Source organism: Aristolochia californica, unplaced genomic scaffold (genome assembly GCF_029961685.1).
Source record: "Aristolochia californica isolate CCGP_79_NKW_82.1479 unplaced genomic scaffold, dmAriCali1.0.hap1 SCAF_16, whole genome shotgun sequence".
Lineage (NCBI taxonomy): Eukaryota > Viridiplantae > Streptophyta > Magnoliopsida > Piperales > Aristolochiaceae > Aristolochia > Aristolochia californica.
The window spans coordinates 4,417,701-4,487,390 of NW_027181837.1; the positions used below are offsets into that span (position 1 = coordinate 4,417,701).

At 38.8% G+C, this 69,690-nt stretch overlaps 8 protein-coding genes across 11 annotated transcripts in view; 5 read left to right on the forward strand and 3 right to left on the reverse strand.

Annotated features, from left to right (window-relative positions):
* Nucleotides 1-5,792, reverse strand: part of LOC137953072 (adenine phosphoribosyltransferase 1-like) — a 6,377-nt gene extending 585 nt beyond the window's left edge. The window contains exons 1-5 of the mRNA XM_068800275.1: nucleotides 5,602-5,792; nucleotides 5,307-5,417; nucleotides 2,613-2,705; nucleotides 571-720; nucleotides 61-119 (exon numbers count right to left, since the gene is read on the reverse strand). Of these exons, the coding sequence (XP_068656376.1) occupies nucleotides 61-119; nucleotides 571-720; nucleotides 2,613-2,705; nucleotides 5,307-5,417; nucleotides 5,602-5,680 (492 nt within the window). The 5' untranslated portion in view covers nucleotides 5,681-5,792. The remainder of the gene's footprint in view (nucleotides 1-60; nucleotides 120-570; nucleotides 721-2,612; nucleotides 2,706-5,306; nucleotides 5,418-5,601) is intronic.
* Nucleotides 5,793-8,657: 2,865 nt separating this feature from the next.
* LOC137953750 (zinc finger protein ZAT10-like) lies at nucleotides 8,658-9,599 on the forward strand. Its single transcript, XM_068801249.1, has one exon. The coding sequence runs from the start codon at nucleotides 8,785-8,787 to the stop codon at nucleotides 9,436-9,438; it is 654 nt and encodes a 217-aa protein (XP_068657350.1). The 5' UTR covers nucleotides 8,658-8,784; the 3' UTR covers nucleotides 9,439-9,599.
* A 6,873-nt stretch (nucleotides 9,600-16,472) lies between these two features.
* LOC137952984 (phototropic-responsive NPH3 family protein NPY3-like) lies at nucleotides 16,473-23,769 on the forward strand. Of its 4 annotated transcripts, none has more exons than XM_068800140.1 (5): nucleotides 16,473-17,138; nucleotides 17,766-18,452; nucleotides 19,941-20,010; nucleotides 21,385-22,560; nucleotides 22,838-23,769. In XM_068800140.1, the coding sequence occupies exons 2-5, from the start codon at nucleotides 18,391-18,393 to the stop codon at nucleotides 23,381-23,383; spliced, it is 1,854 nt and encodes a 617-aa protein (XP_068656241.1). In that variant the 5' UTR covers nucleotides 16,473-17,138; nucleotides 17,766-18,390; the 3' UTR covers nucleotides 23,384-23,769. The 4 variants fall into 4 exon arrangements, with proteins under 4 accessions (XP_068656241.1, XP_068656242.1, XP_068656243.1 ...); XM_068800141.1 differs by having other exon boundaries at nucleotides 16,473-16,806; XM_068800142.1 differs by lacking the exon at nucleotides 16,473-17,138 and adding an exon at nucleotides 17,488-17,508.
* A 608-nt stretch (nucleotides 23,770-24,377) lies between these two features.
* On the forward strand, nucleotides 24,378-24,902 carry LOC137953615 (uncharacterized). Its single transcript, XM_068801057.1, has one exon. The coding sequence runs from the start codon at nucleotides 24,378-24,380 to the stop codon at nucleotides 24,900-24,902; it is 525 nt and encodes a 174-aa protein (XP_068657158.1).
* A 429-nt stretch (nucleotides 24,903-25,331) lies between these two features.
* LOC137953001 (casein kinase II subunit alpha-2-like) lies at nucleotides 25,332-40,469 on the forward strand. Its single transcript, XM_068800169.1, has 10 exons — nucleotides 25,332-25,766; nucleotides 25,850-25,979; nucleotides 31,195-31,389; nucleotides 32,276-32,433; nucleotides 34,346-34,436; nucleotides 34,526-34,591; nucleotides 34,915-34,997; nucleotides 35,101-35,164; nucleotides 35,261-35,329; nucleotides 40,033-40,469. The coding sequence occupies exons 1-10, from the start codon at nucleotides 25,450-25,452 to the stop codon at nucleotides 40,090-40,092; spliced, it is 1,233 nt and encodes a 410-aa protein (XP_068656270.1). The 5' UTR covers nucleotides 25,332-25,449; the 3' UTR covers nucleotides 40,093-40,469.
* Nucleotides 40,470-43,689: 3,220 nt separating this feature from the next.
* Nucleotides 43,690-44,906, reverse strand: LOC137954005 (probable N-acetyltransferase HLS1). The gene is made up of 2 exons (XM_068801584.1): nucleotides 44,728-44,906; nucleotides 43,690-44,593 (listed from the first exon to the last, which is right to left on the reverse strand). The coding sequence occupies exons 1-2, from the start codon at nucleotides 44,895-44,897 to the stop codon at nucleotides 43,735-43,737; spliced, it is 1,029 nt and encodes a 342-aa protein (XP_068657685.1). The 5' UTR covers nucleotides 44,898-44,906; the 3' UTR covers nucleotides 43,690-43,734.
* An 18,617-nt stretch (nucleotides 44,907-63,523) lies between these two features.
* LOC137953170 (uncharacterized) lies at nucleotides 63,524-65,264 on the forward strand. Its single transcript, XM_068800426.1, has 5 exons — nucleotides 63,524-63,644; nucleotides 63,726-63,846; nucleotides 63,938-64,041; nucleotides 64,721-64,852; nucleotides 64,954-65,264. Exons 1-5 carry the CDS (start codon nucleotides 63,642-63,644, stop codon nucleotides 64,978-64,980), a joined length of 387 nt encoding a protein of 128 aa, XP_068656527.1. The 5' UTR covers nucleotides 63,524-63,641; the 3' UTR covers nucleotides 64,981-65,264.
* Nucleotides 65,265-69,657: 4,393 nt separating this feature from the next.
* Nucleotides 69,658-69,690, reverse strand: part of LOC137953859 (LOB domain-containing protein 39-like) — a 1,081-nt gene continuing 1,048 nt past the window's right edge. The window contains exon 2 of the mRNA XM_068801390.1: nucleotides 69,658-69,690. This exon is cut by the window's right edge and continues 648 nt beyond it. The gene's annotated coding sequence lies outside the window, so the exon portion shown is untranslated.

The window sequence follows — 69,690 nt, forward strand, 5'->3', positions numbered from 1 at the left end:
CTATCATGGATGCTCTTTCCGATTCATTGAGTCGCTTTAGTTTTAGCAAACTATACGCACCTTAAGCTCTGAAAGCTCAATAACACAGGCACATTCAACCACCTCAACCCCAACACGTTCTGCAACAGGAGAAACAAAATTAAGCAAACTACATGGTAAGTCAAGTAAAAGAAAAAGGGAAGGAAAAAGGCTTGGTCCTGTGATATAAAATTTGCTTATTGCATTTTGGTTAGCTTTAACAAACTAATTTGTTTATAGCATCTTGGTTAGCTTTAACAAACTTTGGTATAATATTACAACAAAAGGAATTGTTAAGTGCATGCATTTGACAAATATGTCAGGTGTGCTAAGACACAACCAGGTGGTGCAGAGGTCCACATTCAAACAAAGGATTTGGATTACGATCCCTGAAAAATTGATGAGGTACAATAATTTTTATTTTCCTGGAATCTTTTTTAACAGCCTTGCAAATCAAAATCTCCTGAGAAATACAGCATTTGGACTACAATACATGATTACCAAGCAAGCGCACGGAGAGAAAGAGGAAAGAAAGAGAGAGAGAGAGAGTACCGAGGAGCCTGATAGCAGCACATAAGGTTCCCCCTGTTGCAATAAGATCATCAATAACCAGAGCACGTTCTCCTGCCTCTACAGCTCCTACATGCATCTCTATCTTGTCTGTTCCATATTCCAAAGAATACTCCTCCGAAATGACCTCACCTGAGGGCAAAAAAAGTACTACCATTATCTGCCATATTTCAGATAGTATTCCTTTAAATGGACCTCATTGATGAATCACATAGCAATTTGAACATAACTTTATTACATTTTATGATAAATGCATATTTAAATGTAACATTCCATGACATGGAATATCAGTAAAACAAGATCTCTCTGTGAGTTTCTTCAAACTCGGTAATAAAGTCGGTTGGGGTTTTTATTACATTAAAGCTTGAAAAGGTTGAGATGAAGCTCAACATAACCACAATGCAGCTTTGCAACAGAACCTGCAGAGCTAACAAGCAAGCAACCAAGGCTTCACCTTAGGTGTGCATACATGAGTCAGAAAAAAGAGGAAAACTAGGTAGCCGAAATATCTTTTCCTTTTTTCCTTTACTAAATAGGAACCAATATATTTTTACCAAGTCACATTGAGTTGTATTCAGTAGTCTAAATGGCTGCACTCAAAATCTTGCTGAGCTTAATATTATATTATGAGAACTATACACAGCTTTTATAAGCCATTTCCGTACTATTGCATGCTTATAAATTCTTTTCAGTTTTCCTTCTTCATTCCTATGATTAAATGATTTCCACGTTTACTCATTGTCAGTTCTTTGTGAAGTATCTGCCTCTGAATGCTAGATAGCCTCTGTCAACCTGCTGGTGGTGGCTGCTGCCACAGAGATGAGGGTGGCTGCTGCTTTTTAACAGTAAGGATGGCAATGGGGCAGGTTAAACAGGAACCTGCCCTGACCCACCCAGCTTAAACCAGAAATGGACTTCAATTTTATCCTCACAGGACTGGGAGTGGTTTCACCAAATCTGCCCTATGGGGTAATACAATAACTTTTTCATACTTTTATTATAAGACTTAACATGTTTTATCTGAGTTTTTAAGAAGGGTCATGGAAGGAACAGCTAAGCACATACGAGATACCTGATGTTTCTAACCTGCTTTTCTTCTCAAAGGAATGTCATTATCATATCTTTTTTTTTATATAAAGACTTTTCAACTACCACAGGAAATTTTGCCTAGGAAGTTGAAAAATCTAGCCTCAGTATTACAAAATGGGGAGAGGAGACTGTTTTCCGCATGTAAAACAGGCCCTTTTATATGTACAATATGAAGAAAAGAACATGAAGAAGAGGAAAGTAGGGGTTTGGGAGGAGAAGAAGAGAGTGGAGAAGATAGGGAAAGAATAGGACAGGTGGTAGGGACGGAGAGGAAAGGAAGAAGAAAAACAGAGAGTGTGAGCAGAGAAGAGAGCATGTAGAAAAATGGAGAGGCAGTGCAGAAGGTTAGGTATGACAGAGAGAAGAAGAAAAAGGAAGAGATGGGAGGAGTACTGTAGAAAAGAGAAGCATAATGGAGCAAGGCAGAGATGTGGTGTGGTGGGGTAGATGGGGTAGGATCTTCAACCCTGTCATAGGCTGGGTCAGGGATGATGATGGGTATGTGGGCTGAGTTTGCAGGAGGGTTCAGGTTTCTAGAAACCCTCCCCAAACCTGCACTGCTGCCTTCCCTACTTAACAGCAGAGAAAAGCAGTGGAACTATTCCTCAAGGGAAAATATTGGATCAATCCCCCTACTTTAGGACGGATAGAACTGAGGGTGCAGAACTCCCTTGAATGGGAGTTCTCTCCTACTTAGGAATAATTCTTGAATCTGACTTTAAATGATAAAAGTCCACAATAGTTAAGTCTCTTAGAATAGCCAAAACTGCTGATGGCATTAAACCTAAATATTAAATATTTCTGATGTCAGTAATTAGTTTTGTACTAGCAATGCAAGTAATTAGTTTTTTTTTACTATTAAATAATACAAGTAATTGTTTAAGATGACAAAAGTGGAAAGAAAAAGAAAGCAGGCAACTGCTTAAAAAGCATACCAGGCAACTTTTTTGGCTTTCTCATAGGGACAAACTTTGCTCCCATAGCTAAAGCAATAGGGGGTCCAAATATAAACCCTCTGGCTTCAATCCCTGCACAAGATCAAAATTCCCCATTGTAAACTAAACTAGACAAAAAAAAATTAAATCAAGGGTAAAACAGGAAAAACAAGAACTAGAATTAGTAATGCATTAAAATTGAAAAGCATCACTAAAAAACTTTCTGGCACTGAAAAATACTAGGTTAACATTGAGCAAAGTAATGGTAAAGTTACGACTTTTCTAGTGAATTTGAACCTCATAATGGCTGAATGACACCAAGAGTGGGATTACTTAACAAATATACCAAGATATACCTTGAGACGCCTCTCTAACTACATTAATAAATAAAATAAATAATTTATATTTTATCAGACTCGTCATCAATTATTTTCTTTCTGCTTTCATTAAAAATACTGACTGTATTAAAAAAAGAGAAAATAAATTAATAATTTTAAAGTAAGCCAAATTCCCTACTTATTCCTGAACCATAAGTGGACACAGTGGTACAGCATTAGAGTGTCAAGTCTTGCAGCAATAGATGAATTTAGATCCACAAAAAGGAGTAGCTATCTGAATAGTAAAGAATTTCAAAAGACAAATGCAAAGACAACCGATGTCATACAAAAGTTTGCACTACATGCAAAGAAGACTTGACGAACTGCATTAGCAAAATGACATGTGTTAAAAAACAAATATGGAAGAGTCTTAGATGACTTTTACAAGAAGAAGTCTCACAAAAAATAATTAATAAGGTGAAATCTAACAAGAGTCTTATGGGAAGGAAGTCTCAAGGAAGAATCTCAGTTTAAAGGTGTTTTAGTTATGTTAGTCTTCTATTCTTGCTCAGTTATTTAATTACTCTAGAGACTTTAAGTGTAACTTGGATATGTGTAGTTTAACCGTAATTTGACTCTACTTGTAGTCTCTATTATAAATAGAGGTTCATTGTACTCAATTATAATCCAGTCAGTGAATTCTTATTTCTTATCAAGAAATTCAACAACATGAAATGTGTTGATTTTAAAACATACCAAGAAATTCAAAGCAGAAAATCATGAAAAGGCAGAACAAATGCTTTTAAATATATTTTCGTAAATGCACCAGTGGCCATGAAACCTTCTGGTATATGCAATAGTAAATGCAGAACTGCACTACAATTTTATAGAATTTTTGTAAACTGTTGTGAAGCAGTAATTTTACTCTGGAAAACTAAGAAGAGGATGTCTTCTCATAGGCTCTCAGAGTAAGCTTTGTAACCAAATAAAACTACGGGAAAAAATAGAGAATCATGGATTAAAAAACGAAAGCATGTTTTGAGTAGAGCTAATAGATGTTAAAGTGATACTAAAGACACTAATGAAATAACACATTTCTATGTCACTGAAATCCCTAGTTTCACTTCTATACACACAAGCCTCAGGTGTAAACGGGCCCAAATTTCGCTAGAGACACTCATATTAGAAACAACGTGCTAAGACCTCATATGGCAAGATTCAAATTCCGACACAATATTAATCACACAGGGACTTTGCCAAAGTAATATGTCGTACTAGTTTTTGTGGGTAAGCTAGAACAGAACTTGACCTCATAAAGAACAGCAATCTAACATATCAATCAAGTCCTGTCAAGCCCAGTTATTGGTAGAATTTTGGCCAGAGTCTATGTTACTTGTAATCAAAGAGTCACAACCAATACAAATTGGGTCTTACATTTGGAGACAGCTAACCCAAATTATCAACAGAAATGTTTCTGAACACTACAGTTTGTGGCCTTTCACATATTACGTAGTCGGCTTAGGCGGATATAAACCGCCTCCTATGCCACAGAAAAAATTCATCCAGAGTTGTTCACATAAACACCAACAAGTGCTGCTTAGAAATAAAGTTGTCTTGTTTTTTTGGCATTTTTAAATTTTTTTTCTTTGTGCTCTGTTTGAATTAGTCTTTCCAGAGTGATAGACTAGGTCTCTTGAACAGACAAACCAACTCACCACTGGCAGATTGGCCTTCTGCAACTCCAAGTTAAAAAGGTTGCTACTATATACATACTAGAGACCCATTTTTATAGATCCTGGAAGAACCACGCCCCATGATAAAGCAGTATAACTATGGAAGTCCACTGATAACCGGACGAGAGAAACACCATGCCTTTATAGTGATAGGGTGTCATAGAATGTGAATAGGCAGGGGACTGGTACGTCTCAAGTGCCAACCTCACATTTTTCAGCATTGCTGGCATATGAGTACAACATACTAACCCCATTATAGAGCATACTATGATGTTTAATTATGCCGATTAGATTCCAATCCTAATAGACAACCTGTACTAGTACATAACAATCACATTAGGCACAACTTTATTAACAGATGAGTCATTTGAAGTTTTGATGGGTTCAGGAGAAACAGTAGCTTGATGAGCATGCTCATATTTGTCAAAAATCTGGAAAATGTAATTGAGCTAATGCATCACATAGTCAACTTGTCTGCAACAAACAATGTTCCAGACTCACATGCACATCAATCGATAGCAACTTCATCACATGCAGCAATATATCCAGAACCATAAGGAATAAATTAAGAAGATTTATTTCTTTTTAAAAAGTAATAACAAGGCTCCCCATCTGCACTCTATATAATCAACATTAGCACTCACCCGCCACAACAGAGATGTGTTTGTCCCTGTATCTCTCCACAAACAAATCGATGGTGTCTCGGAAGGCCTTGGGATCAAGCAGCAAGGTGGTTATGTCCTGAAACATGATCCCTGCAAGATATGTAGCCAAAGACACCACGAAAAGGTTGAAACCATGCCAGAAGATAAATAATCCAGAACGCGGAACCGTAACAGGAATAGTGGGAATTGAACCTTTTGGAATGACCAAGTAAGGCAGAAAGTACAAGAAACTGACAAACAAAACATAGCAAGTAAGAGAGTGAAACTTAGATACCAGGTTTGGGGAAGTTCGGAATGACCCGAATGGAAGAAGCTATTTTTTGAAGCCTATAGTCTCCGTTCGCGGTAGCCATTTTTCGAGCTCTACGAACAGAGGAACCACGAAGAAGCGCTTTATGCTCCCCTCGAGCCTTCAGCGACCTCGTCTCTCACCCGATTCTAAGCACGCGGTAAGTATCACTAACGGCAAGAGTAAATGAGTATTCGCTGTCATGAATCAGGATTTTGCTGCGTGAAGTAATTGATTTTGTTCCGATCCGCGGGTCCCATCTACCCAAATGACCATTGATCCTCGAGTACTTTGGCTGCGAACAGTAGCCTGCCAGGGTAGAAACAACCCACCTCAGAGGATCATTTTGAGCAACCACGCAGCGTCGGGGGAGAGATTTGACCACCCTTAATAATTGCCAGGGGAAAGCTACTCTGGATTTTGAACAGTTACAGTTGATTTGTTGGGTATGTGCAATCTAAAAACTGATAGCTGAAATGGATCACTCTCCGGTGGCAGGAGTCACTCTAAGAATCCAAAACGTTATTATTATTTTTTCTTTTGTGACGAATATAAATTCGACTAGAAAAGAAAAATTACATTAACAAAGATAAGGCCTGAAATATTATGAATTAAAAAGGCCCGAAATCTCATTATATTTTAAAAATCACAAAAGATTAGGTCCAAGCCCCCACTTGTCCAAGCCGACGCCTTTGAATTCGAGTTTTTGGACCCTTTCGAGGCATTCCACGGTACACACGCCACTCACTTCTCAGCAATGCCTGCTTTCCGGTAGTCTTCTACTGTGAGCAGTGCAGCAGCCCACGGCTTCCAGTGGAAGTGCCTGTTGGTTCCAGCAGAGACCAACTTAGAACGACGCCACTTGCTGTTGCGTCAACTGCTAACAGTCGTTCACTTTTTTCTCTTTTTCTTTGCAGCAAATCTTCGCCGTATACAGCTACGATAAAGGGGATCATTGGCGGTGGTGTCGTTTATTTATTCGGTTACCTACCTTAAAATCAGCTTATCTGTTGCATCGTGTAATAACCCAGAAAGTAATTCGATCTTGCATGATGTTTTCGGAAGGACCCAAATCAGTTTTTTTTTTTTTTTTTTTTAAATCATCGCTCCAAGAGGGATAACCAGCGTAAAAATCAAGGGAATTGAAAGGGTTGGAATTCCGCGTTGGAGTTCCTGTCCAGACACAAAGACGGAGGACTTTAGGCGGTTCTCTTACGAAAAGTGCTGAGACGAAGGTGGGAAAAGGGAAGCTAAAAGAAGGAAGCACGATCAGTTTGGTATTTCAGGCTTTAATTGCGCTTTATTTTTTCATTGATTTGTCTGCGGACTTTCAATCTTGTCCACAAGACGCTCTTTATAGGACTAGTTGCTTGAGTGGAATATCACTCGTCTCATCTGGATCAATAACGAGCAGGAAGAGCACGACGGAGTGACAGAAGCTGTCCTCTAATGATGTTTCTTTCTGACCACCTCTCCTAGATTTAGCAAATATTTGATATCATGCCTAATAGGCATAGCTCACCGTATCCACAGAAAAGAAAAGCAAAAGCACATGACAGAAGCTTTCTCTGTGATCGCTACACAGAAGAAGCAGTACACTTCGCTGCAGCTCATAAGAAATTTCTTGTATTGCACAGTTCATGCCAATTGGAGAAGAGAAAGGTACATGAACCAGAGGAGAGCAAAGACCATGTCCGCAAGAAAAACGATGTTTGATCATGATCGAACGTAGATTCCACGCCATTTTATCTAGAAGTTTTGAAAAGACTTATTTTAAGTCAATTCAGGAAGATTCACTGCATGACTGTTTCAATATCATCGAGTCTCTGAACGAAGACATGTATCTCTCCACCGGGAACATTACAGCCAGTCTTTTCAGCAGACACCAAAAATATTTCTGTGTTATCATGTCTATGTAAGAAACATCAAATTTCTATCATACATAAAATTCATAATTATAACGTAAAAACACTCTTCCCAAATTGGTACAGGGCTTATGGGTAAAGCCAAAGAGCAAATCCACAAAGGTTTAAGCCTAAAGTGAATAATATCGTACCAATGTGGAGATATCTATAGTTATTTTATACACATTATCCCTATATTTATGAAAATAATTGGTCAAACTAGAAGTTAAATTCCTTTAATTCCCGGTGTGAATAGCATGTTCAGCGGATTAGGGAGGGGCTTTACATGCATGCATTTGATAAAGTTTTAGGTTGGTGCTTGGTATCGTTTCGAAGTTAGTTGAGAGCACGTGGGCTCATATGGCTTTAACGAAAGTCTAAATGGGTTTCGCGGTTAGCCAACCACACTTTAACAAAAGCCAAAGGATGCGCTCGCAGAATTAGACAAAGGGGTAAAGGATGGCTCATATGACCGTGGCCGCTGGAAAAGGTTGACCAGGGAAGTCTTGGGCTGGGGCCTCGCCGGCTGTGTCATTAACATTAGCTAGGTGGTGGTTAGCCAGCTTAGAAGTGGTTTCTGTGGGTGCGGACCCCACTTTAGAAAATTAACAAAAATGGTTAGGCCACTTGTTAACCGATACGTCAACCTTCCCCTTTCATCAAATAATTCAATTAGTTAGTTGTAAGGGATTGTTGCCAGCGCTGATGCTCGTTGGTCCCACCACTCAAGCCACGTGGCATCAGAGTATCCAATCAAACATATGGGCCGGATTAGGTCGGTAGAGGTAGGACCGATGCAGAAGGCGCACGTAGCGGCTAGAATCTTAGGTAGGAAGAAAGGTGAGGAGGTTGAAGCGGATCAGGTGTGGGCACGTGGAGAGATCTCGTGAATGATCCAACGGTTATCTAGAAAGTCATCGGATCATCTACGCGAGTCTAGTTCAACTAAAGCACCCGCAGGAGAAAAAAAGAGTGGAGTCAATTTTAATTGGGGAGGAAAGGAGGGGGAAGAAACGAGCCCAAGTGGGGTTTTTGTTTTGACTTGGAAGGAGTCAGGGAGTGAGAGTGAGGCTAGATGCTTCCATATAATTTGACGACGCCTTTTTCTTCTCACTCTCACCAGTTTCTCACGCAACTTCCTTTCCATCTCCTTTATAAACCGCCTCCTCGTTTCACTTCTCCTCCACTCTCAACCTTCTTTGTCTTCTTCGTCTCGGTACTTTCAGCTCAGTCGTTCGCACCACTTCTCTCTCTCGATCGATCGATGGCTTTGGAAGCGTTGAACTCTCCGACGCCGGCCACTGCGCCTTTTACCTTCGACAAGCTGGAGCACAGCCAGGAGCCCTGGCCTAAGAGCAAGCGCTCCAAACGGTCCCGCCTTGATAACCCCTCCGAGGAGGAGTACCTTGCTTTGTGTTTGGTGATGCTAGCCAGAGGTGGTGTTGCCTCCACCACGCTCCGTCAGGACCGCCACTCCCCCCCGCCACCTCCCGCCTTGAAGCTCAGCTACAACTGCTCCGTCTGTAACAAGGCCTTCGCGTCCTACCAGGCGTTGGGTGGTCATAAGGCTAGTCACCGGAAACAGAACGGAACCGCGGAAGATACGACATCCACGGCCGCCCCTGCTGCGAGTGCCAATTCCTCTTCCGGGCGGTCGCACCAGTGCTCCGTCTGCCACAAGTCGTTCGCCTCCGGTCAGGCGCTCGGGGGTCACAAGAGGTGCCACTACGACGGCGGCGTGTCATCGTCCGAGGGCGCCGCTGCTTCCTCCACCGCCACCGTCCACCGCGATTTCGACCTCAACGTGCCGGCCCTACCGGAGTTCTGGCCTGGTATGAAGTTTGACGAAGAAGTGGAGAGCCCCCACCCGTCTAAGAAGCCGCGCTCCCTGATCCCGGCCGCCGATTCTTCTTCGTAATTCTACAATTAGAAAAACGAGACCAGTTCGTCCGTCTCGTCAATTCAATTATTCGTTTTAATCCTTTACAGTTGTTTCCTTCTGTACAGAGAATTTTTCATTCTTTTTTTGGACCCTGTGACTCTGTTTTTTCCATTTATGAAAAAAAATCGATTGAAAAAATTGGCATGCTTCGGAATTGCGTATATTTCCCGGAACTGCAACATGCTAAATTATGCCGTTCGCTGAACTCCGCCACCGCGCCGACTTCAATTACAGAGGTCTTACGAAAATTCTGAGCTGTTCGGTTCTAGTATGAGCTGTGAAAAATGACCACCACCGTCAATCAACACCCCCTCCCAGTGTTTATCATTTTGTCGTTATTAAAATACTCTCAAGAGTTCTGGTTCCACCTAGCGAAGTCATTCAGGAGTTACCTGTAAGGAAAATTCAAGGGAATCCTTGCGTAAACTCTCAAGTAGTAAAAAGGAGTATTTTCTGCCGAGAGTAGATTAAGGACTAATTTTTTTAAGGTCTGTACAAGTAAATCTTCCTTTGCGTTTTAGTAAATTCAATCGAGTTTACTGTTTAATAGTTATCTACTTTTAAAATGGCTTAATCGAATTGACGAAGAAGAGAAAAAGTACAGAGGGGTGGGAAAAAGGGAAGAAATAAAACCAAGAGTGGCGATGAACTGCAAAGAATACAGGCGGCAGCGAACCTGTGTGTTCGTTAAAGAGACAAAAACGGGGATAACAACAAAGACGGGAAGAAATAAAAAAAAACAGGCGGAGAAGTAGTTCCGATGCACGGAATTGGATGCATCGCTGCAGCGTTTAGGAGGAAAGTTCGGTGGGGTCAATGGCGCCGTGGATTCAATTCGCACCTGTTTCATGCAGTTTGAACATCGAAGACACGGAAGGTGAAAGTGGAAGAGACGTTCAAGAAATGAAGGCCCGCCTTATTTTATTGATTTTTGATTAATTTAATCGCCGGGGGCGTTAATCATTTTTTATGCTTATCATTGGCAGCGAGGGAAGGGATAAACTATGATTCGGCTACTCCAAGATGGAATCCTCGAATCCTCTTGTCGAATATGATGCAGCCGAAGGAGACATCGGAGTGTTTATAAAATGTAAAGGGAAAGGCCGGTACCGGCCTGCCAGGGCACCGGTGATTGGGAAGAAGGGGGTGAAACATGTGGCGTAGAGGGAAGAAGCAAGGAGTAGTGGGTGGTTAGCGGTGGAGGTTGCCTGTTGCCTGCGACCTACCACTCGGATTGAAAATTTAAAGCCAGCCGGCCATTTTTTTCCCATGTTCGCGTCTTTATTGTTAAACTCGTTGATATAATGGGTAAAGATGGCTCAGTTTGTTGGCCTCACTGTACCTGTCTTCTACTCTTACCTACTCCTCCATAGACTTGTCAAAGTATTTATGTATTTCTATTAGTTTCTGCCGATGAGAGTGGCGAGATTGCGAAACGCTGCGCAGACTACAGTGCAGCAGACTTGGGTTAAAATGGCGATGAATGTAAAACATATACGGAAGTTTGCCTACCTCCTCGTTTGAACATTCTTGGCTCTTTCGACGACGATGAATTAAAATTCAAAGCAGCTCGTGCAAAACAAACTGGTCTAGATGCGGAAAGGAAGCTTCTTTTGCTTTAATTTTTCATGCACACATGAGAACCGTTACTGCCTGCTGCTTTTGGAAAGTTAAAAATTCAGGAAGGAAGACGAAGTCACGGAGGACTGGTAAGTTATCGAAAATAGAGCACAAGTTGATGTCTTTGGAGTCTAGAAGGTCAGAGACGGAGAAGTACAGGAAACTGAGAATTCCGAGAGCGGAAGCTAAGGAAATGGGATACACGACATTGAGAATGGTTCAGCCGTGTCTAGCATGCTCTTTGACTTGCAATTTGCATGAAAAACGCACAATTTTTTAACAAAACCACCCAAATAACCAACTTTTTGACACGTTATGTGTACAGTAAAAGGTACAGACAAACTATGACCGATTACGTGGTGTCACATCATCCTACCACATTTACACCCGAAGAGTTATGCCACATCAACTTCCACATCATCGGTAAACCACATCATCCTCAACTTCCACATCATCTGCCACATCATTGAATACAAGGTAATCCCTCCACTTCAAATTACCTTTTTTCTCCCATTTTATTTTCATGATTAATTTAGGTTATTTTGTAATTAAATTTTAAAATAAAATATTAATTACTGGTTTTAAAAATGATTACACATTTTATTTCATTACCTTTACTTTAATATAATAAAAATATAAATTATTTCAGAAATATTTTTTTAATATAATTAATACTTTATTTTACTTAACAACTTAAAGTAATTATTTTATTTTAACATATTATTTAATTTAATAGAATATTTAGTAAAAAATAATTTAGTTTTAAAATTCTTATTTGTTGGTACAATATATTCTACCTTTTTATAATAAAAAAATAAAATTCGTATTAATTAATTAAAATAATTGATTCTTACCTATTTAACACCTTTTATTACTGATATAAAATATTTTTTAATTTAAAATATTATTAGAAATTTATTTTATAGTTTAAAACTCTAATTTATCTGTACCTTATATTTAAAAATATTTTAAATAATTTGTTAGTTATGGAAAAAATTAAAATTAAATTTTATTTTCTAAAAAAAATATTTTTTATTTAAATCATTCAAATACTTTTCAAATAATATTTATTTTTTTTAGAAAATAAAATTTTATATTTAGAAAAATAGTTTCATAACTAAAAAGTATTTAAAATATTTATATATTGATTAAATATTTTTTAAAAAATAATAATTAATTTAAAAATTTTAAATTATTTTATTTTTTAAATATTTATTTGATGATGTGTCAGGATGACATGGCATACAACGGTGTAACATGGTTTACCGATGATGTGTTAGTTGACTGATTAAAACTTATGTTTATCTTTGAATATACACATGTGTAATTGACTGGTCAAAGTTGGATATTTGTGCAAATAAGTTAAAATTTTGGTTATTTGTGTTATTATGTAAAAAATATTGGGTAATTTCCTAAAATTCCTTTTTTTAAAAATTGTTAATATATTTTGTATAAAAATATGATTAGGATTATAAGAGCTAAAAAATTTTAGTAGTTTATATCAATGTAATAATATAAATAGAAAAATTAATATATTGCTTTAAAACCATATAGCTGAAAATAATTAAAAGTTAAAAATTATTTTAACATAAAATATTATAAAAATAATAAACTAATAATCCTTCTTTATAATTTTAAAAAGACACTCTATCATTCTTTACTCTCTTCCTTCTTTTAAGTTGGATATATAATATACAAAACCCAAATAAACGAGTAATCAAATACAAATTTTTTTTATTATCCATATCCGTTTTGTTTACAAATAGGGTAACGAATAATTGGGTATATCGATTCTAATTCACTAGTGGGTAAAGATTTTTATTCCATATCATTTTATAATGAAAAGGGGTTCCTTGTCTGGGGGTACGGACCTCCACACACAAACGGCCTCCTAATCATCGAACAACTCTCACACAAAATTGGAGATGGGGTAAGAAGTCGTTTATCTATTACCAAGAAAATGAGGAAAATTATATTTATTTTTCAATTATATCTAAACTATATTTATCTTCCATTTTCTCCCACATGGTATCCAAACAAGAAAACATAACCCTTTTGTTAAGCCATCCTACGTGTCCGGCGGAGCCGAGGTTCAGTGTTTATGAGCTTAGGCCTCGTGGGCCTTAAAATGGGGACGATTAAAGCGGCCTAAGTGGCAACAGCATTGTTGTGGGCGTCGTCTCACCTCTAAAGCTCATGTAGGATTGGAAGATTAAGATTGGATTGATAGATTGTAATTCTTCACATCAGTCACTACTTACGGCAATATCTGTTTTCAAAGCGATTCACTTGGATACAAAGAAAAACTGATCCAGTTATGATTTGTAATCCTGCAAAATCATATTGAAGTTCAAAACATCATGTCTGCGACCTCTGCAATTTGGGTAAGATTTAGTTCTCAAGCATTTATTCTGCTTCATAGTAATGAGCTCAGAACAGTAGAAACAGTATGGGTTTCAACAAAGCTGGTCCCAGAGTATTATATCATCAACCAACTGTTTCAGATTGGTGAGTGGTAACAATCTCACTAATGGTGCAGTCAAATCAGTCAGACGGTTTGCGTCTTCTGCAATGTCAAAGTTCCTGAGATTAGACAAGCTTTCGAGTTGTCCTCATTGTTCATTGACAATCAAAAACAGGAGTGAGCCCCAAAAGTGTCTTCTCTTTTACCTATTCAAGCTTTTGCTGTCTGCTTTTACAATTAAAACCTAGTGGGTAGTGATACTGGTGTGGTTGTCCAGACTCTCCTTTGCCTAATCTAACTGTTTCTGCGTTTCTTTTCTTTAGCGACCTTACTTTTGTCTCATGAGTGCTGCTATTATTGCACAAAATGGATTCAAATCAATGTTAATCATGTCATATCCCGGTCTCTCCATATTTTACAATCTCTTTTACTCCAAAATGAGCCTTGTAGACTTGTTCATGACTCCTTGCATCATGAGCCTCCACCATATCAAAGGAGGGAGAGAGAGGGGTTGGCATCATTTGGATTGGTACTTTGCCACCAGAGAAAAGCAGAGGGGGGGAAAAGGGGAGGCGGGAGCAGGCAGGCAGGTATTAGGACCACAAGCTTTAACAGCATTACTCAAGGCATTTTGATGCCTTGTGATGAATTGCATGCATCATGTACAGGTAAAGCCCAGAGGATCTAAAGATTCTACACTCTGGAAGATTTTTTTCTTTTCCAGATGGGTTACAGTCATGGAGATTGAATAACTGAAGCAATGTATTAGTTGTACAATCTGGCTTTTTTTATCTTCTCTTGTCTGCTTTACTTGATCTTTTGGGACAAATCGCATTCTTCTTGGCACCAACAATGACAAACATATCTTTAGCAGAGTCACTTCAAGCTGTCAGGTTTCAGGGGCCTTGGTTTTGGTCCCTCGGAGAATAATATCAGCAGGAACTCAGAACCAACTCTTTAAAGATGGAGACCCAGCCATTAAATTATATGTACGCTGGATTAGTTAGAGTTGGATAAAGTTGTTGGGAGGGAAGGTCAATAGTTGTGGAATTACTGCACATCTCATGTTCGATGAAATTCCTCTGATGATAGTGATCTCGAGAGCTGAAGGTTTTCGGCCCAAAAGTGGTCATAATCATGAGGTGAGACTGCCTTCCAACCTTTGTTCTAGAGGCTAAACCAGGTTGCTTTCAAGTTTCAACTTGTTTGACAAAACCTGAAAAAACATTAAACAATTATAACCCTCACATGGTGAAGACCATAGGAACCAATCTAAGGAACCTCAGCAGTGAATCTCTACTCCTCAGAGTGCAATGATGCATTTGTGCCGCAACCGAGGCATCTTTCTTTAAAATATCGAGGCTTCCTCATTGATTAAGAATCAATTCATCTTATTTTATCCCCATTCATAAAATAACTGTTCATTAGGGCTATGCTTTGAATCCGCTTGCTACCAATTAAACAAATGAAGAACTGATATCAAACACTTGGATTGCCTCTTTTTTTTTATGAAATTTGCTTCATTACCTCAACAGATTATCTACTCTGATGCAGTATTAGTGGATTTCTTAAACAACCCAGCTCAGATTGCTTCTCTTGCTTGTTTCTGATCCAAATGAAGTACACTGTTTATTACTTTTTGTCTTTGTCAAAATGTGTAGGCAGCAGGCAGTGTACCGTGCCCAAGAGAAATTTATGAAGAACTGCATAGGAAGGGAAGAGGGAGAAGAGATTATACCTAAAGAATGCATGCATTTGAAATAGCAAAACTGTTCCATGTGAGTATCTTGAACTGTTTGCAGAAGAGGATCCTCTTTGTCTGATATTGTTCATATCTGCACGAGTGTCTCCCTTCCACAAGATGAAGCAAGGATTCTGGGCGAAACCCAGAAAAAAAAAACTGAGCTTTGTGAGGATCAAAAGGTAGATGAGAGGTGTTGAAGGGTGAGGGAAAATCTGCATCAAACAAGTTGCTGGACCAGAGACCACATGTTGTGGGTCAAGCAGCTACCCGGCCAAGCAGAAGACAACAACCCCACTTTTGACCTCGAGTGCCCTGGGGTGGGTCATGTAGGGTCAGGCCTCCCTCACACCCATAACAGACATGTAGGTCCCCTCCACCCTCCAAAAGTGAGACACCGCCCTGCAATCAAACCTAGCATGATGGATAAGTCCTGGACCAGGTGAGTGTGGGGTCCATCAGCAGGACCCCACCTGGAATTGATATAATTTTGCCAGACGATTAGATGTATACGATTGCTGGTGCAATTAAGATCCCAATCCATTTTGTCAACCCGGTTTTCCTCTTGGACTTGTCCCATGTGTGAGAGATTCTCTTGTCTCATTGGTACACTTCAGCACCACGCGTGCGGATCCTGATTGGTGGGGACAAGGGGAGCCTCTAGAAAGACTGCTCCTGATTGCTCTGGGTGGGACCCTTTTTCTCCCCACTGGAGGAATATCTGAAGGTATAAACTATGCTCATTTTTCTAATTATAAAAAATAAATAACTTATATTTTCTATTATTATTTTCTTAGGCATATCTGACTTCGTAAATGTATCGAAATCGGTGGATGGAATGAGAAGGGGTTTTTTTAAGCACTGAAAGGCATCATGTGATGCCCAAATTCATGCATGGCCAGTTGTGCTTGAATCTCGCATGCAGGAGCCGGTGGGCCCGGCGGACCTTTATGGCACTTGATGGGGGTGAGGCCCTGACCCCACCGATAATGACTCGTCTCATTGTCCCCTCACACGGCTTCCCGGCTTTGCCTTCTAACTGTAGAAATCCTACTGGGAGAATAAATATAAGGCTGTACATGCACAAGGCCCATTGTAGGGTTATGTGGCCCAAGGTTGTAAATATTTTGTGGATTTTTTCTCTCCTCTCGGCCCTTGATTTTATAGGGCTTGAAATCTGATCTCATGGTATAGGCAGCTAGGTCCTAGGCTACACGATCTACACGTGAGAAATTAAGAAAAGGCAGGTGGGCCCAAGATGAGAAAAAGGGTTGGGCTTAGCCGCTTGGCTAAGATCCTAGTGTGTCAGTATTGTAATTAGTACTAAAAGAAGGGGCCCTTTCTGTGGGCGTGGACATAGTTAAGAGAGAGCAGCAAAGGTGAAGTGGTGACAGAGGAAGTGTCAGGTTGGCGTGCATAACGGTGCAGAGAAAGGCGTAATGGCTTCAGTCTGCGAGAAAAAGAGAGGGAGACAGGAAATAAAAATAACTCAAGGGGAGGGAGAGAAGCAGCGAAAGTGGTAAGCACAAAAACCCTTTGGAAGGATTTTTCTTCTTATTTTGCCCTTTCGGTCCCTTTATTTTTTTTTGCCCACCCCTCGAGAACGAATTTCGATGCATCATCTAGGGGTGTCAATACTCGAGACTGGGAGGAAAGGTTGGTTTCTGGGTTTAATGGAGTTACAACTCTGAGACAGAGGAACATTCCCGCTTTGGCTTCTTGTGTGGGCCTTTTCGCGGATTAGAGAGTGGGAACTGGCGATTAGGGACTGTTCCTAATCTTTCTTGCTTTTTGGGTGCAACTGTGCTGTGGTGGAGGGTGCATTTGAGCTGTGGTCGGAGGAGGATTCAGGTGCGCGCTTTTGAGTTTTGTTTTTGTTTTACATCCTTCCTGGGTTTTGCTGATATGGGGTGATTTTCTCTTGGGTGAGTTTGGTTTGATTATTTTGTGTTCAGTTGAAGGCGTTTATGTAGTTGTTTCTATTTTTTTTTCCCCATTTAATCACTGTTCCGCATGTCGTTGTTTAGTCGTTTTGTTTTCCCCCTGCTTTTTTCAGTTTATGGTATGTGGGATTCGAAAGTTTGTTTTGCTCCTTCTCCTCTGTATGTTTTCTACTACTTTCTTTTTCAGTTGGCTGTTAAGTGATTATCCCCGAAGTAGAAGAATAAGGAATTTTGGTTTGGGTTCCTCGCCTGATTCACCGTAGGTGCGTGGTTACCTGGTTCGTTTTTTAACGGCTTCATGTTTCGCATTTTCTGTACACCGAAAGAAGTGCTTGTTTCTGAATTGTTGAAGTGATCTTGTGGCTGATCTTTATTCACTCAAAATTGAGCTGTTTTCGGTGTTGGGTTTAGTGTTTTTCTTCCTTCCAAAGATTCTGTTTTCTCCTCCCTGCTTTTGACTTCTTTGCTAGATGCTTCTTGCCTACCCACTTGGTAGTTTTTTCCCCTCATACCGAGACGCTGTTCTTCTTTGCAGGTTTTATTTTTTCTGGTGCTGTATCATCAGCCATTGAAGGAATGTACATACCAGAGTTCGGGACTTGAAGCTCCAGATCGCAGGATCTTTTCTTGTCGATGCTTAAAAAAACGATCACTGGAACAAAAAAGAATTCAGAGCGTACTTATTAACAAATCAAGGCAGGGCGGTGCTGTCAGTTTAGTGCTTGTGGGTGTCTCTGGCTCGGGATTAATTTAGTCCAAAGGCTCTGTTGGCTCTGTCTCCTTGGCTGACCATTGGCCTCCGGAGTCCGTGGGCCCTGCCGCCGACCGAGGAAACAACCTTTCGATCAGACCGCATCTTCGGGTCTCTTACTAATTAAGAGAAGGGACCCTTTGAAGTTCAGAGACCCCATTTCCTCTTTTCGTAAGATTTGCGCCATTGTGTCGAGAAGAAAAGGATTCCGTCTTTGCTCCATCCGTTCAAAAGTCCACCTCTCGCCGGCCCCCGCCTCCGTTTTATTTTTTCTTTTTCTTTATTGCTGTTTGATGGCTTGTTCGTTAGCCGGAGGCGGCTGTGGAGTACCTCTTACAGGAATTAAGTGAAAAGTGAGTATTGGTTTTGGATATAGAACCTCAGTGGCTCTAACGACTTTTTTGACAAGATGAAGTTTATGAAACTTGGATCCAAGCCAGATTCCTTCCATGCTGAGGGAAATGATGTCAGGTGAGTTATGTATTACTTTCTGTTTTTCAGTTAGTTGGATTTAGGGTTTGTTCTTTTCTGTATGTGCATTAATGTTTTTGACCAGAAGAACTTTCCATTTTTCACGACTCTTTTGGCATTTAATTTATCTTTATATTTTGTTTAAAATGGGTTTAAGCTGGATCCACCAGTTTAAAGTCAGAGTCTTCGTTAATTAGTGAAATGTGGTTTTACTTGATTAATAGTTGAACGTAGGGTATAGAAGATATTTTCAGCAACCCCTTCTGAGGAAAACGTGGTCAGTTGTAAATCATTTTGCACGAATTCCAGTTCTGATCTAATGGACACTCTTCGATGAGTGTTTCTAAAATGGCTCAATTTCCAATATGTTATGAGCGTTTTTTTTCCTATTTTTTGAGCTTTCCATGCTACTCTGTTGGTTTATATTTCATTTTGGTGGAATGGCTAATGTACTGATTCTCTGTTTAATGATAGCTCCATTGTAGTCGAACTCTCTGGTATCTATGGTCTACTAACCGGTTTTGGAAATTAGAAGGGATTCTGGGGCACTCTAATCGATAACAGGTTTTGGAAACAGTTTATTAACATTGGAAATGATCCTGTTCATGTCTTCATCTGGAGAAGACTCAATCACCTAAAAGCATAGTCAAATGATAACGTTCAATGAATGGCTGCTTAGTAGTGCTCCTCAGCCTACAGGGTCTTAGCAGCCATTTCCAGCTGTTGTTCCTGTCCCAAGGGCACGTTCTTACGTGTTACTCACCTTTCTGCCACTGGAAACACCACTTCCCGTCCAAACCATTTGAAGTAGACCAGAGGGAATGCCTGTACTAGCTGAAGGGAGCTGGGTTTGCCTCTGCACCTGTATCCTGAACAGCGTAGTGATTATTTTTATGATCGACATCACTGTCAAACTGAGTAATCCCTTGTGTGGCAGTCAAGCTCATGAAAGAAACAGATGTACAAACAAATTAAACATGATAACCAAAAGAATTTCAACTGCAATCTTATTTATCATGATGCTGGAGTTTAATGGAAGTGTGATAGATGAGTTTGTTGTTGAGCCATCTTTGTACCAGCTATTTGAACAGAGACAAAATACTTTCTACCAAAGCCAAGGGATTTTCTCTTGGTTGCTTTTCAAATTTCGAGGTTTCAAACTTTTACTTTATCAATAGTCTCGTCTACCCATAATTTTATTACTATTAACTACCAAAAGTGGCTTGCCAAAGTAGTTTCTTTATCCCTTTTTGCAGTTGTGGAGCTGGTGTTTACTTGGATGCAATAGTTTCCCTTTAGTACAAGCAGGAAAAAAAAGGTGGATGTGATCTTGTTAGATGTACCATTGTTTTGGCAAGCACTGTTTTGGTTCTCTGGACTGATATTTTTTCTAGTTATAAGTGTAGCGCTTGTGAGAGTTCATGGTGTCCTTGATGAGATTTACACTCTTCCTGGAGGTAGTCTCAAATAATTTCCTCTGATTTGCAGGTATGTAGCTACAGAGTTGGCCACGGATATTGTTGTTTGTGTAGGGGATGTTAAGTTTTATCTACATAAGGTAATTCCTTTTTTGATGAAATTGAATGGTAATAATTCTATTTTTTTTCTTTTATATATCTTCTTTGAATGTGGTTGACTATTTCAAATGTCTGATCTAGCTTAGTTTCACCTATTATAAAGAGTGGTTGTGCTACTTTTCTTTCTTTTAAAAGTAAGTAGACAATTTTATCAAATTTAATAACAGGAAAGTTTACTGTGGCAAAAAAAACTCAGAGAATTTACAGAATCAGATGAAGAAAATCTGATTCTGTAAATTACATTAGAGTAGATACACAAAAAATAAAAAATAAAAATGATTGGGTCTTCTGCTCTCTCAGTAGCTAGACTGTCCAAGTGAGAATTACTTCTAGTGACAAGAATCATCTAGACATTTGGGCAATTTAGCATACTTAAAAATCCTTAGAGGAAATGGATTCCTACCTCTACAATTATCTTCCTTCTTTTAAGTAAAATAATTTTGTGCTTTTGGAGTCCACTTTAGTTACTACAGAAGAGTTGGATAGCCAAGTAAAAATCTGAATGCTAGTGAAGAAAGCTGACCTTCCACCTGAGTTATGGTGTGAAGGTGAATGCATACATGTGGATTCTTGGTTTCCGTAATGAATCACTTGTAGCCTTTAGGTTGAATATCAAGCTAGCAGCATTTCTGCATAGGATTTTGCTAGATGTCTGAGTGCCTTTACGTGTATACATTTTAATCTCTGCATGTATTTGATGTTCTGCAGCTCATTGATCTTGTGGATATAGTGTGGTACGAGTGAGATTTTAAGTCAAGTTTGCATTGTATGAATTGATTGCGTTTCTTGAAATTTCTGTTTCGATCTTTGCTTAAGAGAACCCTTGGACACGAAAAATTCTTGAATATGAGCGTTTTAGTGTGTTTATGTGGACCCATGTGAATGATCATAAAAGTGTCTTCTTAAGACTTTATTTGCTGTCTTTGGAAATTTTTATCTATTGAATCATACTTTTTTTTTCTCAGTGGCTACTATTATAGTTCGTTACTGCTTTTGATATTTTCAGATTAATTCTTGCTTTATAATGCTGTCTAACTGAGTGGGTAACAGTCTAATAATCATGATCTCTGGGCACAAATTGGCATTTGGCTTTGTCCTGGTCGGACCTACATAGCTTGGTTGGTTTGGTATATTACTTTAAGTCTAGGGTAATCTTACAATGGAGATCCTCATATTAGAAAAGTGTGACACAGCTTTTGTACTGTCTTAATTCGTTTGACTTAAAATGGTTTTTCATTTATTTTGAATATACTTTCATAATACAAAATTTGTCATATTCACCTTTGACATTGTGTTTTAACTTTCCCACTTAAATGTGTGATGCTTTTACTTATTTGGCCCCATGGACTCTGCAGTTTCCCCTTTTGTCCAAGAGTGCCCGACTCCAAAAGTTGGTTGCAACCACTGGTGAAGAAAATGATGATGAAATCCACGTTCCTGACATCCCTGGTGGGCCCCATGCTTTTGAAATCTGTGCCAAGTTTTGCTATGGCATGACTGTTACTCTCAATGCTTACAATGTGGTTGCAGCTCGATGTGCTGCCGAGTACTTGGAAATGAATGAGTCTGTGGAGAAAGGAAACCTTATTTTCAAGATTGAAGTTTTCCTCAATTCAAGTGTATTGCGAAGTTGGAAAGACTCAATTATAGTTCTCCAGACTACAAAATCCCTTCTACGATGGTGTGAGGACTTGAAGATAATTGGCCGTTGTATTGAATCTATAGCTTCCAAGGCCTCCATAGATACGTTAAAGGTTCAGTGGTCCTACACTTACAACCGGAAAAAGCTTCCATCTGAGAATGGAGCTGAACAGTGGAATGGCGTACGGAAGCAGCAAACAGTGCCTAAAGATTGGTGGGTTGAGGACTTGAGTGAGCTAGAAATTGACTTCTATAAACGGGTAATAATGACCATCAAAACCAAGGGGTTGATTCCCAGTGAAGTTGTTGGAGAATCATTGAAAGCATATGCTTTTAGAAGGGTCCCAGGCTTTAGTGAAGGAACGATTCCGGGTGGTGACATAGCAAAATATAGGTCACTTATTGAGACACTTATATGGTTATTGCCAAGTGAAAAAGGTTGTGTTTCATGTAGTTTCTTGTTCAAATTATTGAAAGCAGCAAGCCTGTTGGATTCTGGTGAAATGACTAAAAGGGTACTGGTGAAAAGAATAGGTCAACAGTTGGAAGAAGCATCTGTCAAGGATCTTCTGATTCCAGCTCCATCAGGAGAGGATGCCATTTATGATGTTGATTTGGTGCAAAATATAGTAGAGGAATTTCTCGTGCAAGAACAGAATGTGAGGACTAGTTTACCTGTGGTGGGAGATGTGGAGGAGATTAGAAGTCCCTCTTTTGTTTCTGGAGCTTCGAAGCTGGCAGTGGCAAAATTGGTGGATGGCTACCTGGCAGAGATTGCAAGGGACCCAAATCTCCCTGTATCCAAGTTTATTGATTTGGCAGAGATGGTATCAAGCGATTCTAGGCCGGTTCATGATGGGCTTTATCGTGCAATTGACATGTATCTTAAGGTAAACTCACTGATTTTAATTCTCAACCTGAGCATTTATTTTGTGCATTAATTGTGCACCATAAAGTGAAAGTCTGCACCTTTATTGGGGACCTATAGTCTGTGCTGCCAGAGGTGATGTTTGGTAGACCTAAACTAGTTCTTGATGGATTGTCTCTGGTTTATTATTTCATTGAGACCCTTAATGTCTTACTTAGTATGATTCTGGGGGGCATACACTTTTTGGAAGTTAAACTCTGTCAACTTCTCACTTTGTATCTCTTACTTGTCTTTGTCAGGAGCACCCGGGGTTAGGTAAGACGGAGAAGAAGAAAATATGCCGGCTAATGGACTGTAAGAAACTCTCAATGGATGCGTGCATGCACGCAGCACAAAATGAGAGATTACCCCTCAGGGTGGTTGTCCAGGTCCTCTTCTTCGAACAGGTAAGAGCTGCGACTACATCTGGTGCTAGGGTGCCTGACATCCCCAGTAACATAAGAGCCCTGCTTCCTCACGAGAATGGTGGATCTCATGGCAGCTCCAGATCAGCAACTACTAACACCGATGAGGACTGGGATGGTTCCAATATGGTTGAGCCCCTCAAGGGTGTCCTTACGTCCATGAGGTTGAGTGAGATTAGTGACAAAAGCGAGAAAGGAAGCAAATCCAAGGGAGGAATCTTCAAACCTAAGAAAATATTGAACAAGATATGGTCAAACAAAGGGAGCCAGCAAGGTGAGAACAGCAGCTCCGATACCTCGAAAAGCCCAGGGTCTGGCTCAGTCAACCCAGATGAGATCAAGTCAACTCCTTCAAGAAACAGGAGACACTCAGTCTCTTAGATAGATGTTACTAAAGTGGTGAAGGGAAGAAGGTAATTAGAGCTTCTGACATCATTTTGGTTAACATGGAAGAAAGCAAACAGGAAGCAGTAAGTTAAAGCATCTTTTGGGCATCATAGTTGCTGGTGAAGTGAGGGAATGAACCATCTTTGCCACTTACAAACAAGGTAAGAGAAGTTCTCTTCTTTTTGGGTTTAATATCTGATACCCAGTTTTGCCTGTACCATAAAAAGAAACGGAAATGCCACATCTCTGTTGTAGCTTTTTTGTTACTTTTTTAGCAGTATGCAGGAAGGGTAAATGTTGTTTTTCGTTTTTTCCTGCCTTATTGAAGGGAAGTTACCACCTCTTTGGATCTTATATAGCAGTGGCATTTCTTTCCCTCATATACTCCTTTTCTCAGACAAAGCTACCTGGCTAAATCTTGAGGTAAGCCTCAAGAGTCGTTGGTTTCCTGTGCAGCTTCAAATCCGTTTTGAATCCATCCAATGAAGTCACCATCCTTTGCCGCTTTTCCATGAAACAATATATCTTGGACCTTTCGGCTGCCCCCCATGCGAAGGTCCGATTTCACGTACTGTGTTAATTAGATTCTATAATTTAATATTAATTACCCTTAATCTAAGAGTTATCTATCCCAATATAAAATCATTAGTAAGCTCTTATGCTAATTGATACGTAAATAAGAGGATAATTTTTATAAAATTATAAATAAAATAAAATAAATAATAGTAAAAAATAAAAAAAATATAGTAAGCTCCATCGATATGCCTTACGGGTTTCAGATTTCTTGTAAGCGCGGATTGTTCAAATTACTTACCAAATCTAATCACAAACGCACTCCAATAGTTTGAAAAAGAAAAACTGAAATTGAGGATCGAAAATGGTAACTTTCTATGCTAAAGCAAGTAGACTCATGTTTCTATTCGACGTCTCCTTCTTCATCAACGATTGTAATTCTAATTTCGACGCCTAATCTAAATTCCAAGCTTCGATGCTTCACAGCGTCGGTTGTGAAATTGTAAGCAAAGCCAGGATTTCCTCAGACGAGTCGATGATGTTGACGAAAGACGGCGTCGTTCCCAGAGTCTCCAGAAACAGAAAAATCACCGTTTCCTCTGGCTTCGTGACGTTCTTCAAGATCGAAAGCGTGATACTACGGCAAATTTATCCGGGGATGTCCGAGTCGGCGATCGCGCTTGGAGAGCGGTGGGAAAATATGACCGACGCGGAGAAAGGCCCGTACGTGGAAATGGCTTCAGCAGATGATCGGAGACGAGAGCCGGAAGTCATGGACAGTTGCAGGAAGGCTTCAGAAGATGTGGTGGTTGAGAAGGAGGTCCCGAGCACTACTAGGACGGCTTTCTTGATTTTCTCGAGCTTGGAAGGAGAGAAGTTGCTTGAGAGCCATCGAGGAATGTCTGGGCTGGAGATTGCTGTTACACAGAAGTGGGCAAGTATCAGTGATGAGGAGAAAAAGCTTTACGAGTGGATGGCTCAGATGGACGGCAGTTTTTGATATTTGAGTCGAAATTACTTTTGCTTTTTTATTTTTCTTCACGAGATTCTTTTGTTTTTCCAAACTGAGATCCAAAAAGGAATTCAAACCTGTAACTTTCTGTAATGAACGGTGTCAATAAATTGTTTGATTTTTTTTATTCAGTTTTGATTGTTTAATATTCTGATATGGCCGGATCTGTTCTTACTCTCCCGAAATTCGGATCTGATTCATGTATCCAAATCGGGTGGGAGTCCAAGGCTAGAACCACCCTGTTCTTCGGTGACTCGTTATTTTACTCGGTGAGCCAACTCATTTGTGAGATTGGGTCCTCCGGTAGGATTCAAATTTGCTACCGAACGGACATAAAGCGCATGGATAGTGTGTCGCCTTCAAGCGGTCCCACCTGTGCTCATTTCCTGCAGTTTGTTTCTGCGCACAGGCTAAAAGTCGAAAGAGAAGCGTAATCGAATTTCTCTGGAGAAGAGAGAGAGAGCGTATGTTGGTGGAAAAAGGCGGATGAAATTTTGATACGTGCGATGATTGACGGAACGGAGACCCCTCTTTAATGGCCGCAAGGCCTCCGCGTTTCATTTATCTTCGACTCCTCTCTCCTTTCCGTTCTTATCCGGTCTTTTCTTCTTTTTCTTCGTCTGCTGCTGTTGCTTCTGTTTCTTATTTTACGTTTCGGTGGATTTCTTCTGGGTGTGCTCTGACGGTTCCCCGGCCGGTGCAAGCTTGTTCCGCAGCCGAAACGCTGGCGCAGAAGATTGGGAAATCGATCCGTCGGCCCGGGGCCACCTCCAAGGCCAGGGTTTTCAGTGATGTTAACATCCTTCGCCCTAAGGATTATTGGGACTATGAAGCCCTTACCGTACAATGGGGGTAACCTTGAAAGAAGCAAGACCCTTTTCCTTTCTTTGATTTTTTAGCTGTTTTTTGTACTGAAGGATACGGGCTTTTGGTAGGGATCAAGATGACTACGAGGTGGTGAGGAAGGTGGGGAGAGGAAAATATAGCGAGGTCTTTGAGGGGGTTCATTCTTCAAATAATGAACGTTGCATCATTAAGATTCTTAAGCCAGTGAAGAAAAAGAAGGCGAGTTGTTTTCATAATTTATTACAATATATAGCGTTTAATTGTCTGTGTTTTCAGTTGATGTCCGTTGTATTTGTAATGTGATTGAACCTTCGTGCCTCAATCATCGTGGGTCTGTATTATAGATGTGGAATTTGGAGGTTAATTGTTCTACACGTTTCCTCTCCTTCCCACTGGTATTAGTCGGTAGGGGGGGAGAACTGTTATACTTTCTTGTTTGTGCTTTGAAGGAATTTGTTTATATTTGCATGTGTTTTGTGATATTCCCTTTCTTGCTACTATCACCTTCAAACATGTTGGAAGGCATTTGATTATTAAAGGATAGCTCAACCAACTTCGGAACAAGGAGCATTTGTTTATGTGACTAGAGTCAACGTAGCGGACAAAAAGAATTCAAGCTCCTTTATGAATTTCTTTTGTCCTAAAACTCCCCTGGCTTGTACGCTGCAGAGTTCTCATGAAGGTGCCAAGCTGGTGGTTTTTGAGGGTGATTTTGAGTTGTTGTTGGATGATTCTTTGGAGATTATCATATCTGTGGTCCTGCTGGATGACTGGTCATAATCTAATGCCAATGTTTTGGAGAAAAAAGAGTAGTAGACTTTCCAGAATCTTCATTTGCTGTGCTGGTTCTGAATTGCAGTGTTGTTGATTCTGTTGTTGAGTGTCTATAAAAATGGGTAATCAGATTTTGCAGAATTTTCTTTATGGGAATTTAATTTGTTGGTTATGGGTTGCACTGTTGTTGATTCTGTTATTGTCTGTCTGCAACTTCTCTATTTCCAGTGTCATTTTCTGTGTCCTGTTGATAGTGTTAAATTCTATTTGTGGGGGAATATTGCTCTAGTTTTGACCTGTCAATTCACAAGGCCTTTAACTTCTGAACCTAACAGAATTCATATCCTGACACTATATTATGTGGAAAGCAAGAGAACATGGTCCTGGGGATCTCCTTAATGGTGCCGTAAAAGGATGAGAATATTTGCTCTGTACTGTAATCAAGGGTGAATGAGAATATTTGTGTTTTGTGTTAGCAAAGAAAGTTTATTTTTAGCTGAAAAATGGTGCAAAGCCTATTTGCTTTAAAGTGAGAGAGGGAGGGAAGGGGCGACCTCATTGGGAGCCATGTGGTAATCTAGCAGAGGGACATTTTTTCATGTCTAAATATAATACTTCTTATACAGTCACCATAGTCACAGTTTTATCCCAGCTAAGTTGGGTGAGCTAGATGAGTGCCCTTTCTTTCTATGTCATCCTTAGGCAACTCCATTGAAGATGGCCACCTTCAAGACTTTCCATACTACTATTATGTCTTGGATTCTTAGTCTTCCTTTTTTTTTTTTTTTTGTCTTTTTTCTCCCTTTCTTTCTTTGCTGTTGATCCTCAAACATAGCTATTGGTCCTCAAACCATTAATGGCAAGGCTTTCCTTATTGGTCTATCTTTGGCCTACATTGTACATGCCTAAGAGGTAGACCTTCTCAAATAATTCTCATTAATTTTTTCCAAAAAAATTGACTTCAGAAGATCTGTGATATTCTTATGTACAGTAGTCAAGTATTTGGCCATGAAGGAGAGTGCACAATGCTGATATGGGTACAATCCTCACAGCTAGACTGGTACAGTTAAACCCTCTAACAGTAAATCAAGTATTTGGTGGGCTGTGAACAAATGCAAGAAATTATTTGAATCAAAGCTCAGAATTCATGTGAAGACAGGTTCTTTTTTACATTTATGGACTGACCTAAGGTTTCTTCTAAGTGACTAGTTCCCTAGACTTTATGATCTGGTGGTGGACAGAATGATTACTGTTCAGAACTCTAAGGTGGTTTGAGGGCAATGTGCAGTCTGGAATCTCCATTTTAGAACTGCTTTAAATTATGCTGATATGATTGAAGCAGCTGAACTCTTATTGATCTTAAATGTATACACTTCAGACATGATGACTTGACTTGCCAGTCTGGTCTCTGGACATCTCAGGCAAGTTCATAACAGATTCTTTATATGATCACTTGCATGGGATATACGATAACTTGAGTGGGAAGGACTGAAGGAGGCTTCTCTAGCTTGTAAGCTCTTTGCTAAAAAGGTGCTGCTCTAATTCTCAAAAAGAAAAAAAAAGGGGAGGCTGCTCTTTAGTGAACTTACAATGTAATTTTGTGACTTGGTGGAGGAATCTACAGATCATATCCTACTGAAATGCTCTTTCAGTGCTGTTATATGGAATGCAATTTTCAGAAAGTTTGTTCATTCGGACTTACTAACTTTCTTGAATTTAGAACAATTATATACTTGGAGCCTTCTTTAAACAGGTCAGTTGCTCTATTAAGTAACTGTGGTTGCTGTCCCTTGGACTTTTTGGGAATAAGAAAACAAAAAACATTCTCAGGGATCTCTGAGCATTTGGTAGCATAGTTGAAAGTATCCAGCTCTCTAGCTTTTGAAACTACAACTGGCAACCCTTGCTTCATAGCCTGTGAGAATGGGGGTGGTCATCTGCAACCATTAAGGGTGAATTCTAATAGGTTTTTTAGGTCCCTGCATATTTGCAACTTAGGTGAAGCTGAAACTCATGGAGATGAAGTCATGCTATTCCCAAAGAATTTTTTCACTTCAGTGATCATTGAGAGTGATTCAACTGATTACATCAGTTTAATGACAGGAAACATACCACCACCATGGAGACCTGCCTACATGTTTGAATAAATTATAGATCTGTCTTCACAGTTGTCAATTGTATATCAGCATGCCCCTAGAGAAGCTAATACTATTTCAGATTCTCTGGCCAAAGATGGTGTCTCTGTTGAAGATACTCTCCCTCTCACTGCATAAGGGCTGACTATTTTAACAATTTATTATTTATTTTTTTTTTTTTTAAAAACTGTAGAAGAAGATCTTGTTTACTGGTTTCATTTTCATGACAAGAGATAGAGATGTTCTCAGAGTGTCTTGTCTTTGGATAGAAATCTGCTGAATTTCATGGTCATGAATTCTCATTTGTTTATGTTTAATCCACCATCTTTCTGTTATTTATTGCCCTTATCTCCTGGCTTGTGAATGATTGTCTTGTATTATCTGTTGTCACCATGAAAAATCTTTGTGCAGCAATATTAGAGATAGTACACCAATGCTTTTCTCCATTCTGCTCTTGAAATTCACTGTTATGTTTTTTCTTTTCTTTGAAAATGGTAAAATTTCATTTTTAAAAAAAGGAGAATTATGACAAGAAGAAGGGGAGAGGAAGGTCCTCAATCCCCAAGAGGAAAAGAGTACCCAACTGTAATACAAGATCATGAAACACCAGACTAAAATCATCTGCTAGATGATTAACTGACCCTACGATGTGACTCCAAGAAACATCAATTCCTGATGACAATGAATAATCTCATCATAAAAATGTCTAAGATGCCAAACAGGCATTGAGGAGCTTGAGAGCCAAGAGATGGCTACAAATGAATCTCCTTTGACAGTGATAGGGTTTGTGAAACGCTGCACGTAAAGTGTAATGCTTTGGAGAAGAGCTTTTTGAAATCCATTGTCGTTTACCTTGCAAAGTTTTCTATCACCTTTCATGCCATTTTCTGTCTTACTCTACTTGGTTTTCCTGTAACCAACATCTGTAAACCCTTCTATGTTCAGCATTGTACAACCATCTTAAACAAAGTATATTCTTGTCTTTTGATTTCATTCTTAAGTAATCTGTAATAGTTTTTATTTTGTTTAGTCTTTCCTAGCTTTGCCATGGATGCCTGTAAGATTTGCCTTTTCAACATCTGCAGCAAAACAAGTTTGCCACATTGGTATTAGGTGTGAAATGGTTTGACAATTGTTGTACAATACAGGCTGTATCAGATATTTAGTACATTATGCATTGCCTAGTATGTGACATTTGTTTTCAAATATGACCAACCATAATTCTCCCTATGATTAGTTGAGCTTCAGCAGCCGAAGGAGTTTCTTTATAATGTAAACCTGCCCTCAACCTTCAGAAAAATTCTCTTGAATCGTGCATGGATAGCTCATTTATTCAGCCTTGATTAACTTAAATTAAGCTTTATCAAGAAAAAAAACTTAAATTAAGACATTGCTTCCACATCTAAATTTGTCAATAAACACTTTATCATCCCAAACAACACATTATAGCACTGTTCCTTGTATTTAAGTAGTTAATTTGTCTTCCATATCTCCAGTTTCATTGTCACTAGATTTGTCAATTTGTACTATACAATGACTGTTCCTTGTATATAAGCAGTTAGGTTGTTATCGATCAGTCAAAAAGATGGTTGCTTATATGTTGGTCGTTGGTGAAATCAGGCATCACAGGGAGTGCGGTTGTCTGCTTGCCTGGTGGTCATATGTTGTTACTACAAGTATTTCATTAGTGATATCAGTATATCGTTGGCCAATATTATTTCTTCTTAATGCTCTCAAAACAAAGTATCTATGTTCTTTTCTTTTTTTTCTTGAAAATTAAGTATCTATATTCTGACCATACACATTTTGTAAAGTTAAAATGACCATGTGTAGGATGTCTGAAAAAATTTCTGGCTATTTACTAATGATACCTCCACTTTTGATTTATTCCTTGATATTTGACTATGGTTCATGCTGATAAAAATGGATGGATACTAAAATATTTGTCCTATATTTGGATTACATGTTAGTATGATACCTCGCTCAAAAAATTATTAATATGATTCACCAGTCCTGAGTATGCACATAATAGGCAAGCTTGACCAGCTAAATGTGCCTATTATATCTTAGAGTTACTCTTTCTTTCTTTCTTCTTCTTCCTTAAAATTTTTTGGGATCAAATCTGAGAGTTACTTTCATGTCTGAATTGCCTCACCTTAGAGGAACTGTATGTGGATATCTCTGTCTGCTGATGTTACCTTTGTTGTGAGTTTGATTGCTTGAGGGTACTTAATCATCATAAGCGTACAACTTGATCCGATACCAGAGGTTCTCCTATTGTTAGGATGTTTGGGTTGCATATAATTAATGTGGAATCTTTCAAGTTGTAGATCATGATCACCTTTATGGTTGCTGCACATTAAGTAGGCTGGCATTTGTGCCAGATAACCTGCAAGTCCACTGAGTTGTTGACCGTAATTTTTGTATTTTTTATGCAAAAGCAGGAATTTTTTGTTGTATATGTTACCTTGACCAGGTCATCTTTCTCTTCAGCTAAATTCTCTTTCCATATTTTCATAATGCAGATCAAGAGAGAAATAAAGATACTCCAGAACCTTTGCGGTGGGCCCAATGTTGTGAAACTGCTCGATATAGTCAGAGATCAGCAATCAAAGACACCCAGTCTTATATTTGAATATGTCAACAACACTGACTTTAAAGTGCTTTATCCAACACTAACAGATTATGATACCCGGTATTACATCTATGAACTACTGAAGGTACTACAACATGCATATTGGTATTTGAGTGCTTTCTTTAGGCTAGCAAAGTCTAATCTGGTACCATATTTATGATATGAGGACTGTCCCTGAATAAGAAGTGGAATATATACCTAATATTCTAACGAAAAATATGAAGAGATAGCTGCATGCTACAGCTATGATCTTCTAAAGAATGCCACTTTAAATTAAATTTCTGTTAGTTACCTATTGGATATTTTGCAAAACTTCACTGTATCCTATCTCATGAAACTCTTCCGCAGCCCACACCATGAAATTGGAGTTGTCCCAGCACAATGACCTTGTTTTCAAACTTATGCTTTTTCATAGTTTCTTTATTTTAAGTTTAAGTTATTTTCCATCTTACATTCATTTGATAATATATATTTTACAAATATTATATACTTTATCTCAATATAAAATATATTTTAATTGAACAAATACATCTAGAAACTTATTTTATATGGGATGGGTTTCTCCACATAGTTCCCATCCCCCTAAACCCAACATGACCCTGCCTTATGGAGGTTAAAATGCAAAACTATCATCAATTCAAATGGGGCAAAATGCGGTGAGGTCCTGTTTCCCTCAAATGTACCCATCGCAACTTAAATTACATGGTGGCTTGAATGTTGGTTTCTCTCTTCTCTTCCTGCCTCTCTCCTCTCCTTTAATGAACTCTCCGGTCACCACGGTTATGAATACCAGTGGTTGTTTTCTGTATGAGTACAAGAACAATACTTTTATGAATGTGCTTTTCTGTTTTCCATTGGCTTGTGGAAGTTGTATGAGTTCTATGATGCAAATCATATATTTCCTTTTCAATGATTTTGGTGTTAATGTTGTAGATTTTGTAGTTTTTGAGTTTCTTGTGGACCATTTGTAGGCTTTGGAGTACTGTCATTCACAAGGTATTATGCATCGGGATGTGAAGCCCCATAATGTCATGATAGATCATGAGCAGCGTAAGCTTCGCCTTATTGACTGGGGGCTTGCAGAGTTTTATCATCCAGGCAAAGAGTACAATGTGCGTGTTGCATCAAGGTCACATCAATCTCAACTGAGAGGCTTCTAGCATATGTATCTTGTCTTATTTTAGTTTTTAAGTACTTGTTTCTGAACACATCTGCCTATACTTTCTATCTTAGTGCCATCATCTGTGGGTAACATGATCGAAGGGGCAAAGAGAATATGCACTCTTCTCAAGCAGCACTGAACATCTACCATCTTCTTAAAATGAGTATATACCGTTTAGTAATGTATTATAAAATGGTGCTCACTTATATTTCATGTAAAACATTACAGCTACATGTGATTGTTATTGCCCCTTCAGTCATGTTACCATTTTCTCCATAGATCTATTAGTGGTTTCTGTTGTTTATTGTAACAAAATAAGGTTGGAAGAACAGAAGAAGAATAAGTCTTTAGAGTCCTGCATTTTAGGTAATTAGACAAGCTTTATTGTATTTGTTGTCTGAAAGACCAGATGCCCTTTCACCTGCAGCTAAACTTAAAACCTCTGAACACTTTTTCTGAAGAATGAAAGAGCCAGCTGGATTGGTTGAGCCAATGTTCATGTATTTAGGTGAATATTTTTTTCAATAACATTGAGAAGAGGGATTCCATTAAGAGAGCTCCCAAGGGAGGATTAAGTGCAAGCACAAGCTTAAAGGGGAAATACAATAAGAACAACAAGGAACAAATAAAAAAGAAGGAAAACTATGGCAATGTCAAAGGGGAAGGAATGAAGACTAGATGATGGATTGAGAAAACAACAACTCCTCCCCAATTTTTCCTTTCTGACTGTTTGGTTTAGATTGTTGGGGAATCTGGTATGCCTGTGCTTTTTTTACATAAATATGGGTCAGTTTCTTTCTTTTTATTTTCTTTTCTGGATTTTTCTCTCTTTCATCACTTTTTTCTTAGATGCCATTTTCAGTAGCTTTTCATTGTTTACATCTGTTCTTTAGCATATGGAAAAGTTTTACAATTTGAGAGATTATTCCAAGGCTGCTTATAATCTGTTTCTGTGATAGAACAATAACAGGAAGTGAAAGAGCAATATGATATGTGAAAAATAGTGCAAGCAGGTCATTGAATGAAAATTAGGGAAATTTAAATACTTTCAGTGGAAAAGTATGTGGGAATTTATGGAGATCCAACAAGGTCAATCATCTTTTAAGAACGTCTTTATCTAATCTGACTTACTGTGTTTTATCCTTTTGAAGATTAATATGGTATCATTTCTGATTGATCCACTGGTTTCACCGCTTTTGCACTGTTCTGGCTAACCCATTACTTTAATAATAAGCTGTTTCAGAACCATTACTACAACAAACTAACAGTTGTATGCACAAGTCGTCAAATGATGAAAATATAGTACCAGCAGAACACTAATGTTGAATTATATGATTTGGAACCTAATATTGCATATTGTTAGCTTCTATATAATACTTTTTCCTTCTCATGGATGCTTGTGGAACAAAACTGATCTTTATTGAGTGTTGGCTCAAGAGCTACATGTTGGATTTTCATAGTATGAGATCTTTGGTTCTAGCCTCAGGGGTGCATGGAGAACTTGTCTGTGTGTTCTTTTTCTTTTTCTTTTTCTTTTTCCCTGATGAATGTAATTCGGCGCATATTAGTTACAAAAACTCTAAATAAAGCTTTTTGACTGAGAAGAAAATCTTTCATTGGTTTGCACCTAATTTGTTAAAAATCTTCAAAAAAAAAAAAAAAAAGACTTCAATGACAAAGATTTTGCTAAGAAAACAAACATATGTTCCTGATACTAAATTTGAATACTGCTCTTGCATGAAATCTTTGCTAAATTTGTTATACTCCTTTTTTACTTGGATATGAAGATTTATCAACCTTTCACAGCTTTCAACTGTGAGTCACTTACTAGAACTTCTTGCAGCTTCTGACAGGATATGTTTTTCTTCTGTGCTTTTAGGTACTTTAAGGGTCCTGAACTTTTGGTAGATCTGCAAGACTATGATTACTCTCTAGATATGTGGAGCCTTGGCTGTATGTTTGCTGGCATGGTCAGTGTCTCAATAACCAATAGCTATTCCTGCCTCATTCCATTTGGTTGTTCATTCATGTTGTCATACTTAGAGAACTCTCTCTGCAGATATTTCGTAAGGAACCATTTTTCTATGGGCATGATAACTATGATCAGCTGGTTAAAATTGCCAAAGTAAGTGAAGTTGTTTCCCTGGCTTCCTGTTATGTAAAAAACATGTAGCTGTAAACATATTAGCTGTTGGCTCTTGTACATCTATTTTATTTTTTGAACTCAAAGCTCCCACGGGTCATGGTTGTAGCCTTCTTAACATCAGAGTTGCTTCTTTTTTTTTTTCAATGAAGTGTAAATCAGTGTTGTCATCTGTGCATTTGCAAGCTCTCTCTGGTGTATCAAATGCTTTACATGTTAGAAGTATTTGTTTGGCGTATCAAATATAAACATTTTTCTTTGTTTACCTTGTTCAAAAAATTTACTCACTCCTTTCTGCTTTCCAGGTGCTTGGCACTGATGAATTGAATGCTTATTTAGACAAATACCGTTTGGAACTAGATCCACACCTTGAGGCTCTTGTTGGAAGGTTATAATAGCCTCCCGCTCAGGCATTGGAATCTGTTGTTTCTCTATGATGAAATTTCTCTTTTTATTGTTATTCTTTTAAATCATTTTTCTTTTCTTTACAGGCATAGCAGAAAGCCATGGACAAAATTCATCAATGCTGAAAACCAGCACTTATCCGTTCCTGAGGTCAGTCATCTGCTTTCTTCTCATGAAATTTCTGCACCTACTTCACCTCAGAAACTCACATCTAAGCTCATTTAATATGGTCTTCTGGTGTTTTAGGCAATTGATTTTCTTGACAAATTGCTCCGGTACGATCACCAGGAACGACCAACAGCAAAAGAAGCAATGGTACCAAAATCATCTGCCTTTATATTTTAATAAATTTTTATTCTTTGATAAAATTATACAAATCAGTTACATATTTATAAGGGAGTTTATCCCGTTTAAATTACAAAATCATACCTTCCAATCCTATCTTATTCTCTTCAAAATTTAATAAGATCTTATCTTCAACACTCCCCTCAAGTTGGAGTGTATGTTAATGATACCCAATTTGTCGAGTAATGCCTCAAATTGGGATGAACTCAACACCTTAGTGAATAAGTTTGCAATTTGGTTGTTGGTTCGTATATGGGGTGTCTTAATCATCCCTGCTTGAATCTTTTCATGAACTAAGTGATTATCAATTTCGCTGTGTTTGGTTTGCTCATGAAAGATCAGGTTTGAGGCGATGTGTAGAGCAGTTTGGTTGTCACAATACAACATGACTGGCTGAGTATGTACGATTTCCAAGTCCTTCAAAACGTTTTTCAACTAGGTAATTTCGCAACATGTAGTAGTTATAGAACAATACTCTGCCTCAACAGTTGATGGACCCACCGTTGTTTGCTTCTTTGTTTTCCAGGAAATGGGTGATTGTCCAAGGAATATACAATACCCTGTTACTGACCTTCTTGTGTCCTTGTAGCGAGTCCAATTTGCATCACAAAATGCATTTTATTGGAGTGTACTTGTGGAGGATAATAGAATACCCTGTCGTGAAGTTTATTTTAGGTATCAAAGGACTTTATGTGTTGCCTCAATGTGTGGTGTACGTGGTTTTTCCATAATTGACTTAGAATATGGATGACATTGACTAGATCTGGTTTAGTAATGGTCAAGCAAATCAATCTTTCCACAAGATGTCTGTATGATGAAAGATCATTTAGGAGTTTGCCATCATAGGAGTTTGCTCCATTAGGAACCTTGTAGGTTTCGTTCCTAGAAATCCAGCATCTTCTAATATCTCCAAGGCATATTTCTTTTGGGATAGGGAAATCCCTTTTGAAGACCTTGTTACTTCTATGCCCAGGAAGTATTTGAGTTGATCAAGATCCTTAAGTTTGAACTGCTTGGATAATAATTGTTTCACATCTTCAAGTTTGAACCTGCCAAAACCACGTCATCAACATACACAAGTATTGCTATAAAACTACCTTTGTGGGATTGGACGAATAAAGAGTAATCTGCCTTTGATTGATGAAAGCCTGCAGTCTTGAGAGCTGTGGAAAACTTAAAAAATCACTGTCTAGATGCTTGTTTTAATCTGTATAGGTACTTGTTGAGTTTACACACTCGAGTACCCCATTTCGTCCAAAATCGGGAGGTAGGGACGTGTATACATCTTCATCAAGATCACCATGTAAGAACGCATTGTTGACATCTAGTTGGTGAAGATGTCATCCTTAAATAGCGGAAGTACTCAGTAGAACATGGATAGTAACCAACCTGGCAACTAGGGCGAACGCCTCTTGATAATCGAGTCCTTTAACCTTGTTGTATCCTTTGGCGACTAAGCGAGCTTTGTAACGCTCGACGATGCCATCAGATTTGAGCTTTACTTTGTATACCCATTTACATCCAATGGGTTTCTTGCCAGATGTAGTTCAAGATTATATACTCTATATCCTTTTTATTCATAAGGATACCAAGAAAAATGCAACGGATTGCACGTACATCAAATTTGGATGGTTTGTGGGCATAAGTGGAGGCAAAACATAAATATCCAAATACTCGTCAATGTGAGTAAGTGGGTATAGTATGAAATAACTGTTCATAAGGTGTTTTACCTTGCAAAACTGGAGTAGGTATCCGATTTATGAGATAAGCAGCAGTTAAAATGATATTCCCAAATTTTTTTAGGAAGATGTGCTCGAAAAAGCAAGACTCGGGTCATGTTTAACAGGTATCTATGTTTGCGGTCCACTACCCCATTTTGTTGCTAAGTGTGAATAGTAGGTCACTAGAGTAAATTCAAAACCATCATCACTACACACTTTCACCTTAGAAGATAATTGAGTTTTTACCATACTAATGAAATTAGTCAGGTGAGTCTGAGTTTCAGGTTTGTGGCGCTTCAAATAAATCCATGTGCATCTACTAAAGTTATCGATTATGGTGAGGAAATATTGAGTCCCAAAAGTAGATGCAATTTCGTAACCCCCCCATATATCAACATACAATATTTCAAAAGGTGATTTGTTAGAGAATGTGCTCAAAGAAAATGACAATCATACAATTGTTTGAACTATAAAAGTTCTTATTAAAAAAAAAAATAGATACTTTATTTGAAGGATGTTCGAGACGTTGATGCCAAATACCAGATAGAAAATGGACGGAATAGCAGAATGATTTTTGTGGGTGATCAAGGTAGAAACCCTTCCGCTCAGTTCCCGTCCCAATCATCTTCCTTGAGCGTAGGTCCTGTTTGACACAAAAATGGGTAAAGAACACGGTGATGCAAAGAGAATGAGAAATAAGTTTGCCTATGGAAATGAGGTTTAATTGAAAAATTGTGACTCATAAAACATTATGAAGAACCAAACTAGAAGAAAAAATCACTTGACCAATATGGGTAACATTGGCATGAGAATCATTTGGTAATTCTACGGGGTTTTTTGTAACATCTTTCCAAGAAGTAAGCAATTCAGGACAACAAACAATATGATCAGTGGCTCCACTATTGAGGATCTATGTGGCTTGTTTATTTTGAGAGGAGAAGTAAAGGGCTTTGCTTGGAAGTTCATCATAGGTTGAGGAGTTACATACATGATTTGCCATAGAGGACTTGTTATTACTGAGCATGTGCAAGATTTGTTGGCATTGCTCCTAAGTAAAAGGGAAGGAGTTGGAGACGGTCTTCTTCCTTGTGTGCTTAGTTGATTCTGCATTCTTGTGTTTGCAACAAAAATCAATTGTGTGACCATTCCATCCACAATAAGTGCACTTCAAATCTGCCCGATAATTTGCAGCATTGTGACCGTCTTTGTTTCATTTTGTACATGCACCTTTCTTGCTGGAATTTTTTACTGCAAAGGCTGCTGCCTCAGGTTGAACTATGCTCCTTTTATCATATACATGTTTCTGACGTTCATTTCGGAGCACGAGGGAATAAACCTTGCCAATTTTAGACAAATGGTCCATGGTCAATATCTGTCCATAGAATGAAGTAAAAGATTTAGTTAATCCCATGAGAAACTTGATGATTTTCTGTGTCTCTTGATAGGATAACTTTTTTTTCATAGTTCCACAACTACAGTGTGAGATAGGACAAAAAACATCTCTTCAGTCCTTTGAGCTTGGTAAAATAGGAACTAACTGACATATTATGTTGTATGCAATCATGTATCTTATTCTCAATATGAAATAATTGAACGTTGTTTACCTAAGAAAAAACGTTCGTACAGTTCATTCCAAACTATTTATGCTCCATCACAATTGATTACACTTGTCGTAATATCCTTGGAAATTAACTCAATAATCAGGTTTTGACAAGGCTGTCATAATGAATTGACTGTTGCAATTCATCATCGGTATCCCTGTTTGGGCGCTTTAGTGATTTATCAACAAAACCATATTTGTTTTTTGCAGTTAAAGTCATGGAATGACTCCTTGTGTTATAATTCTCCACAGCCAGGAGTTGTGGTATGAGAACCAACGTAGGTTGGATATCATGCTTGCAATATCCTTGTAGAAAGGTAATGCTATTAAGTATTATATTTGATCGACGTGTGGTACTTGGAGCTAGAGACCCGTGGTTTAACACGGATATTCCTGCAGTTGTGCCAATTTTTTTTTCTTAGACAGCATGAACTGACTGGATTTCGTACGCGAACATTCCTCGGTGTGGACCAGAAAATTTGATTTTTGGAGACCTCTGTGTTGTGCGTAGAGGTCTCGGCGTGTGCACAGAGAGAGCCTCGGTGGGTGCGCCGAATGCGAGACGACCTCAGATAAGCAGCAAATAATCTCTCTAAATCTGAACCCGTATCCTCCTCATCTAGGTGTCCAAAGGCTTCTCCGGAAACCGGTGTCACTCCTCGGGATGGGCGGCGTCGATTGCCAAACTGGGCGTAAGGGTGTAATGCAGAGAATCAACTCCTTACGCGGTCGTCAATAGGAGGCAGGGCGTTAGGCTGGCGGTCGTCAATAGCAGTATTCAGGAAGAGGTGTTCGGCGGGTGCGTGGGTTCCAAATTTCCAGACTTCAAGAAGAGGGGTTTTCTCTCTTCAGTTGAGTTTGACGGCTGTAGGAGACGGTTGGGAGGCCAGCACGATGATACGGTGTCGTCCGCGGCAGCGGTGGTGGTCGTGGAACGCCTCGGCGTCAAACGGTGCTGAGAGGCCTTTGGATGTCAAGTCCGGAAAAAAAATCCAAGGGGTTTTGAACCTCGACAAGAAATTTCCTTTCTGGAACAGCAATTTAGGATTGGGTATGCTTTGATACCGTAATAGAACTTTATTTTTTGATAAAATTATACAAATCTTACATATTTAAGGGATTTGTCCCGTTTAAACTACAAAATCTAATCTTCTAATCCTATCTCTTTATCTTCAAAATCTAATCAGATCTTATCTTCAACATGTTTATTTCTTTATTCCTTGAAGTTCATTCCTCTTATCTCACATCTTATCTTCAACATAATTATCTCACATCTTATCTTCAACTTATTTATTTCTTTATTCCTCTTCAGTTCATTTGTGTCACTGTTGATGAGTGATGGTTATTTTCAGGCGCACCCATACTTTTATCCAGTGAGAAGTGCAGAAAGCAGCAGAAACCGTACTCAGTAGCTAAAATCAAGCATTGTTCTTGAAGAACAACATTGATGTTTACTGGTTGAAAACACAGGGGTCTAATTTGATTTATATGTTTTGGGTTCTTTTTTTGGCCATAAATGATTCGGGCTTTGTTTTATCTGAAAATAGGTTTTAAGGTAGCCTTGATTTTTAGTCCTTTGGATTTAATTTTCTTCTGAGTCAATCTACTTCCATCAATGTAAGCAAGAATTTGGTGTAGTGATTTTTTTAGCTACTTTTTAGATGTGCAGAAGTCTGAGATTGCCTGATATGGACTCATATCTCTGGTTTAACCGCCCAAAAACTCTTTTTCGAGTATAAACATCTGTTAGAAAATACATCTATGAGTATTTTGATCATTTTATTTTTCAGAGGTATTTTGGTCATTTTATTACTTCAGTTGTTAATTTTCTTTATGTAAATCATGTTCGGCTTGTTAAATTATAGCAGTGGGTAAATTTTGATAATTTATAATTTAAAACACCTATTTAAGTTTTGGAATTCGTGCAAAAGTTAATTTTTTTTTTTTTTTATTCCTGCTGTAACCTTAGGGCTACTTACATTTATGAATCATTTAGGATTTTTTATACTTTTATTGCCCTAAATGGGTTTTTTGACAACTGTGTCACCCAACTCCTTGGATATCTATATCATCACCTAATTGTTTGACATCAGTCCTAATTGTTATCGCTTTTGCATGATAATTGTTGGTTATTAGATTGTTGAAGTGTGTTTATCTTGTTTTTGTGTCATAACCCTAATTTTGTGAGTGGGGTCCACCTTAGTGATAAATCTGAAAATTGTCCGGAAGCTTTAATTGGTTATTTTGTGATCAAATATCACTATTATGGTTGAGACAATAGAAGTTTATACCTCGGGTCCTAATTATCTTAATTGGACTAAATATGTTAAAATACCTCTTAAGGGTAGAAAGAAATTGATATTTATTTGAGATAATCCTCTAGTGCCTCCAAATAATGATTGGGAAATAGAGGATAATAAGGTTATGACCTAGATTATCAATATTATTGATTCTACTACTAGAAATCAGCTAATGAAATGTGAGATAACAAATGCAATGTAGCAGTTTCTAGAATTTTTACTACTAATAGAAATCAGGTAATAAATTGTGAGATAACAAAGGCAATGTAACAATTTCTAGAATCTTTATACATAAGGGAGAGTAATTTTTCTAGAATTTATCAGTTGTATATAGACTTTTTGGGTTGAAAAGAAATTGAATTGTTGCAGAATAATGAAAGTCGTTGCTATGATTCCAATACTAAATCAGGTAAAGGTAGAAGACATGTTCATTGTGGCAGAAATAATTATTATTCTGATAGATTTTGGGTTAAGTTTGGGAAGCTTGCATGGGTTAATTTTACTAACTCTTGATATTGGAAGTGGGAGTTTAGATTCTTCTATGTCGGTTACATCGGGTGCAGATGAGATGGAGCAATTGATACAACAACAGTAGTAGATTGCTCAATGAATGGCCCATGTCTCTGTTGCTTCAACGTCAGTATTTGTAGCTCATGCGTCCATCTTAATTCTTAGTTTTACCTGTGTGGACTAAGATATGACAGTTTATCATATTCACTCATAAACATACAAGATATCTTGTTATTATTTTCTGATTTAAAAGAATCCCCGTGTCAACCTCATTTTCATGGAATAGATACTGCTTCCTTTTCGTCTCCTCACGAATAGCCTAAAAACCTCTGTACTTTAAAGGCAAACTACTTTTAACACGGAAAACTAAAATCAGCAAGTGTGTTTAAGATAGTATCCAAATCAGAACAAAAGCATCTGGGTATAACATCTTATATTTGATAGTGAGAAGGATGACTTTTCTGGGAAATCACTTCACAACTGTTTCCTTATTTTTTTTTTTTTTTTTAAACCTTCTCGAGGTTCCTCATCATCTCTTTAAATATTGTTAAATTGGGTCGGAAATCCACTAATCCATTTAAGACTATTTCTTAACAAATATTTTTTACACAGTAACCGGGATAAAACGAAAGTATTGAAACTAGTTATACTAAAACCTTGAAGCAATAGTGAAGACACAACATGAATATAAGAGAGATCGACCCGGTCGATATTAAATTTTCAACACTCCCCCATATGTTGCCATTTGTGGCTCGTGGAAATAGGTAGGAGCGAGACTCGAACTCGGGATTAACCTTACTCTGATACTATATTGAAACCAGTTGCACTAAAACTTCGAGGCTATAATAAAGATACAACATGAATATAAGACGGATCGGCCCGACCGATATTAAATTTGACTCGTGAAAACAGGTGGAAACGAGACTCAAACAGGTGGAAACGGACGTTGCTCTTAGCGCAATATGAATATAAGAGAAATTAACCCGATCGATATTAAATTCTCAACAGAAAGCGAAATAATGTGTAGCTCTAAAGCTTTTAAGGAACCAACGACCACTCTCTTCTTGTCAGCCATCGATTCCTCGCTAAGTTTCAGCTGGAACCGTTAAGATCGGGGCAGAAACCCGTTAAGTCAGGTCTGAGAACTTTTATCCCCATTTATACAACCGGCGGACGGTTCAGAAGCACAACTACTCTGCAAAAGCAGTCTGTGGCATTAAAATCATGCAAAGGAATACGAACCGTCTCTTTAACGTGCACATCTGGGTTGGATCTGAAACTCTGCAACGAAGTCGGCAGAAGTGGTTGAGAGGCGGTTTCGCACTTCTTTCGCGGCAGCGGCCATGGCGATCCCCCGACTTTACGAAGTGGACAGTGGGGATTGGAGATCGAGAAGAGCAAATTTCTTTCACGTTTGGAAGCGCGACAGCGGGAAACACGTCGGCCCCTCCACTCGAGAGGCCGCACCCAAAAAGAGACTTGAAAGTGTTCGGAGTCTCTCTGGTTTTTAACCTAGTTCATAACTATTTATCATTTTTTATTTATAAAATAAAATTAATAAATTAGTAATTTAAATAATGTTTATTTAAAAAATCAAGTTACATGTTGTGTAAACTAAAAAAATTATTTTCAAGTCCATAATTAATTTAAATTTATTATTTAATCTATTTTTAAAACTTTTAAATCTCCAAACTAAAAACGGGAGCATAAAAAACGTGGCGTCGTATGGGGCCCACGTAAATCGAAGGTAGATTTGAAAAATGATATTCCTCTATAATCGAACCCGGTCGATCCACCCCACTTGACCGACTAAATGATGAGGCTTGTCGAAATCTGTCCCTATCCAATATTGAAAAAAACCGCAGAAATTCCCGGGAGAAATGGAGGGTGGGCCCGGCTCCTTTATTGCATCTTTCCCGCGGGGGATATACCAGTCTCTAGATCAAACTTTTTTTAAAGTTTCCATATTCCTGGTGGGGCCGGTCTCGATTGACCCTATGATGTTAATGGGCCCACCGAAGACAAAAACAGACATAATCTTCTGTGAGAGGGGGCAAAAGGACACATATCCCATTTTTTCTCACTTTTCTTTCACGGGATATTCGACTTCTCGTTAGCGCCTATCGGCTTCTTTTCTTTCTCTACAAAACCGTTACAAAATCAGAAGAAAACCTAAAAATATCTTTTACAGTCATTTGTGGTGGGATCATATGTGAGTTAAGAGCCGTGGCTTCTTGCGAAGCTTTAGATCTCTCTGGGGTCCACGAAGATGGACGGCCCTGGAGGCGCTTTAGTCCAGTCGCCGAGGGAGCCGTCGCTGTAGTCCTCGGCCAGTCGCTTGATGCACCACAGATCCTCTGCGCACGATAGCTTCTTCCAGTGGGGGATGGCTAGCCTGAGCGGCTCGCAGCTGGCCACCTCCGTCACCACCACGCTGCACCCGTGGTCCTTGGCCAGGTTATGCGCATGGCTGCAGAGGGCGCGCATCATCTCCACCTTGCGGGACCCAGACCCGGCCAGGCCGTACAGGAAGTGGAGCCCGAACGGGCGGAACACCTCCGGCACCGAGGGTACACGCAGCCACGGCAGCGCGCGGTCCACCAGCCTTGTCGTCTTCGCTAACCCCCGCTTCAACCATGACACCCCCCGTACCTCCAGCTTGAACACCTCTTTACTGTTCCATACGCTGAGCACCGCCCACGACTCCGGCGGCTTCTCCAGGAACCTGTCCGCTCCGACGAACGTCTCGCCCGCGTTCGCAGAGACCGCCAGGAACGTCCCCAGGCTCAGCTTGTTGTTCAGTACCGAGTCGATGTCGCGAGGGAAGAACTCCGTCGTGGCGAACCGCCGTCGATAAATAATCTCGGCGTCACGTAGGGATAGTTTGAAGACAGCCACCCGTTTGGAGACACTGATGCGGTGAGCGTAAACGGGTTGGACTAAGAGAGATGGGGTCCTGAACTTCGTGTAACCGCACCGGTCGGTGAACAGTTTCACTGACGCTTCGTTGTCTTTCTCGGTCGCCATGTACGAGTACTCTGCTCCGTTCTGACGAAACCATGCCTCCATACGTGAAATCAGCTTCAATCCAATTCCCATTCGTCTATCAAATTCCAAGGACAAAAAATCAAGACCGGAAATTTCGAAACTGCAATCGCATTTTCGTAACTGGCAAAGTAGTTCGAATAAGAGCCGGAAATTGGTAGTGAATAGAAGACTGAAGGAAAGAGCGGTTACCGATGAGAAGGAGAGACGCGGAGGCCAAGAATATAGGCGACCTTAGTGTAAACGGGAACAAGAACGTTGCTTTGGCTGCCGCTCTTCCCGTTTCGAGAGAGCTTTTTGCCGCATGTAACGATCTTTATGCAGCCTCGAATGAGGCCCACAATTTCTCTCTCTACGCCCATCTCTGCTACCTGATAAAATAGGCGATATTATAAGAAACCGAAACTGATACTGTGCTCACGTTGAAAGCAGAGAGAGAGAGAGAGAGAGAGAGAGAGAGAGAGAGAGAGTTTGTGGGAGTGTTCACAGTAAGAACTACGAAGAACAGACGAACATACCAGCATGAGATAAGCAGGAGAATGGCGGACCCTACAAATGGGGTCACCCATCAAATCTGTGAAGAGAGACATCTTTCCACTGGGACCAACTTCACACCGTCTCTCCAACGCCTCCACGCCGGAGCAGTCTCGCTCTGTGTCCAGCTCTCTCACTACAGCGGTTCCTTCTTCCATCTCTTTCCACGATGCGAATAATCCAGTGGGAAACGATAACCAAGTTCTACGCGAGGAAAGTGAGGGGGATTGCCTATAATCGAGAATCGGAGCCACAGGCTTTTTCGCAGGTGGCGGAAATCGCCTGAATAAATCACGTGTGGCTGAAGTAACACAGCCACAAGAACCTCTCTTTTCCCTCCAGATAAGAGAAAACAAAGAAAAAAAGAAAATATGCCCAAAGAGAAGCTGTAGCCAGCGAGAAAGAAAAAAATCCCTCTTCTTCGGGATCTATCTATCAATGAATCGTCCTTCCTCTCTCTTTCTTCTACTCCAGACGTGAGAACAGTGTAAACAAAAGGAAACTCTCCAGTTGCTACTCCTCTTTCTCGCTTTCTCCGTTTTTTCCGCTATTGAGGTTCGGTTGTGAGTAGATTATCATTGGAGGGTTAATGGCTTTAAATACCCACTCACCGGGTGCATTCTCTCTCTCTATAATCCTCCCATTTTTAACTTTATTTTTCTGCATCCTCTCTTCCTCGCTCTAGGCATAATAATCATCACGAAAAGGGCGCGGTGGGAAATGGCGGCTATGGCTGCGCAGTCTTGTGCCTCATTAATCATTTATTTATACGGACGGATCGTTGCCATCATGACCCCATCCTAATCATTATACAAACCCATCATACATCTCCCTTAATAGGCAATTCATATCCATCATGTCGTCTCATTCCTCATCGCACTCTCTACACAAAGTTACAAACCCATACTGAGGCCTCACTCAAGTGGATGCTATGCGACATACCATCCATGCCTACATGGATGCAGGGTGAGAATCGACATCTCCACTTCAGATTAACCGCCGCCCATCCGGCGAATCAGCTCCTTCCCTGTGGCATTCGGATCACGACACGTCGCGTAGAGTGGGCCCGGGACGATTTTATCAGAATCCCATTCATCCCAGCATTCCAAATGGATCGTACACACGGGCGACGCGGGAGTGGAAAGTTCGAGAGTTGGAAAGTTGAGATTAGGATCGGTTGCGAAAAGAAAAAAGTGTTTCGGATTTGGGGAGGGATAATGTAACGTTTTTCGTCGGGGCATGGGAAAGGTGGGATTTTTACATAAATCCAAGACACGAGAGGACAACAAACCGGTTTTGTCTTTATCACGGTTATGTGGCGGCCGATATGCGGGATAGCGGAAAGCGACACGTAGATGTGGATCTAACGCCCCGGGGTGTCACATGGGGAAGGGCCATCCGGTCCGTTGGTTCAGCTTGATCTCCACGATGGTCGTTCTCAAGATGATGGGTCTCATTCTGAATTTCTCATACGTGGCCGAAAACGAGGGAATGAAATTGATATTTTACTTTTGTAAGAAGGTGGCCCAATGGCCATGATTGGTGCACCATCCAGAGGCGGACGTTAGACGATAACGCCAACTGCGCAAGTTAGTTTGTTTCGTTTCCTTTGTTTCATTAATGCAAAAGCATGCTGTAATCGTGGGAAAGAAACAGCTACTCCAGCTTGTAAAAGTTGTTTAGAAGCATGACATAAAAAGACGTTCGGGGCTTCACACCTACCTGAAAAAGAAGGCCATTAAGGGTTTCACAAACATCTCATGATGGAACCAAGAATTAGGGTTGTTCACTGTGAAAATATGTAGAGAGAGAGAGAGAGAGAGAGAGAGGCCATTAAAACCAAAGAAATGTGGCCAACATCGGGCATTTGCTTAAACAACTCCCTTCAAATCTAACCAACTCTGCTTCTGCAATCCCACCAACAATGGGATGTTTCCAGTGCAAACAGGTTAGCAAAAATTTCGAACATTTGTCTGGTCAGAGGAATGCAGGTGAGAGACAGGAGGATGACAGGGTGTTAATGGCTTTCCACAAGTTGACTCCAATCTTGGAGAAACGAGTGGTGAGTGGCATGGCTCGAGGAATGATGGGGATTAGTTTAAATCTTTAAAAACTGGGGTTTCTGTTCTTTTTTATGCTCAGTTTGGCTGATCTTTAGACCTTGGACCTCGACGTGTCTACATTAAGATTAAGGTTGTTGTCGTCGAGACCTGGAATTGACCAGCTCCATGCCTTATTTGGTCCAGTGGGAGCATTGGGTCTTTAAAGAAAGTGTCGTTGAGGCATTTCGTCGAACACTGTTGTGTGCAGGTCGGGTAGAGGTCATATCATGGGGCGTCGCCCTCTACAAAGATAAAACAAGGCGGGTGTCTAATAAAATTCTTAAAGAGTCCTTGACTGCGAAGACTGAAACGACCCCATTTATGGTTTTTCTATATTAAATCGCCTTTCAACGACCAGGAATTAGGCCTTGAGAGTTTGATAGTGTGGTGACTTCTTGTTTGTTACTGTTCGATCAAAGCAGAAAAGCAGAAAAGCAAAAAACACGATTCCACGATCAACATATGGATTGGTCAAAAGGGTCAGAACTCAAAGATAAAGAAGACTCCAAATCGGTTTCCTCTTTTTATCTTAAACTAGTTAGGCAAACGAATGACCCACTCGCAGAATTAAAAGACGAAAAGTCTGGTGAATGGTTTACTGAAGCTTTTGGCAGGTTCATGTCCAAGGAAAACGATGGCTCAGAGGGTCAAAAGATCTGAGGAGCGCGTTTCATCTTGCAGGGGTGTCACTGGACCAACGTCTCGGGCAAGGTGAGCGTGGGACCGGAGATTACGAAAATGGTATCGGGCGAGTGTAGGAAGAAGACGAAAAGATTAAAGATGAGCCTGTTTGATTTTGTCCGGTGTTGGAGGACAGCTTAGAGACAGAGGGTGGAGGTGAAGGGGGGACAAAGCAGAGATTGCGTGGATCTTGTATGTACTTTCGACTAGATTGGACTTGGGCAGCTGTCGCGTCTCTCTCTCTCTCTCGCTCTCTCTCTCTCTCTCCTTGGAGGAATGGTTCCCTAGCCATGCTCCGCTACCCAGTTCCCATTCACTGTATTGCGTGCATGGCCATGCTTTCTGAACTCTTAGTGGTGATCTAGATTTCATTCCTTATCACCAACTCTCCCTTGTCTCTACCCGTTTAAAGTAAAATGACTTCTTAGTGGAATCAAGTACCTTCCCAGCAAAATCTAGGGCTTTCCGTTGATTTCCAAAAGCTCCCAAAATAAAAAAACAGAAACAGAGTCATTTTATATTATTTAAACACGGTTTCTTTCCAGCCTTTACAGAACAAGAAAAGAAAAGACTTGCAGAAGTGAATATAGGAAAGTCTTGACTCGATGCTTCTCTTCCTCCTGCCATGATGCATTGCTCCATGTTTTCAGTTTTGGAGTCAAGAGGTACACTGAATCCAGATAATAATTTCGATTTCTGTCTTACAATAATTCACTGGATAATAACTAAAAATGATCAGAAATGAATCTCAATCCAAAGAAAATGTATCAACCAGAGCTACAGTTCTGCTTCCTCGACACTGTAAATAAACAATCCCGAAGGCTAATAATGGCTGCCTGCATGGGAATGTCGATTTCAAGCTTATTCTTGAAAGACAACCAGACAGATTAGGGATCCATCATCCGTTTGTGGATTTAAAATAGTGGTTCATACCAGGTCATCCCTTGAACCAACCGAAACTCAAACTCAATCCAGACCTCGTTCTATTTGTGGGCATTTTACGGATCAAGTTCGAGGTCGAAATGGGCACGGAAACTCATTAACGGGGACAACTCTTGACGAGCGGCACCAGCAGCAGCCTTTCTGCATGGAAGTATCAAGATTGGACGTCGAAGAATCATGCAACGGAAAGGTCAAAGGTCTATAAATTTTCGATGAAGCAGCCGACAGTCAACAGCAACTCGAAATGAACTTTCAGAACTCAACGCTCAAAATCGACCTTCCAAAACGATACATCCTGTTTGTTCTCACTTTTCTTCATCGCATTTCTCGGTTCGTCACCTGCTCTGGTTGGTCCACTTACAGTAGACTCCCAAAATGTACAGAAACGATCATTCCCCTGATTTCTTCTGACACTGGGCTTTACAATCAAAAACCTCCACACATGCTTCCACTCGAGACGAAAAGAGACAAAAAGTACGGGAAATCGAAGGCCCCTCACCCCCCGATAAGAACAAGACACGGCTGGTCATCTTTAATGCCACCACCTTCATCATCAATATGATCACCATAATTCAACATCGTTTCATCACATCATGAGCCATATACATCATGCACATGTACGGATGGGTATGGTGGTCCCGTGAAATCTTGGTATTTATGAAGAAGGGACCCGGGAGCTATGTTGGAAGTTTCCTGGCGATTGGATTCTCTCCCACGAAGGCCCAGGCCCTAAAAAGCTCATTCTCTAAAAAGAAAGTGGGGTATATTTGATCTCACTTTCTCAGGAAACGGACATGGAATTTTCAACTTTCTCAAGGAATTTATGATTTAGGAGCTTTTATTTGATAAGAGGCTCTTAGTTTGCCTTTTGACGCCAGATTTGATTCCAGGGGAGGAATCATATTTCCTGCTACTTTATTAAGGTTTAATTAGAGGGAGTAGTTAATTCTGACTTGGTTAATGATTTACTTTATTAAGGTTTAATTAGAGGGAGTAGTTAATTCTGACTTGGTTAATGATTTATGTGCTATTAACTATGTACAGGAGGCCAGATTTATGTGCTCTTACATGATTTTCACAAGAAGAAGTCTCGTAGAGCAATAATTAATATGGTGGAGTCTTACAGGTCTCATAGAAAAGTTTCAGTTTAAAATCGTTTTAGTTATGTTAGTCTTTTATTTATGTTAAATTATTTAATTAAGTTGAGACTTATCTTTAAGTTTAGACTTTGGGTATAATTAGGACAAGAGTAGTCTATTATAAATAGAAACTCATATATTAATATTACAACACATCAATAAAAAAAATTTCTTTTTCAGAAATTCAACTTAGTATCATAACAAATACTCTATGTGGGCCTCCACCCAAATTATCCACTTGTAGAGCCATAGAAAAGGGTCTACATGTGAGGAGGAGTGTTTAGGAATAGTCTCCATTGATTAGTGAGTACATATATCTTTAAGTTTATTAGTTGGGAGTATCCTAAGTGGGCTAGTCATTTTTGGATGGGCCTTGCACTAGAGTTCACGCGAGAACCATTGTTATTAGGGATGGCTTCGAACCGAGCCGGTTTGCGAGCCGCTCGAGTTTGGCTCAGTTCGATTAGTTTTATATCGAGCTCGAGCTCAGAAATAGGTTCATTTAGATTACGGAGCTGAACCCGAGCAGAGCCAAGTTCGGCTCATCGGCTCACGAACCGGCTCGTTTTAACGAGCGGCGATTCTGGAAACGGGGGAGTTCTAAAAAAAAATTCAGGACAAAGAGTCCGTCTCTTCCCTTTCGTCCTACCCGTCTGGAACCCATACTTCTCTGCCATATCCATGTCGTTTCAGCATGATTTTCTCGTAAAAATCACTGTCCGTGTGGCAGGTATTCATGGGAAACGGGGGATTTTGGTCTTCAAATCCCTCGTTCTCCCTCTCCCTCTCCGATTCCTCAATCTCTGTCAAAGACTTCGATTTTTTCGTCTTCCTCTTCGATTTCTTCATCCGAAGTTCTTCCTCGCTGACAAACGAAAGCCTCGGTCCGACGGGAGGTAAGATTTTTATTTAATGTTTTTTTTTTTTTGCGTCGTCGACCTAACCCTACAAAATCTCTAAATCTTGCTTCGTTTCAGCAGTGATCCTTCATTCTTTGAAAGGTTTTGGAGATATCCCCGAACGGCGAACACTCTCTATTTCTGTAAGTGTTGATTTTTTTTTTCATTTTTATCTTCTGTATGTTTTCTTCCTCTGCGATTTCGGAGTTGATTTTTGTTTTTCATTTTTATCTTCTGTACATTTTCTTCTTCTGCAATTTCGGTGTTGATTTTTTTTTCTTTTTTTTATACATTTTTTTCCTCTGTGATTTCAATGTTGATTTTTTTTTCATTATTTTTATCTTCTGTAAGTTTAGTTAGCCTTTGGTTGACAGGACTTTTGGGTTCGTTGTATATGTTCCAGATAAAGTTAAATACATCATTTTAATCATTTGTTTACCTTTTTCTCTCAATCAATAAGTTTATCTCATATCGTTTTCTATCATGTGGTTTTCTTTAAGCACGAAGAGAATTTAGCAGACCATGTAGTTAATTATTATCTTATTAGTCACAGGCCTAAACTTTGACCTTCCAATTTCCATCTATATTGCTATCAGAGGTATTGGTTTTAAATGCATAAAACTTTTGTTCTCTCTTAAGAATCTGTTTAAGCTAAAAAGGATCATTCATCCTTTGCTCGGCATTGCATTCTATACAATCGTCATTCATATGTTGTCCTACATTTGGTATCCTATACGATTTTCCTGTAGACAAAGTCTCAAGCCCTTCTTCTAGTCACAATATGTAGATTATCAACATTTTCAATGTACAATGGACATCTACTTTTGCTAGTTCACTACTTATATTGATCTCTGTTCGTATAGATTGTGTCCATATTAATTATATTTTACCTGGTAGTGGACTTTTTTTATCCAAAATGCAATGATTAGTCTTTAGCTTTTTTTTGCAACTTCTATTGTGACTTGGTTTTGTTTTTTTTTTTTTCAATAACTTGAGAGCATTAAAATTACGATAACATGCTCTTTGAATCAATTGTGTAGACAAAAATCATGTCCTAACTGCAAAATTGTAAAAAAAAAACCTATCTTGTGTGATCAGAGCTTGTTATTTCCATGGAACTCTTCATCTTCCTAAATATAATATTGTGGTCCATAAAACAACCATAATAATTAAATTGTTGTTCACCAAAACAAAACTTTTTTTTATGCATATGGAACTCAACCCAATTATGTTATGTTAGACTAGTAACAAGTCTAGTAAGCATGTATTCATCATACATATTAGATTAGAACATATCGGAATACAGTACATAATTTTTATTTTTAGACCCAATATTTCGTTGAATTGATACATTAGATACAGACGGATGTAAATTATCTCTCTTTTTTGCAATCGATTTTTATCCTTCCTCTTCAATGTCTTCATCCAAAGTTCTTGCTTACTGACGAGACGAAAGCGACGGTCCGACGGGTGGTAAGTTTTTTATTTAATGTTTTTTTTTTTTTTGTCGCTGACCTAACCCTACAAAATTTCTAACTCTCGTTTCGTTTCAACAGTGCTCCTTCATTCTTCGAAAGGCTTTTGGAGATATCCCTGAATGGCGAACACACTTTCTGTTTCTATAAGGTTTGAATTATTTTTTTTTATTTTTATCATTAATTTCTTGGTATTGAGGTTGAATTTTATCATAATATTAGAAGAGAATGTTGGTATGCTTATTTCCTTCTCTTAGAAGTTTTTAAATTTATATATAAAAAAGGATCGGTATATTGGACTGGAAACTATTGGGTGCAGGGCTACAGGCTCACAGAGACCCCGCTGCATTGAAAGACAAGGGTCGTTCCCGATTATCACAATGTCACGTATCTTCCTCTAGGAATAGACAAGTATCTTAAATTATGTGTTGGATCTTTGTTGTTTGGAAAACTTTCTTTTCTCTATGTTTTTAATTTGTAATTTAGTTTTTTTTTGTAGAAGTAAGAATGTCAACACCTCCTCGATTGACATCAATAATTAACACTAGTTCTAGTGTGACTATAAATAGTGACTCTTAGAGTCACTACCCTCTGTCATAGAAGTGGACCCAGATGAAATTACCGTAAATGAGGATGAAGGTGACTCTACCCATACTTCAAAAAGAAAAAAAAAATCTTATGTGTGGTTGGAATTCAAAGAAGTATCACTTAATAGTACAAAAAAGGCTCAGTTTGTTCATTGTAAAATCAATTTGAGTGTTATTAGTAGTGGAGTGACCACACATATGAGTCGACGTTTGAAACATTGCACTAGTAGAAAAGTGGCAATGAGAAAACAAAAAACCTTAAACTTTCAACCAGTGGGAGCGGGTCTAATGTTGATCAGAGTCCATCTGGACTTTCTTTTATGGATTTTGGAGGAAAATATGATCAAGCTAAAACGAGAATACTCATTGCTCATTGGATTCTTATGCATGAGCATTCATTCATGATAGTAGAAGAAGAGGGATTTAATTTTGTAATGAATATGGCAAATATGAATTTATGAGAAAATATCCTGTAAGACCATTAAGAAGGAGTGTATGGAGGTGTATGAGGCAAAAAAAAAGAAATTGAAAATTTTGTTAAAAGAGATTAACAAGATTAGTCTTACCACGGATCTTTGGAAATCCCAAAATCAAAAGATTGAATACAGGGTTATTACTGGGCATTTTATTGACAGTAATTGGAAACTACAAAAACGAGTCTTGAGTTTTGTGCATGTTCCTCCTCGTCGTCATGGCGTTGATATAGCAGATGTTATTTACAAATGTTTGAAAGAGTGGGAGATCGAAAATAAAGTTTTTAGTATTTCAGTTGATAATGCTGCATATAATGATGTTTCTATCAGAGTTTTGAAACAAGATTTTTCAAGGAAAAAAAATTTGGTGTGTGGTGGAAAGTTGTTTCATGTGCGTTGTTGTGCTCATATTTTGAACTTATTAGTCCAAGGTGGTCTTGTTCAGATTAAGGATATCATTGATAATATGCGTGAAATTATCAAATTCATAAATCTGTCTGAGGCTAGACTTCGCACTTTTTCTAAAATTGTACAACAATTAGAACTTGGTAAAAAGAGGTTGGTTATTGATTGTCCAACTCGTTGGAACTCCACTTATGACATGTTGTCTTCTGCATTAAAATTCAAATATGCATTTTCTAAATTTAAAGTTAGAGAACCAACTTATGATTGTTTGCCAAATTTTGATGAATGGGAAAAGGTTGACATAGTGTGTGAGATTCTAGAAGTTTTTAATGTAATTACTAATATAATTTCTGGGAGTGACTACCCTACTTCTAATTTGTACCTTAGTGAGGTATATACGGTAAAAGAAGTTTTGGATTTTCATTCTACAAATGAAAATGTTTTCATTAGGACAATGGTTAGTAGAATGAAAGAGAAATTTGAGAAATATTGAGGTGAATGCAATTTATTAATGGTTGCTGCTTCAGTTTTGGATCCAATGGTCAAATTAAAGTTGATCGAAATGTGTTTTCCAGTCATATATTTTAAGGAGGGAGCTACAATGAATATAAATTTAGTTTGACGCACCTTATATGAGATCTACGATGAATATGTATCATTTTATAATGTGGATATTAGAAATGAAGAGATTGCTTCAAGTACTAGTTTTATGGGTGTTTCCACAAGTCGTAGGCCTTCATCAAGTTCAGGTTGGTCAAAGTTAATGAGTTATATGAAACAAAAGGATATAGTTAATTCACCAAGGTCAAAATTGTTAGGAAACTTCACAATATGATTTTGATGTTTTAGAATGGTGGAAAGTGAATCATATGAAATTTCGGGTATTATCTAAGATGGCAGCAGACATTTTTGTAATTCTCATATCCACAGTAGCTTCAGAGTCTATATTTAGTGTTGGTGGTAGAGTAATAGACTCATATTGTTCTTCCTTAGCACCAAATACAGTTCAAGCTTTGATTTGTGGCAGTGATTGGGTTCGGGTTCTTCACGGTGTAAAGAAAAATAAAAAGGTGAATTTCTTTAATTATTTATTTATTATGATATTTTTTAGTTTATTTTTTAGTTTTATTTATTAAAATTTTGTTTTATGATTACAGCCTGAGAAGAAGAGTGTAGAGATAATGCTACCAGCTACATGATTTTTCATGTTTATCTCATCATGGTAATTTTAATATTTTTAACAACATTAACTAATTAGTAGTGGAAGAGTATTTTTTTTATCTGACAATAACTAATTTTATTTTTTTGTTTTTGTCATAGTTGGAGATTTTGCTCATGCAGGGACACATATTATTTTCTAGCATTAAGAGAAACAACTATAATTTGTAATTTTATAATGGATTTATAGTTTTTATTTGGGTGATTGTAAATTGATAGTGATATTTCATTTAATTTTGTTGTGTTTGATTATTGTATGGTGCTTATTTATAATGTTATGCAGTATATGAAGTGTTTAGATTATTTTATGGAGTGTTTATGGAATATATAAATAATTTGATGGAGTGCTTATGGAGTGTTTATGCAGGTATTATGCATATTCATTATGACCAATTTTCAGTAGAGGTCATGCCGAATTTTATACAGGTATTATGTACATAGATTATGCTCAATTTTAAGAAAAAGTTATGCCCAATCTTATACATGTATTATATATATAGGTTATGCTTAATTTTATGTAGAGGTCATGCCCAATTTTATATAAAATGTATGTATAATTTTATATACAATTTATTTTATATATATTTTTTGAAAATTTTTAAATGTATGTTGAGGCTCGAGTTCGGCTCGAAGCTCAGCTCGAGCTCAGTTAAAATTTTTGGGCTCGAGCTCGATAACAATTTTAGGTCTAAGACGAGGCTCGGCTCGAAGCTCGGCTCGAACATAGGCAGGTTCGGCCTCAGCTCGGCTCGATGCCACCCCTAATTGTTACTTATTCTAAGACGGATTTTAGGCACCATATAAGACGCCGAAGAGGCAAGAAAAAAAAAAGACGAACAGGAGGATAACAAACACAGAAAGGGCACAGTATCGTAAAGGCTAGAAAGAAGAGGCAGAGAGAGAGAGAGATCCTAACTGGGAGGATAGCAAACACAGAAAGCGCAGTAACGGAAAGGCTAGAAAGAAGAGGCAGAGAGAGAGAGAGAGAGAGAGAGAACCTTAACCGGTTAGAGAAAGAGTAGAGAGAAGAGGAGGGAGAGGAGGCTTTGAGGACTACTTCGAACAGAGGACAGAAGAGAAACTAACATACATCAGAGAATGAGTAGCGTTTATAACAATCAAATGGGTTTTAGAAATATATTTTCAATCAGTTAAGCTCCTAGTGTATGTTGATTAATGGAAAACCACTGTACAAACTTGTTCTGTTTATTTTTCGTCTTTGATAGTTATACCTCATAAAAAAAAAAAAAAAAACTAACATATGTCAGAGAATGTGTAGCGTTTCTAACAATTGGGTTTTACAAATATATTTTCAATGGGATAACCGGTTCCAGTTCTCACCTTATTTCTCAACAAATTGTCCAAGGATAAAGAGAAAGAGATTTCTTTGAAAAGAAGGTTAAGAAGGAATAAGGAATGAGAACTAAAAATAACTCCATAAAGAGAATACTTTTGTCCTACGGAGCAATTCTTCCAATGGCATCTATCCATCTATCAGCCCTATGAACCACAAAAAACCCAGGAAAAAGAGTGGCAACATTCCTCCAATTGTCACAATTTTATGCCAAGTACACACGAATTTCCTGCTCTCAACAGGTAGAAGACATTTAGGGTTGGAAAAGATACTTGTAACCCAACCCATCAGACGAACAAAAAGAAGCTGAACAGTTCAAAATGTATTCTTCCTGGCAAGAACACGGAAATTTATGCTGCTGTGAATCTTATTGCCAAAGCCTTCTCCAACTACTGGATTAGAATGGCACATTAATATTAACTGCTGGAGTGGCAGTCAATCTACCAAAAGCCAAAAGTCTCAAAAGTGTAACAGCTCAAATAAAGATGACTCAGCACTGGGATTATTTTCAAAATAATAGAATCAGAAAACTTTTTAATCATTCTTTGAGTTCTTGCACAATAAAAGAAAAAAAAGAACCACTGAAGACTTTCAATTGACCTACACTCAATTTCACCAGACAAACAACCAACGAAGATCTTTTGGATTACCAAGTGGCTTTGGGGGACTTTGCAAGACAAGGTTTATGCCACGAGATAACCAACATATTCAGACCATGATCCACCAACTCCAATGCTCTATCTCTGCAAGCAAACAAATGCAGTCAGTAATTCCACTTCACTTTTCATGTTTTGTATTCCACTTGTGATTTTCAGAGGGACTAGTTAATCCTTACATTTCCTAATCAGGGCATTTAATATTTGAAACAAGTATAAGGTTTTGTTAAGTAGAACAGAGGAAATAAAACAATTCTCTTCCTCTTTTAGTTGGGGGAATTAATTTGGATTTAAAATTATTTCCTCCAAAACAGAGATAAAGTTTTGGAGAAGGTGAACACAGTTTCTGATTTTATTGATGAGGATGTCAATGGAGTGAAAGATGAGAATTGCTCCAGTTACAGGCCTAAATTTCTCACTGTAATCTACAAAAATAAAAAATAAAAATGAATGGGTTAGTTTTTGGGTCATATTATTTCGTTTCTCAATACCAATACAGAGAAAATAAATGCAGAAACTAGGCTCTCCGTTTTCACAGTATGATGTAAGGAAGGAGCATAAACCATTTCTTGATACAGAATTGATAAGCCCAATTGCATCAAGATTTGATAAGAAGATATAAGGAGATATCTACGGAACCGGAGCAGAGGATGCCAAGGTGTCCCGTGTTCAAGATACAGAGTCTTTGTCCTCGAACCAATTTCTCCAGAAATGGACAATCAAAATTCTCCAGAATTTATTAAGACATACACTTCAGATTTTGCATTAAAGAAAACCATGGAAATCTTAAAAAGATCTTTTTCTTTAATTTCGGAGACAGGTACCCAAGAAGAGGAAAATCATTGATGCGAGCATTCAACAGAAATGAAAGAAAAAGAAAATGAAAAAGAGATGAATCTTTACCAAAAGATAGCCGAAATCGCTCTTGCGATACACGCGAAAGCCATTGTTACGGATTCGAAGACGGAATTTAGGCACCGGATAAGACGCTGAAGCGGCGAGGAAAAGGAAAAGACGAACAGGAGCGGTAACGGAAAGGCAAGAAAGAAGAGGCACAGAGAGAGAGAGACAGAGACAGAGATCCTTACCGGTTAGAGAAAGAGTTGAGAGACGAGGAGGCTTTGAGGACGACTTCGAACGGTGAGAACACCACGCCATTACCTCTTCATCTAGCCCTGCCACCTTCTTGGTTAAAACCAAAAGAACGTCGCAGGGAGAGGAAGAGGTAGCGGCGTGGAATTCTTGGCTGGCCTTCTCGGGGCTTCTAGGTGCGCCGTTGGCGGAGACGAAGAATTGATCTCCAGTCTGAGCGCCAACTCCCATGGGCTCTAAAACAGTCGAAACGAGTAATGGGGCTTTGACATCTGTACGTATTATTGGCCAATGTGTATTATACGTGGCACCATAACATTGGATAAAAAATTTCAAAATAATAAAAGTGAGATATAACATTTTATTTATTTATCATCAGATATATCATCTATGGGCTTTATCTCCTACCTTTTAAAATTATTTTTAAATTATTATATAGAAAATAATAAATATTTTATAACAATACAACCTATCTTTTATGGGATAGAGGGACGGTAACGGGTTTAGGTCAATTTGGTGTTGGGTTTCATGAAATCTGATCCTCTCAAACTACCCGACCTTTTTATTTGTTGAAAGGTACTCACATGAATAATAAATAAGAATAACTTCTATATGACATAGAATTATAATTACGTAAATTGGTATATATCATTTTTTTTTCTTTTTCCTTTTGATGCATGTAGCCCTAAGGGTATTGTAATCATCGTAAATACCTTCCTACAACTATAAATACGCCTTCAAGACATAGGGTGCAATATTCAAGCCTTTTTCTCTTGGGTCAAATTCGTCTACCTCTTTTTTTTTTCTCTCCCTCGCTTTCTTTTCTTCTCTCTTCCAAGAATTAGAGTTTCTTTCTTCCCGCTTTCCCTTGAAAAACATGAGGCACTAATATCGTATTTTTAATATTTGTTAAAAAAACCACTAATAGTCTCTAGAAACATATTTCTACTAAAATATCTTTTCAATTTCTTCAAGACCCGTGAGGAAGGGACAAAGATTTTTTTTTTTTTACTTGTTTACGATCTCGCACGGGTGACTTTCACATGTGCGAAAATTATCTTCAAGCGAGGGGGGGGGGGGGGGCGAAGAAATCGGAGGGAGGGGATGTAGCTGTTGGCGACGGCGACAGAGGAGGCCAGATCAACGGATGGGAGGGGCTCAGCGTTCCCCCCTCTCCCCCGCTCCAGATCCTGTGACTCACGAGCCCGTTAATGAGCCTGCTCGCGAGCTTTCGGGCCGAACCTTGATTCAGGCGAGCTCGACTCGTTATCTCAAACGAGTCGTAGCTGGATCTCAAACTCGGTTCAAGATCTAGGTATACCAAATCGAACCGAGCCGACTCTGTTCGAAGCCACCCCTACATGCTGGTATTTTGTTGGATGTGAAAATCCTAATTTTTTTCTTCATTTTTTGAGTTGCTAATGTTGGTTTAAGTTTCCTATTTATTTTCAAACTCATAGTCAACATTTTACCAACATGAGTATTTTACCTTCATTAAAAGTTTTCTTTCTTTGATCTTACTTCACATTATTTTCCTTAAAAGAAGTCTTTCTCCGTATGAGTTTACGTGAGAAGATTTTTTTTGTAAAGTTATCATTATTATGTTTCATTTCAAAACTTCTTATCAGAGATTTTTTTAAAGTTTTATCAATCATCATGTTCATAGAGGAATTTTTTTTTTTTTATCTCCCTCTTGAGTCATACTTGGTCAAATTTGTTAATTTATGTTAACGTTCTTATTACGGTGGTGGTTATTTTCTCTTCTTTTAATCCCTCATTACCCTTTTAGGTAAGTCCCATGTCGCACATGTATAACACATACTTATTATTTGGGATTGTATTTCCAATGTATTGGTCCATTAGATGGGTAGGAACATGGTGTTAATGCTCAATTTATTCGTTAAGTGACTGCTTGGTAAATGTGTAGGCTCACATCCGATGAACCCCATTTGTGATTATGAAGCCATGTTAAAATAAATATTCAGTTTAATATTCAGTTTTAGAAAAACATTTTTTTTGTTCTAGATGTCAAAATGGAAAATGTAGTGGAAACACAAGAATGAGTTACTCCTATGATTAGTAATTTAATATAATTTTAAAATATATTAACATAATAAATAATTAAATAAGGTATTTTATTAATAAATTAATATAGGTTATAGTTTAGTCTACATTATTAAATTAATTAATTATAAGTTATAGAATATTTAAACAAAAATGTTTACTTTTATAATATCTAGATATTTGATCAAATTATTGCTTTAACAATATCTTAATTATCACTCTTAAATTAGTAATTTAATATAGTAATAATAATAATAATAATAATGAATATAATAAATAAATAAATATGGTATTTTATTAATAACATAAAATAGATTTTAGTATAGTATGTATAAATAAAATAATTATAAAGTATAATAAAATAATTATTTTAATTAATTATAACAAATAAGAAATAAAATTTTCTAAAATTCGGCCGAGTGGAGTTGAGCGAATTTTTTTAGGGAAATCAAAGTTGAAAGGAGTAAATCGAAGAAAAAGAGGACTTGAGAGAAGGCGTTGGGGAAAAGAGATAAGTGAGAGAGAAATCGAAGCCGAAAGGAGGAAATCGAAGAAAGAGAAGAGCTAAGAGGGAAATCGAAGAAATAGAGGAGCTACTAGAAGGTGGTTGAGGAAAAGAGATAATGTGAGAGGATAGGGTTCATCGAGATGGTTGAGAGGAATGTGTCGAATGCACGGCAGCACAATGAGACGGTGAGAGGAGGCATAATGGCGAGATAGTAGAGAGGGTAATGTCGAGAGACACGAGGGTTGGGAAGCACATAGCGGTCGAGAGAGAGGGATGTAGAGAGTGTCAAGAGAGAGGAGGATGAAGAGAGCGTAAGTGAGCGAGTGAAAGTGAATGAAGTGGGTGAACTTTTGGATTTCACTTTCATTCGTTTTTACACCGAAGCGAATGAAAGTGAATTACATAGTTCATTAACTTTTACTTCCCTCATGGGTGCACACTAACGATTTTGGATAAGTGAGAGTGAATTTGAATTCACTTTTACTTTCCTTGAGGGTGCACTAACAGGCCCTTAATCTATATTGCTTGTATAGTAACACATATAGGATTCATGTAAAGCGAATAATACTTATGCCTATGACAATTATCATTAGATGGATTCTGAACCATGCCATAGGAAGGGGTAAAACAAATTTATTGTATGTTAAAAAAGAACTAGGATAGTTAAACTTTGGGGGGGTTAGTGCACATGACTCAGGACATGATATTCAAGCGCATTACGCAGTTCATGTCCTGATGTCGTTAGGGGGCGCCGAAATTCATGTCATATACATGAATATACATGAACCAAGAGTTCATGTGTAAAGAGTAACGGGCGGAAAGTGCTTTCCGCCCAATTTTGAGAATCATCCACTTGATTCTCTCGCGCGGGGTCTCTCTGGCTCGACCGTCTGTGTTTTTTTTTCATTTCGATCGTTTTATTCCAGCACACAGCGACTCTCGTTCCCGCAGCCCTCTGTCGTCTCCGTGAAGCCCGAGCTCTCTGCTTGTTCTCTCGTCTCCGCCGTCTCTCTCCGGTCTCCCTCTCTACTACCTCCGTCTCTCGCTGCGAGCGTCCTTCCGACATCCTTCTCCCTCTTGAACTCGTTCTCCCTCTGAACCTCTCGCTCGTTTCTCCCTCTCTCTTATCCCTCTCGGCCTCCCTCTCTTCTCTCTGTCTCTTCTCCCTCTTTTCCCCCTTGCGGCATCTCACTCCCTTCTCCCTCTCGCTCATATCTTTTCCCCCAAAATTCCCTCCGATTTCCTGCGATTTCCCCTAATTCAGTTTTGGTTTTCTTCGATTTTGACATTGGGCTTCGATTTCTAAATTTCCACTTCGATTCAGCATCGATTTTCCTGGTTCGGCTTTGATTTCAGTCGTCGGCTTCGATTTTCCCCAAATTTCAGAAGGTATGACTAAACCCTAATTTTTTTCTGATTAAATGAGTGTTGTATTTGATTTAATTTTAGTTCCAGTGTCTAATTTGGGGTTATTTGTGCATAATTGTGGGATTTAGTGTTACTGATTAGGGTCTAAAATTTTTATTAGGGTTAGGGTTTAGTGTTTTTAGGGTTTGGTGCTTTGTATTTAGGGGTTAAGTTTTTAGGGTTAAGGATTTATTGTATTGTTAGGGTTTAGGTTCTGGAATTAGAGTTTAGGTTTTTTTTTTCAATTTTTTTCAGCTAAGGTTTAATGGATGATAGGGTTTAGGGTTTAGGGTTTGGGGCTTTTAGGGTTGTTAAGATCTAGGGTTTTTTGTTTAACTTCTGGAATTAGGGTTTGGGGTATAGGGTTTAGGAGGTTTTGGAGTTATGGGGTCTAGGGTTAGGCTTTAGGAGGTTTGGGAGGTATGGGGTCTAGGGTTAGGGTTTAGGAGGTTTTGGAGGTAAGGGGTTAGGATTTAGGAGGTTTTGGAGCTATGGGTCTAGGGTTAGGGTTTAGGAGGTTTTGGAGCTATGGGGTCTTTGCGGAATACTATTGAGAGAACTTTTGGTGTTTTAAAAGCTCGATTTCAAATATTGAAAGGCACTCCTCCATTTTCTTTTAAGGTGCAAACAAAAATTGTCATTGCTTGTTGCATATTGCACAATTATATACGTATAGAGGATTACAATGATATATTTAGTTTGGAAGATGGTGATTCGGATGATGAGTTTGGTGGAGGAGGTGATGGGGTTCAATTACGTGCAACGGACGATACAGACAGCGATGAGACATGAGAATTTTAGGCTATATTATAATTAATCATGTGCGTATTTTATTGCTTCACGTAATTACTGTATTAATGCATAATAACATATCTAATTTAATTAATAAATATATTAATATATTTTAATTATACATTAAATAAATTACTCGTGTAGTAATAATGATGGTTTTACCCAATTTGGGGTTCGAGGATTATGTTGTAATTATAAGTGTACTGTACAGGTTTAAGGATTCTCTTGTTTTTTATGTTTTTCTAATTAGTGGGCACTATTCACTGGAAACTGTTTTCCTGTACATGAAGGCGTCAACACTAACACAAATTCTTACCTGATCTTCATGTATATGACATGACATGATCTTCATGTTGGATATGACTTGAACTTCAAGAATCCACTTTGGGGCACTAACCCCCCTTTGTTAACTTCACATTTAATAAAGGAATATTCTGTCTCGGCTTTCATAAATATTTTTAATAAAAATATTTTTTATTTAAAGCGTTATAGGAATTGGCTTATGGACCCCAGCCGTTAGGTGTCCAGTTTAATAAGATTGGAAGGACCCGCCCCGCCGAGGGGCATCTGAATTAAAGTCTTTCAATCAGTACTTTTGCAGGCCGTCGGATGGCTGCGATCATCCCATCCATGAGACATGAGAAGAACGACGGAGAGAGCACAAGCGTTCCAAATTAGGGCACACATTTCTCTTCCTCCTCTCTCTGGTTTATAAACCCCGTTTAAGACTCCCGACGGTCTCTTCCCGCTGCTTCACTCCGACTCCCCGAGCAAAAAAATGGTCCGCTATTAGTTTTACGTCTTTGGTTTTTCTCCGGTTTATGAATTCTTGTTTGTGATTGTTGCAAGCTTGATTTTTCAGGGTTCTGAAGCTGTGAATCCCAAAGCGTACCCGTTAGCTGATGCGCAGCTCACCATAACTATTCTGGATTTGATACAACAGGCTGCCAACTATAAGCAGCTTAAGAAGGGCGCTAATGAAGGTAATAAGCGATGATGTTAGTCTCTTTTTTTTCTTCTTTGAGAGTTGCTTGTGAAACTGTTCTAATGGGAGATGTGGGTTGTGGTTATCAGCAACAAAGACTCTAAACAGGGGTATTTCGGAGTTTGTTGTCATGGCGGCTGATACGGAACCACTTGAAATTCTTCTGCACTTGCCCCTTCTTGCTGAAGACAAGGTATTCCTCTTTTTTTTAAAAATAAAATAAAATAATCAGCTTTATGAAACTCAACTGTTTGATTTCAATGAAGGCCATTCAGAAAACTATTTATGATCTGCGTCTTTCATACTTGGATAGCTTTTGGAGTTGGCAGAATGCTTCGTGTTCTTTTTTTATGAATAAGCATTTTTTGATGTCCTTGAAAGTATAGCATGACGTGCATTTTTTATTTTTTTTTGCAAGTTATGTAGTTAATCTTTTTTCTGTCGACGATGTCTTGTTCTTACTAGAATTCTAGTTAAGTAGGTTAGGTAAGTGGTCTAATTTTTAGGAGTTTCCCCAATGATTTTTTGTGCGATAATGGAATAATTGCAGAAAAATTTGGTTTGAACTTCAGTAGGTTAGGTAAGTGGTCTAATTTTCAGGAGTACAATGCTCTGATTTTTAGGTGACACTCTTATGTAGTGTAATTCTCATTCGTCTGTGATATTCATTAACAAATACTTACCCTGACAAATATGTATTCTAAACTGTTCTAAGGGTTCTTCTGTTATCTTCTTCTTCTTCTTTTACTCGCTTCTGAGTATTTTCAACAAAATTTTCTGGAAGTCATGGTTTCAAAAGAAGTGGTCTCAAGAATTCATTCAGAAATAAAGAACTAGTAACCTAATTCCCGTTTTGATTGCCATCTTTTCAGAATGTCCCGTATGTGTTTGTTCATTCAAAGCAAGCACTTGGCCGAGCTTGTGGCGTCACAAGGCCTGTGATTGCCTGTTCTGTCACTAGCAATGAGGGCAGCCAACTGAAATCCCAGATACAACATCTCAAGGTATTCTTGTATCAGATCCTTTAATTCTTGATTACCCAAAAAAATGTTGCGATTGCTGGTGAATATAATCATATCGAAAATTCGCTTTTTGTGAAATGCAGGATGCCATTGAGAAGCTCCTCATCTAGATACGCATGGAAACCTTTCGGCGTGATGGGTCTCAATCTTGTAGAGGCTTGGACTGAGGAAGTTGTGACAATGAGTTTTTCTTCCTTCTATTAGAGTTTTTTTCCTTCTATTAACTGCTCTATTTATTTGACGTTTATTGTAATTTTTATGTTGCCTTTTGAGGGTAAGTCTTGATATGAGGTTGTACAAAACTGCTTCAGCAGTTTAAAGAACTAGGTTCTTGTTTGGAAACTAATGCAGTATTGATAGTAGGACTTCAGGAAAGATTCAGCCAATTGTTTCACTCATGTCTTGGCACTGTGAAAGGTTTTTTAATGCTGAAGTAAAAAAATCCAGATCGAACGATGAACTTGTAATGCTACTGTGCTGTAGTTAAATGGGTTGAAACTCACCAATGGTTTCAGTTTTTTCCTTTTTTAACTAGATGCTTAGCAGCAGCAAAAAGATAAACTGGCTTTGCCTCATGATTTACTACAGAATCAGCTATCAAATGTGACAGTCGTAAGAGGATATTGAGAATCATGTGAACGTGTACGAGGCCGTAGCAACGACATTGACAATAGTTAAGATGTTAAGACATTAAACCCTATGGGTATTCACTGCCCAGGTTTTCGAGTACCTGAACGAGAACGGCTGTGCGTGCGAGTGGCGAGGGTGGCAATGGCGTTTTGTTAATCCACAATCCCTGAAATTCCCAACATGAGCACAACGACATTGACAATTGTCGATCAGTTTTTGCGGAAAGAGAAGACGGGCCAGTTCTTTGGAGCATCGGAATCTGGAGAGGTAGTCGATGGCGTTAAGAACGGCGCGTTTATAGGCAGCGCTGGTGTCAAGATAATGCTGCATTCCTCTGTCGTCCACGCTTATGCCTCGGAAGACCAGTTCTTTGGAGCATCGGAATCTGGAGAGGTAGTCGATGGCGTTAAGAACGGCGCGTTTATAGGCAGCGCTGGTGTCAAGATAATGCTGCATTCCTCTGTCGTCCACGCTTATGCCTCGGAAGACCAGTTCTTTGGAGCATCGGAATCTGGAGAGGTAGTCGATGGCGTTAAGAACGGCGCGTTTATAGGCAGCGCTGGTGTCAAGATAATGTTGCATTCCTCTGTCGTCCACGCTTATGCCTCGGAAGACCAGCCACTCCGAGAACCTCTGCTCCAGCTGTCCGATCTCGAAGATCCGATTAACTTGCAGAGGCGTCGGCACCAATAGAGTCAGGTAATCTCGAACCTGTAGGAAGCTGACCGCAACCGCAAGTAGTAGACCTGAATCCTTGACAGTCCTTGAAAAGTGTCGTAAACTGATGCGGTTCTGATTTTCAGATATGGAAGAAAAATCTTCATTAACTTCTCTGTTTCTCTAATCTTCTAATTTTGTTTTTTAAACAAATCAACATCCATCTTACCGGAGACTATTTATTGAGTGAAATAAATTGATGCTGCCGTGGTTGCTTCTTTAGGTTCATGGGAACAAACACTTTTGGGGACGGGGAAGCCATGGATGGATCTTACAAGTTTTAAGACCACTTCAAAGTAGCTCTTCAATCTCTGGGTTTTCCCTGATAACGGAACCAAGATCTCGAGAAACTTGCTCTTTAGTTTTCTTCTCATGAGGGGTCACTGTCGTCTTTTCGCCATGAAAATGGTGTTTCACTGTGCCAATCTCGATCACTAGACCAATCAAAGAACAAATGCCTTTAGTTTCTTCCTGAGTTGTGTGTTCTGGCGCTGAAGTTTTACTTCTATTTAAAGGGTAATTCAGGTTGGTGGTCCTGGAATCCTATTCCCTTACAAGAAGAACCGGTTGACCGTTGAAGATGAACCATCAATTTACCCCTTTAAATGATAAAAAGCCTTACTGAGCGAGACAGACACTTACTTGGCGATAGTTGCAGGTCAAATTAGAGGTCATCACTGCTCTTTTCTTCTTTCACTCATTTTATATTAGGGGATCCCTCTGTATCCTCTTTCCCGAGTAGTATCTGAGGTTCTCTGTTCTAACGGTGGGTCAAAATTTACTGACCTATATGATATGCTGAACTGAACGGAACCACTATTAAGCTGTGGATCTTAATCGGTATACGGATCAACTTTCACGGTAAAGTTACCAAAGAGGCCGGAGACCCAGGGCCGTTTGGGATTTTTATTCTTGTATTTATGATTGCGAATGATATTTATATACACTTTACAACAGAAAAGATACATCAGATATCTCGTCAAGTATGATTAATTAGAGAAATGCAAGAGATGGTTGATTAAAAACGAACAAGTCTTTCTCAGTAAAAACTGAAAATATTTTATCAGAGTCAATTTGTGAAACCAGCTGTAAGGGACCCGAGAGAGCATCAGGTATCTGCCATCTTTGTGGACACAATTGCATTTCGACTTGGTCAACCTATGGAAAAAAAATCAAAAGTTGAAAAGTTGCTGTTGAGAATTGACCAGTCTTCTATTCTTCATTCAGAGACACTGACCGAATGGCCTGAGCTGCTCTCATCCTCAATTCCTCCTCGGCCTTAATCCTTGAGTCCACTGTCTTGCTCTTAATTCATATCATCATTTACTTGACCTATCAAAAGACAATAAGTAAGGGAAATGAGTAAAGAATCATAGTTTAAAAAATGAGAATGAATCAAATATCCCTGCTAACTCCAAAAGTTGGCTTCCCAAGGCAAAGCAGATACATGAACTGGAACAGGAAATTGGAGCCCAGGTGGGACCTTCTATTGGGTCAATGGTTCCAGTTTTCTCCTCTCATTCCCCGACAATCCAACACTGGGATTTAATTTATTTCCAAGAATCTACTGTTCAAAACATGGCAGAAGCGGCACATTTTTTAAAAGCTGAAAAACTTAAATAAGAACCATGGCCTGATAACTACCAAATAGGAACCCAGCTTCTGTACCAAACTCTGTGCTCGAGGGAGCGGTGACTTTCAGTCTCACTTAAAAGGCAAATGCCTCTGAGCCATTCGTCCAATAGAGGTGGAGAGACACATACCCTTCCATTCACAGAGGCATATCTTCAAACAGCTGAGAGGAGAGAAACCCTTCCCCAACATTCCGAATCTCAAAAGCCAAAACACATTAACCAATTCCAACTTAACAATCTGTCAACTGGTCTCAGGGAGCCGCCGCTAAACCCATCCAACTCACCGCCCATGCAGAGACAAGAGACAACAAACAACTCTCATTGATCCTTATCTCCCTCCCCCAATAAACGGAATTAACAAACGAAACATAAAATATAACAAAATACACGAGTTGAGATGCTTACAAGAGTCCAGATTAAAAAATTCCAAAAGAAGAGATGAGTGGAAGCTGCAGGTAATAATATTTTGATCGGGGTGGGCGAGGAAAGGGACAAAGGAATGAGGTGGAAAAGGGGGTTTTGCGGAGAAACTACAAAGTGGGGATAGAGACAGAAGAGGTCTCATCTCTCTGGGGCATCGCTTTCGGGTTTTGGCCACCAAGAAGCTTGGAATTTGTCCTCGTCATCCAAATTCATTTCTTCAGAGCTCGACCACGGGTGGAGTCCGCGTCACCCACAGCTACTTTTTAGAAAACCAATTGGAGGCATCATTCTGTCGATTTCAAGCTTCATTTTTTTTCTCATTTTACGGCCGTATCAGGCGACATGATTCTGGTTCTCAAATACATGGTTCAATGCATATTCGATCCAGGATTGGTTTATTTTAGGAATTTTTTTCTGAAATTACAATTTGGGATTAAAAAAAAATAAAGAAGCATATTAGCATGTTAAACAAAAGGGTGCTAACATGAGCACTTACGTAAGCAGGTTCACAATCATTTGATTACTGAAGTCGCCTTGCTTCTTCCGGGTCTAATCCCCGACCCCACACCAACACGGGCCACGTGTTCCAGTATGGTGGTAACCCGAGAGCAGCCAATATGCTTTCTGATTCCCATTCCCTAGACAGAAGATTTATTAAAAAAATAAAATAATAAATAATAATAATACGAGCCTCTTTTTTTAATTAAGCAGAAGTCCGGAAGGTTCTGTGTGGGGCCCACGGTGGAGAATGCGGCGAAGCGCAGCGCCTCCCCGGCGCGAAATTTCATAATCTTTTAATTCGCGGACACGGGAGGAAAGGTCCCACCCCGAGGGAGCAGGAACCGCCGAAATCGACGCTGAGGTGCGCCGCACCCGTCCTTGTGCCCTCTTGGAGAGGATGACGGGGAAATACCGGAAAACAGAAAAGTTTAAATATATGGAAAAATAACGACGCGATGGGCCCACCGTCACCACCAGCCGTCCATTCTCTATCTGCCTCTTTCCAACACCCAAAAGCCGTCTCGCAGTTTCTCGCTCTAGAGTAGAGAAAAGCTTTTTCTTTAATTTATTATTATTTATTTTATTTATTTATTTAACAAGACATCCGCTATAGGCCAGATAAAATGAATACAAGTTGGAAGGGCCCACCACCCACCGACCTCTTCTATTTACATGTCTCTGTCTCGCTATTTTCGAGGGCTTTTTTTATTTTTTGAATGTTTAAGAATTAAGATTTTTTTAAGTTTTGCAGTTTCGGATAATCACGTAGCCGACTTTCTCTCCCACCAACCTTTAATATTCACGAAAATACCCTCTTGATTTGGAGAAAAAAAAAATGTTTCTTCTACAAAAGAGTAAAAATATGTAGACAGAATTAGAGAATTTAAGAAAAGAAAAAATAAATTTTATTTTATT

Coding starts and splice junctions, on each gene's coding strand:
- LOC137953750 (XM_068801249.1), top strand. CDS start 8,785: ATGGCTTTGGAAGCGTTGAACTCTCCGACGCCGGCCACTGCGCCTTTT.
- LOC137952984 (XM_068800140.1), top strand. CDS start 18,391: ATGAAGTTTATGAAACTTGGATCCAAGCCAGATTCCTTCCATGCTGAG. Junction 18,453..19,940: donor GCTGAGGGAAATGATGTCAG/GTGAGTTATGTA, acceptor TCTGATTTGCAG/GTATGTAGCTACAGAGTTGG. Junction 20,011..21,384: donor TTAAGTTTTATCTACATAAG/GTAATTCCTTTT, acceptor TGGACTCTGCAG/TTTCCCCTTTTGTCCAAGAG.
- LOC137953615 (XM_068801057.1), top strand. CDS start 24,378: ATGCTTCACAGCGTCGGTTGTGAAATTGTAAGCAAAGCCAGGATTTCC.
- LOC137953001 (XM_068800169.1), top strand. CDS start 25,450: ATGGCCGCAAGGCCTCCGCGTTTCATTTATCTTCGACTCCTCTCTCCT. Junction 34,437..34,525: donor GCTGTATGTTTGCTGGCATG/GTCAGTGTCTCA, acceptor CTCTCTCTGCAG/ATATTTCGTAAGGAACCATT. Junction 34,592..34,914: donor AGCTGGTTAAAATTGCCAAA/GTAAGTGAAGTT, acceptor TCTGCTTTCCAG/GTGCTTGGCACTGATGAATT.
- LOC137954005 (XM_068801584.1), bottom strand. CDS start 44,897: ATGGGCGTAGAGAGAGAAATTGTGGGCCTCATTCGAGGCTGCATAAAG. Junction 44,594..44,727: donor CGCGTCTCTCCTTCTCATCG/GTAACCGCTCTT, acceptor GGAATTTGATAG/ACGAATGGGAATTGGATTGA.
- LOC137953170 (XM_068800426.1), top strand. Junction 63,847..63,937: donor TAAGAAGGGCGCTAATGAAG/GTAATAAGCGAT, acceptor TGTGGTTATCAG/CAACAAAGACTCTAAACAGG. Junction 64,853..64,953: donor CCCAGATACAACATCTCAAG/GTATTCTTGTAT, acceptor TGTGAAATGCAG/GATGCCATTGAGAAGCTCCT.